Here is a 64,461-nt window from a genome sequence, read left to right as displayed (position 1 = left end):
AATTGGAAGCATTTTTATGGTTGTTGAACACGACATTTTTTGTTGATAATCGTGCTATGATTGTGATTATGATGACGAAATGCTGTCCTCACTCCGGCAGCGAGGACTCCGCACCATGCAACGCGATGAGATTGCTTGGCGCGAAGCACTTTCCCCAAGAGTGCGCTGGCTCAAAGCCGCCAATCCAATTAACGTGTCGCGTTAACCGCCTGATTAGCCTCCAATTGACGGCGCGCTCGGACTCCGGGGCCGCCTATTTGTAAACGCTTAATCTGCCTTTGTGCGCCTCGACGGCTTACACGGCCGCGCGTAATGGCCACGCCACAAAGCCTCATTATTCTCTTCATCAGCCTAATCCCTGGGCAATCGCGCAGAGATGCCGGGGTCAGAAAGCCCCCTATTCGGCCCTAGCATGGGATTAGATTGCAGAGAAGAGAGGGGGCTGAGAATTCAAGTTTTTGTAAAGTTTCTATTGAGACTCGCGGCGTTAGAAGTACGAGGTGCACAGCGGACGAGAATGCCTTTAGCGCCGCATTTCCCTTCGCTTCCTCTCAATCTTGATTGATTTACTTGAAATTATTTTCGTTACGTTAGCTCCGCTCATTCTGTTTCTCATTTCATTCCTTCGCATTTTCATTCCTTCTATTTTCATTCTCACTATGAACTCAACGATAGTTTCAAATTTATATGAAACGTGTTCACAAAGTTCTCGTTGATAAAGTTCAGAGAGTACGAAAAGCGTTCAGAGTATCGAGATCGTACCCACAGTAGTCCAAGATAGTCATCGACATATAATATTATATTTTAGGAGTCGCGGAAGGCGAGAGAACGAGGCCATTTGGTTGAGTTCAAAGCTTGTTTATTCTTACAGAACCCAGCGGCCAGCACACTCTAAACGCGAACGGAAGTGTCGCCGCTTTTATAAAGCCAAAACCATCTTCGGAGGGCGTGGCTCCCACAACCGCGCGTCCAACAAACCAAAAGCCCGAGCCGGGGAATTAGACCAAACATATGGTATTGGTAACCGTCACATGCAGATAAGTTAACCGCGACATGTGAATAAGGTAACCGCTACATGCGCCCCCCCCCCCCCCCCCCAGAAGGCACTCCGCGGGCGTGTACGTAGTTCGCAGGCACGCTCGGCAGTGCCGAGAAGGCTCGAGCAGTGCCCGGCCTCGGTACGCGCGAAAAAACGCAGCCGTGGGGTTGAGCCGACCGAGGGGCTGGTCAAGTCCCCGGGGGAGGCTGCCGGGGTTCCTCGCGGGCCTCCCGAGGTTGCAGTTCGCGGGTGCAGTGCCGAGAAGGCTCGAGCAGCGCTCGGCCTCGGTGCACGCGAAAAGCGGTTGAGCCAACCGAGAGGCTGGTCAAGGCCTCGGGGGAGGCTGCCGAGGTTCCTCGCAGGCCTCCCGAGGATGCAGGGTCCTGGAGCGGGCTCGCCCCTCCGGTCGTAGAGGAGGAGCCGAGCGCGGTGCGCGAACCAAATGGCCGCTCATCGGTTCCAAAACTCTGGCAGTGCGATCGAAACTGCCATGTTCGTTTGCAGCCCCCGAATCCGTTCGGGGGCAGCCGAGGTCACCAGTTTAGGAGTCGCGGAAGGCGAGAGAACGAGGCCATTTGGTCGAGTTCAAAGCTTGTTTATTCTTACAGAACCCAGCACACTCTAAACGCGAACGGAAGTGTCACCGCTTTTATAAAGCCAAAACCCTCTTCGGAGGGCGTGGCTCCCACAACCGCGCATGCGTCACGTCCAACAAACCAAAAGCCCGTGCACGTGAATTAGACCAAACATATGGTATTGGTAACCAACACATGCATATAAGTTAACCGCGACATGTGAATAAGGTAACCGCTACAATATAATATATTATATATATATATATATATATATATATATATAGGCCTACATATTTATATATTAGCAAAAGTTGCCAGGTACCGTAACAATGAGTCGCTTCCTAACGTGAATATGAAGAGAGAGGAGGGATAAGGGAGGAGAGGAGGGAGAGGGGAGGGAGAGGGGAGGAGAGGAGGGAGGGAGAGGAGAGGCGAGGAGGAGGAGGAGGGGAAGGGGAGGGACAGGGGAGGGTTAATATATCGAACAAAAATGTTCGTCAATAAAAAAAAGGGTACGGTACATAAAAACAAAAAGGGAGCTCTGTCTACTGTAACGCCATGGCTTGCAAAAGCAGCCTGAATAGTATTCACCAACTCGTGGTTAATCCTATTCAAAAAGGGTGTTATAACACAGCCAAACTTCCCCAGCCTTGTGACTAATTAATTAAGTACGCAGATATTTCTGACTTCATTTGTGGAGCACTCACCAAGCAGAGTTGACCCTCGTCGAGTTCAACCTTGTGGAGTTCGCCCTCGCCAAGTAGACCTTCGTAGAGTTCAAACTCGATTTGTGGAGCGGCTTAAGCACTCAAGCAAGCACTCCAACAAAATGGGTGAGAAAGAACGGCTGGCTTGGCAAGCGATAGCAGGCTGCCTGCTTCTGGTTGAAATGGCCAAAAATGTTTGGGACACCACCTCTTAAATCTATCTATAATTCCAGTAATCTCTGTTTGTACGTTTGTTTGTCTGTGACCGCTGTTTCTCGACAACCACGGGTCCGATATACTTGAAACTTGCCAGGTATATTGCTGGGGACCCGAGGATGTGCCTTTTCAAGGTTTTAAATTAATCGGAGAAGTACTTACCGAGCTATGTCCAAAAAACGATTCAACCAATCAGAGAGCAGCGAGCTATCACGTGTGCCGAACGTGGCGATCAGACTCTGCCTCGGACGGCACATTTGACAGCGTATTCATTTATTTCACGTTGGAAAACTATGTTGCCGTTAAACTATGTTTTAAAACGAATTCAAACTGCGATTAAATTAAAACGATTCATCGTAACTGCGATTTGCGAACTTCCGGACAGTGAAGACTTCACTTCCGGCAGCCAATCACAGAACGCTTTGTTGCGTAGGCGTGGCCGATGTGAGACGAGCGGAGCTGAGCGCGTTACGAGCTGACCGCCATTACGGTACGTAATTCGATTTCTTATGCGCATTATTTCTCCCAATTCAGTCAGAGCGAAGGGCGGAAGCGAAGAGCGTTGTTTTTTTTGTTTACGGGCGTACGGGCGGGGTAGAGCGTACGGGTAGCGTTTTTTTTTTTTTTGGCAAGGAACGGGCACCCACGTACGGGCAATGCCCTAGTACTTTAAAATATACACAATCTGGATCCATCATCTAGAGTCTAGACTCTAGAGGGAATTTTAAAAACAGATCGCAGGTACAGTGGAGTGACATCCTGTCCCATGGAAGTATGAATTAAGTTCCAAATTACTATTAAGTTAAATAAAATAATTAACCCCAGAAGGAGAATGCCAGCCTCAGTTAAATAAATCAATATATACACTTAGTTATAAAATTTGCTAGTTATGGTAAATTTTGTCAGATTTCACTCCAGATTGGGACATTTATTTAGTCTACAGGATCCAATCCTCATATCCGAATCCAGATTTTAATGATATGCTTCAATTATGTAATGATAGTCGATCGTGTTTCCAAGGCAAGGCACGTTTTAAAAGGCTGAAACAAAATGGCGGCTTAAGAACACAGCGAGTGGCAGTGGGCTGACCAAGATGGCGGGCCACCATATTCTTGAGGCTTTTTCAGGTTTTTTTCGAATGAGCACCTCGTTAATAATCTTCAAAAAGGGATGTATATATATTCCTGGGCATTGTTTGATTTGATTTGATTGTTTGTTTGATTTGATTTGATTTGATTTGATTGTTCGACATTCAGAAAGTATTCAGACCCTTCACTTTTTTCACATTTTGTTATGTTGCAGCCTTATGCTGAAATCGTTTAAATTCATTTTTTCCCTCATCAATCTACACTCAATACCCCATAATGACAAAGAGAAAACAGGATTTTAGAAAGTTTGGCAAATTTATTAAAAAGAAAAAACTGAAATATCATATTGACATAAGTATTCATACCCTTTGCTATGACACTTGAAATTTAGCTCAGGTGCCTCCCATTTCTCTTGATCATCTTTGAGGTGTTTCTACACCTTGATTGGAGTCCACCTGTGGTAAATTCAATTGATTGGACATGATTTGGAAAGGCACACACCTGTCTATATAAGGTTTCACAGCTGACAATGCACATCAGAGCAAAAACCAAGCCATGATGTCGAAGGAACTGCCTGCAGAGCTCAGAGACAGGATTATGTCGAGGCATAGATCTGGGAAAACCGACAAGAAAAAAATCTCTGCTGCATTGAAGGTTCCCAAGAGCACAGTGGCCTCCATAATTCTTAAATGGAAGAAGTTTGGAACAACCAGGACTCTTCCTAGAGCTGGCCGCCCGGCCAAACTGAGCAATCGGGGGAGAAGGGCCTTGGTAAGAGAGGTGACAAAGAACCCGATGGTCACTCTGGCTGAGCTCCAGAGATCCTGTGTGGGGATGGGAGAAACTTCCAGAAGGGCAACCATCACTGCAACACCCCACCGATCTGGGCTTTATGGCAGAGTGGCCAGACGGAAGCCAGACGGATGATTCTCCTGAGAGCTTGACAGGCAGAGCGTACGTACATGGCGGTGACGTCATTACGTGCGCTCATTGAAAGCTGGAGAACTGAAATGATATACATATATATATATATATATATATATATATATATATATATATATATATATATATATATATATATATATATATATATATATATATATATGTATACAGTCACGTGAAAAAGTAAGTACACCCCATGTAAAGTTTTGACTTTTTCAACATATTTCAACATACAGCTATTTGATCTTCATTTCAACAATATTGACAGATAAAGGTGATATAATATAACAAATATCATGAAACATTTACATTTTGTAGTCCATTGTATAATTTAAATAAACATAAATGCAAATTTCGCATGTGGAAAAAGTAAGTACACCCCTACATTTATCACTATTTCAAATACCTAAAATTAGAATCAGGTGCACCAGCTCAGGTGCAAATAATTCGAACATCGTCAGAGAGGATCTTGGAGGAACCTGTCTTATTTAAACCTCAGACATTTAGTTTGGTTTGCTCTTTGTTGTTGAAGTGTGCGGTGTCACCATGCCTCGATTAAAAGACCTCTCGGAGGCCTTCAGAAAGAAGGTTATGGATGCCTACGAGTCTGGGAAGGGATTTAAAAATATCTCCAAACAATTTGAAATCAATCATTCGACTGTCCGGAAGATCATCTACAAGTGGAGAAGATTCCAAACAACTGCCAACTTGTTCAGGCCAGGTCGCCCAAGCAAGTTCAGCCCGAGAGCAGACCGCAAGATGCTGAAAGAAGTCTCTACGAACCCCAGAATGTCATCACGGGACCTACAGGTAGCTCTTGCCACTGTTGATGGCAAAGTGCACGAGTCTACTATTAGAAAGAGGCTGCACAAATTTGATCTACATGGGAGGTGTACAAGGAGGAAACCTTTGCTGTCCAGAAAGAACATCAGGGCAAGACTAAAGTTTGCAAATGAACACCGAGGCAAAGACCAGCACTTCTGGAACAATGTGCTCTGGACAGATGAGTCAAAGGCAGAGTTATTTGGCCACAGTACCAGAAGACATGTTGGGCGAAAACCAAAGACAGCATTTGAGCACAAGAACCTGATCCCAACTGTAAAGCATGGTGGTGGAAATATTATGGTTTGGGGCAGAGTTGCTGCATCAGGGCCAGGGCAGCTCACCATCATAGAATCCACTATGAATTCTTAATTGTACCAGAGGGTGCTTGAGGATAATGTGAGGCCATCTGTCAGAGTGTTGAAGCTCGACCGAAGGTGGAGCTTGCAACATGACAATGACCCTAAACATACCAGTAAATCCACCAAGGAATGGCTGAAAAGAAAGAAATGGAGGGTTCTCGAATGGCCAAGTCAAAGCCCGGATCTAAATCCTATCGAGATGTTGTGGGGGATTTGAAATGAGCTGTGCATGCAATTGTGCCTGCTGTGCAACATTTTTTTGTTGAATGAAATATTGCAAAGTCAGTTTTTCATTGTTTTTTGGTCAACTAGATCACCTTCATCCTTAGATACTGTTTAAATGAAGATCAAATACTGATATGTCCACATATGTTGAAAAGATTTTAAAAAACATTTCATGGGATGTACTTACTTTTTCCACATGCGAAATTTACATTTATGTTTATTTAAATTATACAATGGACTACAAAATGTAAAAGTTTCATGATATTTGTTATATTATATCACCTTTATCTATCAATATTGTTGAAATGAAGATCAAATAGCTGTATGTTGAAATATGTTGAAAAAGTCAAAACTTTACATGGGGTGTACTTACTTTTTCACGTGACTGCATATATATATATATATATATATATATATATATATATATATATATATATATATATATATATATATATATATATATATATATATATATTGTTACGGTTCTCCGCCGCCCTTCTCCCACTTACCAAGGGGGGATTAATCCCTTTGTTCTTTCTGGGCTTGGTGGAACCGAGACTTGAAACGCCTCTTCCGGGCAAAACGCAAAGTAGGGTTTCGGGACCAAGTCTCGCTCGTACCTAACTCCCTGTGCCGCCACGGAAACGAGACAGCAAGCCTCGCACGAGCCACGTGTGATTTGTGCACACTGAGCGGATTGAGTACCACGTGGTCCGTGCAGTTTTAGGTAGTCGAACCCGATTCGAGCGGTTCTATTCGTACCATGCTTAGCCAATGAGGAAATCACAGGAACGATCGAATGGAAAAGGAAGAACACAGGTTTAATTATTCCCACACGTATGTACAATGATCGGGACGCAGAGACACAGAGAAGCACTTAAACAGTCTTAGTCTTAACTCCCAGACTCGGGCCCGTCACACTCACACAGGCAATTGCATATGGGTTGATGTTCCAGCCAAACGCGTTGAGGTGGTCGTCCAGGAACGGCCCCGTCCGGCTCTCCACGGTCCCAGCACGTCCCACGAAGATGGCAAGCAGGCAGTTGAAGGAACCTCGTCGCGTGTCTCCCGAACAAAGGCAGCCGATGAGGTATAAGGGAAAGTGCGTGTCTCTCAGCGCAGCTGGCGATTACACAGCCGATATCACTCGCGTGTCTTAATGCACTGTACGCGGCTCGGCCTCCAGATCAACCGAGCGTCACTTTATAATAGCGCGTATTCCGGTTCATACGCGTCTTTCTTCACCCACGTATCTCTCAAAGTTGTTTGACGCTCTTAACACCTGCTCGTCAACGATTCCTCCTGGTTGGTCAGTGCACGCGAGTCCTCTCTCTCTCATCAGCGAGTCCTTCAGTCCTCTTACTGCTGCGAGACCTCCTGGGGCGGTCCTCTCAGGGGCTTTGTGCGACGCTTATATAGATATGCACCGAACCTTCCTGAACCCTCTCGAACCTTCCAACCACGCCCTGTGGTGCAGTGCTGCCGCCACACCCTCTGAGCCCCGGTTGGCGGCTCGTGCTTACCGTCAGCTCCTCTGCCGCCCCTCATTCGGCTCCGCCCCGACCCTCCTAGGCCTTTCTCGTGTTAATTCACCCAAAATGAACCAAAGTCAGTGCAAGGGGGCATGAGGCTAGGGAGGCTGGAGAGTCGGTAGAAGTAGGACCTATTCTCCTGACTCTCCTCAACGCAGAAATAACATAGGAAAAGGACTAAGCTCACAAATACAAAGAAATAACTACACTATCGCGAGGCTACATGTTGCTTGTGTGACTAATTATGAGGGGGAAATTTTAACCTTTATTATACTGACCGTACAAAACTCAAAACCGCAACAATATATATTTATATAATATATATATATTTATATATATACAGACTTGGCATTTAATATGGAATATTTTTTTTGTGGCGGTGAACTTACTTTTCAAGATGTCTTAGAACCAAAAGTTCATTGGAATTATGTTGAAATTATTCTAGATTTTGTTAATGTGACCTTTAAAAGAAACAAAAACCACATCTTGACATTTCGAAACAAATAAATTGATCCTTGAAAGTGATGTAAACTGATATCGAACTCAATTCATGGACAGTACCGTGTTAAACGTCTGTACGTTTTCCAGAAGTATCTCTTTATTTTGCACATTAGGCAAATTTTTTTTAACAAAAACAAAAGTAAAATTACGACTGGGATTACGGACATTAAATTACAGTTCAGTACTTCGTGTAACCCCCACGAGCATTCAGGAGAGCACGTACACGTTGAGGCATGCTGTTCACCAGATTTGCCAAGGTTTGGACAGGAATCGCTTGCCATGTAGTGACAATAGCCTGCTGCAATTCACGCACAGAGGTCGGCTGCTGGTCCAAGTGGTCGATTTGACGCGTTAATTCTGCCCACAAGTTCTCGATCGGATTCATATCCGGGGACATGGCAGGCCACTCCATATGCTCTACACCATGGTCAGCAAGAAAGTGTTGGATCATGCGAGCACGATGAGGCCGTGCATTGTCATCTTGGAAGACAAAGTTTCCTCGAAAGGCTGCACGAGCAAATGGAAGCAATGTTTCTTCCAGAATGGCCCTGTACTTGAACTGGTTCAGGTTTCCATTCAGAACAACCATGCCAGTTTTGCCCCCTGCATGAAAAGCAGCCCAAATGGTCACCCCACCACCTCCAGCTGGGACTGTTGGCACTATACAATCTTTGTTGTAGGCTCCATGCACTTGTCTGCGCACTCGGACGCAGCCATCTTGACGACAGACCAGAAATCTAGACTCGTCACTGAAGATCACGTGATTCCAGTGTCCTGGCTGCCATTGACGGTGCTCTCTGGCCCACTGCAATCGGCGCTGGCGGTGTTGTCTGGTCAGGCGTGGCTTTCTCAGGGGACGTCTGGCACGATAGCCTGCTTGAACCAGTCGTTGGTTGACTAGCCTTCTGGATACAGGCACATTTGTCAGTTGCTGCCACTCAGCCCTCAGCTGATTAGATGACTTGGTACGGCCATTGCGGACTTACCGGTGCAGCTGGCGATCATCCCTCCTTGTAGATCTGCGGGGACGTCCTGGCCTCGGTATTGGAGTAGGGACACCCCTCTGAACATTTCGTTTCAGGATCTTTGACACCTGACCTTGAGTGATGCCATACTGCCGAGCAATAGCACGCTGTTTCATGCCGTAATTTCGTAAAGCCACCACTCCATGACAAACATCATTGTCGAGTTGACGGACCATCTCCAGAGGAAGCGGAAATAACTTTTGGAGACGTGCAGCAGTTGTTTTCCACGAATACAGAACGCAACAACCCTTGTGTACCCGACTGTGAAGCCAATCATCAAATGCACCTGTCTGTACATTTTGCCACGCCACCTGTGATATAATCCTGTTGTTGACTTCTTGCTGCGACAGACAATCAGTGACATGGTTCTTTTAACAAATAAAATACCAAAGTGTAAAAGAAACTCACCAGATTGGTATACTGAGTTAAGAAAGTATATATATATATACATATATATATATATATATATATATATATATATATATATATATATATATATATATATATATATATATATAGTCTGTGTATATATATATATATATATATATATATATATATATATATATATATATATATATATATAGTCTGTATATATATATATATATTGTTATGGATTCGGGGGTCGGCTCTCCCCTTATCAAGGGGGGGAGGGGGGCGGTTAATCCCCTTGTCCTTTAAGCTGGCCATCCCGAGTCCTTTAGAAGTTATGACGTCACTTCCGGTCGGTTGTAAGTAGGGTTGTAAGCCTAATTAGTCTTCGTACCTTAGTACTACCACCGGCCGTAAAGCGAGGAGATAACTCCCACCCGAGCCGCAGCATTAATGGATACGCTGAGCGAAGCGAGCCGCGACTCTGGCCGTTAACAAAGGCTAACCCGATTCTGAGCGGTTTCCAAATCGTGCCACAGGTACTCAATCGAGAAAAGACTAAAACGATCGGATAAGAGGAAACCAGAGTAAGGGAAGAACAAAGAGTGGGTTTATTAATTATTTACAAGCAAAAGAAAGAGGAAACAAAAGGAATATACAGGAGAAAGAAGAAGAAGCATTGCACAGGGCAGGCTTACCTATACAGTCTTAACTTAACGACCCCAGGAAAAACAGACACACTCACACGGGATGGTAGCTGGTAGGGGAGGAAGGTCCAAGCTGATGTCCAGGCTCCTCGTCTGGTTCCGACTCGTGCCATGGTGGTGATGGAAGCGGGCCGGCAGCGCGTCGTTGTCGTTCACCGCGAGCGGACCTTACAGATATCGGGGGAACTGGGATGCAGCGTACGTAATACGTATTTTGTCAACGTAATATGTCAACGCTCTCTCTCTCTCTCCCGATCAATGTTCTTATCAAAGGCAGTTCGTATCAAAGGGCAGTTCGTATCAAAGGCAGTTCGTATCAAACGAGCTCCCTCACGCAGTTCCTCAAGTCCCCAAGTCCGTGGTAATCGAGCTCTCTCCACGCAGTCCTATACAATAAGCAGTCCGTGGCGCAGTCCTCCAAAGGGCTTGGCACGTGCGCTTATATAATGCGCTCACAGATCAATGCACGTTTCATCAAACCACGCACGCCAGTGAGCTCACCTCAGCCCTGGTTGGTTGGCGAGGGCTCACCGGCTCCGCCCTTGATGGTGCGTTGACGTGGCCGCACCTCGTTCTTGTGTCCCGCCTCCTTTTTCCTCGGCCTGAGACCGCATGTTCAATGGTGTTTGGAGCGAGCGCTAAGGCGACGAAGGCTCAATGCAGCGAACGCTGCTAATCAAACCACGTGACAATTTGGGGAGAGACAAGCCCCGACTGTAGGGGCGCATAATGGCGTAGCTTGGCGAGAGCGGCTGCAAAATGAACGAAAGGGCCTACTCCTTATTTGATTGATGCAACGCAGATTCAACTATTGGGAACACGGCCTTATCTAAAACACAAACTAATGAAATAACTAAAGTTCCTATGGTGGCCTACGTGTTGCATATGGACTAATTAAGGGTGCGACCTTTAACCTTTTAATAATGGAATATTTACAAGAATTATTTGCAAAGTGAGGGTTCTAAAACCGCAACATTGCACCCTCCTTTCCTCCAGACCCATCCCGGGCCGAAACAACTCTAACTTAGTGTGACACATAGGTGTGGTTATCCTCTACTTTTAACCTCACCCTGAGTGCGACAGTTTTAACACTAAATATGTCCCGCCTGCTGCGTTGCATCCTATCTAACTGACTCATGCCCACAGACTAACCGAATTGCGGAATTATTCTCAAACTCCACATTTAGCCGGTGGGGAGCATTATTTACAAAAACACTAATTATTTAAACTGTCACCCAGGACCTGTCTTTTGTGGGAAGAAAAAGATGTTTTGAAAAGAGGAAAAATGCCATTGCCATGCACTGCACCAATACACCATACCATATGCACCAAATCATAAAATGCACCAAAAGCACCAAAAATAATCAATGCACCAAAAGCACCATAAATGAAAAAGGCACAAAAACAAACATTTTTAAAATAATAAATGATGCCTTGTGATGTCTTCTCTGCTGGGCCGATGCTTCTGGTTGTCTTCTTGCTTGAGGTTATTTATTAAAAGGGCATACACCTCGTCCGCTTTTTATTATTGATCTGGCCAGCAGGGCCAACTTAGGTGGTCCACCGCTGGGCATAGGTGCCACTTAAAACAGTGGTCCGCAAACAAGATGCTGCTGACAACAATGGTCGGTCCCTGCAGAGGTGCTAGGCCACAGTACGAGGGGTCCGTGAGTGGTGCCAGGCCACAGAACGTGTGGTCCATAAGTGTTGTACCAGTGCAGGCAGGCAGGCAGCAAGGGTGCGGGCGCACAACTGCAGCACCTGCACACTTTCCCTCTGACAAAAGAACAAGGCCGTGAGTGGGGAAGGAAGGACAAGCAGATCAGCAGGCAGGGGTGCAAGGGTACACATCAATACAAAGCAACGCAGACATGAAGGGTGCGGGAGAGCGAGCCAAGAAAGCTCGTCCCTAACCGTTCATCACCCCCCATGTCACCTACTCTACCCTTGCCCCTACCCGTATTTACACAATTTACACATTTACAGATTCGTCACTATGTCTTGTCTTTCCCATCCCCTCTAATGCCAAATTCATCCCCAATCCCTCCCAAGGAGGAAGGGATGGAATCACAAACAATGTCTCACCCACGTCAAGATGCGTCTTTCATTCCAAATGCTTGCAAAATCTGGTGTGGAGTTCTATCACCCTAGGTGAGTGGATGCGGATGGTGCGAAGAGATTTTCTCCTATCTATCCTTCTAATTGACATTAACTCAGTTACTCTACCCGGGGTCTTACTCTGCCAATCCATTGGCCATCTTTACTCTATGTGGTTCTAAAAACCAATTCCCATTGAACAAACTGTGGCGCTCTTCAATTTGGGGTCTCACTCCCCCAATTTTTCTTCCTGTGCCCTCGCACAATTTCAGGGCTGGCTCGTGTGGCTCACCAGCAGGTCCGCTCACCTGCACACCTCCGCCACTGCAGTTGCCACCCGAGCTTACCTGCTCCTCACCCTAACCTACCTGGGGAAGGCCCTCTGGCTCTCTCACCCCGCTCCCGCACTCTCTGGCGTCGAGCTACCCGGGTCCTTCTCTGGATCCTCGGGCCCCATTGAACTCTAACTGGCTCCCAGAGCCTACCTGCGGCCTCACCTGGCCGACAGACTACCAGTGGCGGAGTGCCCATTTAACCATACTCACTAACAGGCCACACGCCCAGCCATTCCATACACTCATGCACCCAACAAAACACTTCTGTGCAACTACCCGCACCACAGATGTCAATATCCAACCACAATTTACCTACTCCCTCTACCTACTTTAAACTACCCTCCGCGGGTACTCGTGAAGGGGTCCATCCTTCCCCCATCCACTCCTTCGCACCATACACTCCATTCCACGTATTCCACACTACTCACTCCACACCATTCATTCCACACACCATTTACTCCAGACCATCTATTCCATCCAACCATTCTCCGTACACCTGTACTTCACTTGCACACCTTGCAAGTCAATCACTCAGTATGCAATGACACACATCCACAATACTCTGCTCATACCCTTTCTACACACACACACACACACACACACACACACACACACACACACACACACACACACACACACACACACACATCATTCACAAGCAATTCCTCTCAATTCCTCATTTCACCAGCACTACTGGGAATCTCATTCATACACAATGCCTCATTTCATCACCCTCACTACAAACACACTGCATCATCTGACTAACTACTACCCCTCTAATCCTTGTGCCTTCCCCTGTCATCCCTTATACTATGCACATCCCACGTCATTATCAACCACTACCCTACTCTACGTCCCCACTACCTGTACAAATGTCGCTACTTAAATCTCATGTCACCTATGGTCATTTTTAGTTCCCTAATATAACCATTTATCCTAACCCTCCCGGGCTAGTTTGCACTGCCACCCCATAAACCTATAGCTCATGTGCCCAAATGGATGTGAGGGATGGTAGTGCTACCATCCCTCTACATCATATACCATTCGCCATTACTACCGCAAATTCAGTCCACTGTACTATGAGCCTCTCGGGGTAATGCATTTCCACCGCTCGGTTTCGAAAAACCGAGCAATGCATGCGGATGGTCTGTCTCCTGCAGTTTGGGTCCGTCCGGCATTCGGATTCAGGGGAGGAGGTTTTGTCGGGCCAAGGCTCCAAGCACCATCCCTACGCAGGGCCTTTCGCTCCCATGCACGGTGGCCCAGCCTTGCCCGGCCGGAGCGCCGCCACCACAAGGGGGCGCCGCTCTGAACCCTTCTCCTTCCCCTCGAACCGGGCCGATCGCTTCGCCTAACAAAGCGCGGTACCGGCTGTGCAGGGCGGAGCCTGGCCCAAATCGTGCATGGCGCTCCGTGCAGGAGCGATACGGCACCGATCTCGGCCGGCCCCCACAGCACACAAAGCACACCACGCCCCGAGAGCTCGCGTCCGCTATACGTCGGCCTAAACGCTAACCCGGTTAATGTCGATGCCCGACTCGCATGCTCACATCCATACGCTACCCATTATATACTCACCCATCCAGGTGTCTCCATACACTCCATGCATTCCATGCATTCCTCTCGCGCACATTCTTGTGCATTCATTCTACTCGCACACTCCATCATCACACACTCCTCTGTTCCACACCTTTCTCGCGCACACCCTGGCGCACTCTCTCCCAGTATGTACTCCGTACCACTCGTGGGTGTGCACTCTTGCACATACCCACTCAGCGCACACCTACCCACGGGTGTGCAATCCCCTGTCACACACCCAATCACGCGCTCCACAACCAACTCAGGTGTGCATCCTCACACACTCGCCACAACCAACTCACTCTCTGTATCACATTCATCACACATACACTCCGATGTGCATTCATCCTCACTTTCACACTCTGTAACACACTCACTCTTCGACGCACACTTTTTTCTTACACACGCGCCGTGCGCTCTTACGCAGCGCACCACGGACCTTCCACAAATGCCCGGGTGCCGTCTGGATCCCAAGCGCGCGAACAATCCTTTCACGCCAAACACTTTTCCGCAAAGCCTCTTCGCGCCATATACCACCCTACTCACCTTGGTGCTTCGTCTTCTTCGCTCCAACACCTGCAAACTTTACACTTGGTTATGCAGCACGACATCATCATGTGAATATGGACTTTGCATGCATTCCATCTCAATCTCCGATTTAATTCCTCTCTCTGCCGTCTCTACAATTTCAATTTCGACTATTTCTTTTCCAATTTGAATTCATTCTTTTTCTTTATTTTATTTTCCCTCGACGACCGCTGGCGCTAATAAAATTTTCTTTTCTACTTCAGCGGTCGTCGGCTTTCCCATACCCCGGGTCGCGATTTCTATCCCGGTCCACCCGGCTGTGCCTTGCTCCACTTCGCTTTTCCCGCGCTGCTCAAGTCGCGCTACCTTGTCGCGTACCCCCGCAACCTTTCCGCCCGATCTGAGGTCAATGTCTCTCCCATATTTTTCGATGTGGCCACCCATTCTGTTTTCAAACCCCGTTAACCCGTCCTTCATTCTTTTCATTTGATTCTCCCGGGTGTCCATCTTGATTTTCACCCTCGTTAACCCCTCGTTCATTTCGCCACTCACGTCCTCCAATTGGGCCCCTAATTTGTGCTCTAATCTGCCCAACTTACTTTCTAACCCCCCAATTTGGTTCTCTAATCCCCCAAATTTGCTTTCTAATCCCCCAATTTGATTTCCCATATCAATTCTCAATTCATTTCTCAATCCTGCATTCCCCATTTGTATGGCTGCATGAATCTGCGCCATGAGGTCCTGCACATTCATCCGCCCGATTTGCACAGCGGGCTCGGCCCTCGCCGCCATGTGCGAGGCGCCGCCATTTTGTGCACCTGCAACCCCCTCTACCGCACCGTCATTATCTTCCTCCTCCATCTCTCCCACTTCTTCCCTGGGGTCCTGGGTTGCCTCTATCTCCTCTTCTGCCTCCACCGGCATCCGATCGCCTTGACTATCCATGGCTCGATTTTAATTTTGGTTTTTAATACTAAATTTTGGCCGCTCGAAATTTTGACCAAATTTTTCAGATAATATAAAAATTTGGTTCGGGCTTCAAATCCCACTCCCCGATACCAATTGTTACGGATTCGAGGGTCGGCTCTCCCCTTATCAAGGGGGGGGGGGCGGTTAATCCCCTTGTCCTTTAAGCTGGCCGTCCCGAGTCCTTTAGAAGTTATGACGTCACTTCCGGTCGGTGGTAAGTAGGGTTGTAAGCCTAATTAGTCTTAGTACCTAAGTACTACCACCGGCCGTAAAGCGAGGAGATAACTCCCACCCGAGCCGCAGCGTTAATGAATACGCCGAGCGAAGCGAGCCGCGACTCGGGCCGTTAACAAAGGTTAACCCGATTCTGAGCGGTTTCCAAATCGTGCCACAGGTACTCAATCGAGAAAAGACTAAAACGATCGGATAAGAGGAAACCAGAGTAAGGGAAGAACAAAGAGTGGGTTTATTAATTATTTACAAGCAAAAGAAGAGGAAACGAAAGGAATATACAGGAGGAAGAAGAAGCAGGACACAGGGCAGGCTTACCTATACAGTCTTAACTTAACGACCCCAGGACAAACAGACACACTCACACGGGATGGTAGCTGGTAGGGGAGGAAGGTCCAAGCAGATGTCCAGGCTCCTCGTCCGGTCCCGACTCGTGCTGTGGTGGTGATGGAAGCGGGCCGGCAGCGCGTCGTTGTCGTTGACTGCAAGCGGACCTTACCGATATCGGGGGACCTGGGATGCGGCGTACGTAATACGTATTTTGTGCCAACGCTCTCTCTCTCCCGATCAATGTTCTTATCAAAGGCAGTTCGTATCAAAGGGCAGTTCATATCAAAGGCAGTTCGTATCAAATGAGCTCCTTCACGCAGTTCCTCAAGTCCCCAAGTCCATGGTAATCGAGCTCTCTCCGCGCAGTCCTATACAATAAGCAGTCCGTGGCGCAGTCCTCCAAAGGGCTTGGCGCGTGCGCTTATATAATGCGCTCACAGATCAATGCGCGCTTCATCAAACCACGCCCGCCAGTGAGCTCACCTCAGCCCTGGTTGGTTGGCGAGGGCTCACCGGCTCCTCCCTTGATGGTGAGTTGAGTTGGCCACACCTCGTTCTTGTGTCCCGGCTCCTTTTTTCCTCGGCCTGAGACCGCAAGTTCAATGGAGTTTGCAGTGAGCGCTAAGGCGATGAAGGCTCAATGCAGTGAACACTGCTAATCAAACCACGTGACAATTTGGCGAGAGAAAAGCCTCGACTGTAGGGGCGCATAATGGCGTAGCTTGGAGAGAGCGGCTGCAAAATGAACGAAAGGGCCTACTCCTTATTTGATTGATGCAATGCAGATTCAACTATTGGGAACACGAACAATGAAAATGAACCACGTTTAGAAGCCATTTTTCCCCGCAGCGCAGGGGTTGGCCTCTTTTGGGCACTGTGGTCCCCTTTTTGGAACAATGTTTTACAGCCGGATGCCCTTCCTGCCGCCAACCCTGTTGGTCGCCTCTTGTGACACACAGGGAATTTCCAGTGAACTGGTACTCAATTTGCCGACCTCGGAAGGATGGCAGGCTGCGTCAACCCCCCTTGGCGTTAATTCAGCGATCTCCCGGCCGGAGAGAGTCCCGGCCGCACTTTTTCCACATGCTAAATTTGCATTTATGTTTATTTAAATTATACAATGGACAACAAAATGTAAATGTTTCATGATATTTGTTACATTATATCACCTTTATCTATCAATATTGTTGAAATGAAGATCAAATAGCTGTATGTTGAAATATGTTTAAAAAGTCAAAACTTTACATGGGGTGTACTTACTTTTTCACGTGACTGTATATTATATATATATATATATATATATATATATATATATATTATATATATATATATATATATATATATATATATATATATATATATATATATATATATATATATATGTATATATATATATATTGTTGCGGTTTTGAGTTTTGTACAGTCAGTATAATAAAGGTTAAAATTTCCCCCTCATAGTTAGTCACACAAGCAACATGTAGCATCGCGATAGTGTAGTTATCTCTTAGTATTTGTGAGCTTAGTCCTTTTCCTATGTTAGTTCTGCGTTGAGTAGAGTCAGGAGAATAGGTCCTACTTCTACTGACTATCCCACCTCCCTAGCCTCATGCCCCTTTGCGCTGACTTTGGTTCATTTTGGGCGAATTAACACGAGGCAGTCCTCGGAGGGTCGGTGGCGGAGCCGAATAAGGGGCGGCAGAGGAGCTGACGGTAAGCATGAGCCGCCAACCAGGGCTCAGAGGTTGTGGCGGCAGCACTGCGTCACAGGGCGTGGTTGGAAGGTTCGAGAGGGTTCAAGAAGGTTCGGGGCATATCTATATAAGCGTTGCACAAAGCCCCCGAGAGGACTGATGAGGGAGGACTCGGTGAACAAAGGACTCGAGAGTTGAAGGAGCGCGGTGAGCCGAAGAGGACTTTGAGAGATACGCGATTGGCGGAAAACACGCATGAACCAGAATACGCGCTCATATATAAAGTGACGCTCGGTTGAACTTTAAGCCGAGCTGCGTACAGTGCATTAAGTTATGCAAGTGATAACGGCTGTGTAACCATGAGCCGCGCTGAGAGACGCGCATTTTCCGTCCTACCTCATCGGCTGCCTTTTGTTCAGGAGACACGCTATGAAGACCCTTCCACCGCCTGCTTGCCATCTTCGCGGGACGTGCTGGGACCGTGGAGAGCCGGACGGGGCCGTTCCTGGACGACCACGTCGACGCGTTTGGCAGGAACGTCGACCTGCCTGCAATTCCCTGTGTGAGTGTGACGGGCCCGAGTCTGGGAAGTAAGATAAGACTGACTAAGTGCTGCTCTGTGTCTCTGCGTCCACTGATCACTGTATATACGTGTGGGAATCATAATTAAACCTGTGTTCTTCCTTTTCCATTTGATCGTTCCTGTGATTTCCTCATTGGCTAAGCGTGGTACGAATAAAACCGCTCGAATCGGGTTCCACTACTAAAACTGCACGGACCACGTGGTACTCAATCCGCTCGGCATACCCAAATCACACGTGGCTCATGCGAGGCTTGCTTCCTCGCTTCCATGGCGGCGCAGGGATTTAGGTACAAGCGAGACTTGGTCCCGAAACCCTACCTTGCGTTTTGCCTGGAAGAGGCGTTTCAAATCTCTCGGTTCCGCCAAGCCCAGGAAGAACAAGGGGATTAATCCCCCCTTTGTAAGGGTAAGAAGGGCGGCGGAGAACCGTAACAATATATATATATACACATATATACATACATACATACATACATACATACATACATACATAATACGTGTATATAAACCTCATTCCACTCACTGACAGACTGACTCACTGACTCACTGATATTATTGTTCGGTACCTTCCGGGTGATGTAGAAAGCTAAAAGTTGGCATACCGATGGACATCGAAGCCGGGCAAAATCACCGAATCGTTGGAAAGTATCCGTAAATGAAAGTTTACGTTAAAAAAAAAAAACCTCAGTCAATATCTAGCATTTGAAAATTGTAATTTCTTTAACTGTAAACTGTGAAATAAAAACCTCAATGAAAATTTATGTTAAAAAAACCATTAATGTGTCCGTTAAAAAAAAAGAACTCGATTGATATCTAGGAGGAGGTCGGTGATGCTTGCCTATAATCATAATGCTTGTATTTATTATGTACCCACATACGAAACATGGTTCGTTATGGCTTACAATCTGTCGTGTGTGTGTGTGTGTGTGTGTGTGTGTGTGTGTGTGTGTGTGTGTGTGTGTGTGTGTGTGTGTGTGTGTGTGTGTGTTACTAGAAATTAAACATCGTCTGTTCTTGGATTATCATGGACATTGTATAGGATACCCCATATACGTGTGATTTCCGAATTATTTGCCTCTTCCGTTTTGCCGATACATCGGTTAGTTCTGATCCGTATACATCCCACATATTGTATTTTCATTTTAACCTGTCCGCTTTTTCAAGCTTTCCCCACTTGTTCCCGCACACAGCGATCGCTGCTCGGCCCCAACGTCCCACGTCCCCCGCGGTTCTCATTGTCCGCTCTCCATTACACGCCGCTCAGCTCGTTAATTGCATCAGCGAGGGTTTAAAGAGAGTCCATAGTCCTTGGGAAATTATAAATATTGCTCTGCTTGAACAGTTTTATTTGTCTGTTTGTTTGGTGAGCGAGGGTGAAGGGACATGCGCGACCCCCTGTGAAAGCTCCGGAGCGGCCATGATAAATGTAAGTCAAATTGGACCATTTTTAAATCTTCGTTCAGCTACTTTTGGCCAGAATTACTCATGGATATTCGATGCATTTAATACATGAGAAAGTTTTAAACGAAGAGGCAAAGCAATCTTTTTTTTGCTCAATAATGACAAAAAAAACGACTGGAAAGTTCATCATGATTTCAGATAGAAATCAGTGAAATTTTCTTCTTTGCTGTCTTGGGAGAAGACTTCGAGACACGTTTTTAAAATTTGAAGCAAGTGTGATATTTTTTGATAAGAATGTGTTGGTTCGATAGGTCAGAGCTGTGCATTCACCTCTCAGCTCTCCAGTCTGGGTTTCATTCCCAAGCCGACTGTAAACTGTCGGCTTGGTGCTTCACATCATCACATGCAGGACGTTTCATCACAAAGCGTGCCATCCCTGGGATGGACATTAAGCTGGGCGTCTCTTCCGCTCGCATTAATTCATGGACATTAAAGACATGGTGTCTTTCGCGAAGAGTTGGAGAGTTATTGTCGGCACCCTGAACAAATTCCAAATTCTTGCCCTGATTACTGCTGGGGAGTGGGCGAGGGAGCGAGATGTGAGGGGAGGGAGTGGGGGAGAGTCAGGGAGTGGGGGAGACAGGGGAGTGGCAGACGGGGGAGGGAGAGGGGAGTATGAGGAAGGGACAGGGGTGTGGGGAGATGAAGAGAGTGGTGGAGGGAGCGGGATGTGAGGGGAGTGAGGGAGAGACAAGGAGTGGAGGAGACAGGGAGTGTGGTGAGAAGGAGTAAGGAGGGACAGAGTGGCAGAGATAGGGGAGGGAGAGGGGAATGGTGGGGGGAGGAAAGGAGTGGGGGGAGGAGTGCAGGAGACATGGGAGTGGCGGAGACAGGGGAGTATGAGGAAGGGACAGGGATGTGGGGAGAGAAAGAGTGGGGAAGGGAGCGGGATGTGAGGGGAGTGAGGGAGAGACAAGGAGTGGAGGACACAGGAGAGTGTGGTGAGAAGGAGTAGGGAGGGATGGAGTGGCAGATATAGGGGAGGGAGAGGTGAGTGGTGAGGAGAGGGGAGTATGTGGAAGGAACAGTGGAGTGAGAGAGGAGGGAGGGGGAGAAGTACTTGTTATAACATCCAATGCATGTTATAACAAGGGCAAACTATCCAATGTATAATCCTTGATAGGAGTCTTTACTCCGATGACCTCTCATCGGACTAACCCATACGGCTTCGGCATACATCATAATATATAATGATGTCACGCAACCAGCCAGCTGACATCATTCAATGGTGGGTTTCACGGCCCTTGAGGAGTGACAGGCCTCAGCACGTATAGCACGTATAGGCCTCAGCCTTTTGGAATTCAGCCCACGAGCGAGGTTCATGCTTATACACTGCCTGGGTTTTTTATTTTCTGGGAGTGACCATTTTCCCTTGACAAATTTCTTCCCCACCTCGAAGCCTTCATGTCTTATGTGGAAGCTCCGCATTGTGAACTTACGCGACGACGTGCATTCCCCGGTGGTGCGAACTGTACAACACTTACCGTAGCAAATGGCTTCGAATTTCCGCAGCACGAAAATGGCGAACATATTATTTTGTTTGGTTATAATTGTGGGTGGAGTCATGGCAGCTGTCCAGCCAATGGGTGGAAGACACAACTCAGCTAAATAGATATGCTGGCCTTCACCCGTGTTATGTATACATGATAGCTGTTAGCCAATCAGATTGTTTATAAATAAAATCTATCTATAATTCCAGTAATCTCTGTGTGTATGTGTGTGTGTATGTGTGTGTGTCTGTGTGTTTGTCTGTGACCGCTGTTTCTCGACAACCACGGGTCCGATATACTTGAAACTTGCCAGGTATATTGCTGGGGACCCGAGGATGTGCCTTTTCAAGGTTTGAAATTAATCGGACAAGTGGTTCCCAAGGTATGGTCACCGTACTCGCAAGCCGTTCGCTTTGGCTTTGCGAATGGACCAAACCATTTCATGTAAATAGAGGGGGGGGTTCTACCGTACTCGCAAGCCGTTCGCTTTGGCTTTGCGAATGGACCAAACCATTTCATGTAAATAGAGGGGGGGGGGGTTCTGTGGTCGTTACTGCCACGTGGTTTCAAAGTTTTTTTTTGTTGTTGTTGTTTGCACGCATGTTTTTTTGCACCCACGTACGGGCACGCCCTAGTAAATAAAAATGATGGAAAATTGCCCATTAAAGGCTGAGGTGGTGGATGAAAATACCCTTACGGTCGGACTTCGTCTGTGCGCCAAATGTGGTGGTTGTTGGCCCAGAAGTCTTTGCAAAAGACGTGAACATACACACAGACAGACACGACAAATTGCAGTACGCAATGTATATACTAGTGCTGCGCCAATATCTGTATCTGTAATCGGCAAGGCCCGATATCAGGAAATTTGTGTTATACAGTGCTCAAGTATATACAATTTCCATTTGGGTAAAGGTTTAAAGGTGTATAAAAAAATTAATACCAGGTTTTACCACCATTTACCCAGCATCTATTACATCTAATAGGTTACTTTAGTTATTCGTGCCTGTTGTTTGTATCCTGTATAACATCCTTAAAAACAGTACGTTTCCTGTTTGGAATGATTTTCAATTTTGTTTGACTGTCAGGTAGACAGACAAAGTAAAAAACATCTCACTCCTCGCTGCGTATGTGTGATTAGGATGAATTCAGAGCTCAAGCACGGTAAATCGGCAGGTTTGTCTTCCTATTCATGTTCCAATTCATATTCAAAATATAACATTCGATTTAAGTGAGTTCTTCCTCGATCATAAACTGATCGGATGGACAGAAAGAAGTACGGACATGAACCAATTCGTTAACTTTTTTTATTTTTTGTCATTTCTATGAAGATAGCTTAAGCCTGGTGTTGGCTTAGCAGTTAGGGTGCCGGCTTGGGATCCTAGGATCCTGGGTTTGAATCCCGGTCGATCGCTGAATTAACACCAGGGGGGTTGACTCAGCCCGTCATCCTTCCGAGGTCCGCAAATTGAGTACCAGTTCACTGGTGATTCCCTGTGTGTCGCAAGAGGCGACTAACAGGGTTGGTGGCAGGAAGGGCATCCGGCCATAAAACATTGCTTCAAAAAAGGGGACCACGGTGCCCGAAAAAGGCCAACCCCTGCTCTGCGGGGGAAAAATGGCTTCTACAGGTGGGTCATTTCTATGAAGATAGAGCGAACTGAGATTTGTTGAGCAACTTGAATTCCCACAAACTCCCAACAAGTGAAAAAGTATTACATAAATGAACGAAATATGAGGCTGGAACATAAACGCAGCATTTATGGTACACTGCAATTCCTGTATCAGTAAACGACCCTTCCCTTTTCCCATCACTCCCGCATTCGCCACCTTTCCCTCCACCCTGCCAAGCAGACGGTCCAACGCCTCGGGGTAGAGCTCTGAGCCCTTGAGTTCTGAGGCCGAGCCACGTGAACTGGCAGGAACTTTGCTAAAGTGTTATTTGGAACTGCAGGGTGTTATACAAGGATGGGGGTCGGGGTGAATTCATCCTCTTATCCTGAGTGAGAGGAACATGAATGCGGGAATAGAGTGACTGGACTATTATTCCGTCGGATGCCCTGCTTGGTGGCTCCAGAGGCCATCCGAGTCCTTCGCAGACCTTTATTCGTAGACCTTTAGTCTTCGGCCGTCGAGTTGAGATTGCGGCGGTGCACTTTCTTAATCGAGTGTGGACCTATACGGTCGAGCGGCGACATGTTCCTTGCTCCACCTGCTGAGGTGATCTCGCCGGACCGAGAACTGTCGAACCTGCGGGTGTCCGAGAATCACTGGACCGCAGAGATCAATACCGGCGAGCGGGGAGAGAGTGCGGCCACGGAGCAAGAAGCACTGAGTGCAGGGAGCCCCGAACCTAGAGGGTCATCTCATGGGTTGCAGCGGAAACAGCGAAGGTGTCGCACAACGTTCAGCAGTGCACAGCTCCGAGAACTCGAACGTGCCTTTCAGCGCAGCCATTACCCCGACGTCTTCACGAGGTTGTATTATTCGTGCTGCAATTTCATGTAGATTAAGATAACTATATGTATGTAAGAGATGTGGTGCTGACGTCACCTACATCTTAAATTGCCAAAGTACTACTGGTGTACTGCATCGTCCAAAGTAGTATATATATATATATATATATATATATGTTATTTCATGTATTCTTCTGAACGATTTTTTTTTAAATTATATACATATATATACACATACATACAGTCACATGAAAAAGTAAGTACACCCCATGTAAAGTTTTGACTTTTTCAACATATTTCAACATACAGCTATTTGATCTTCATTTCAACAATATTGATAGATAAAGGTGATATAATATAACAAATATCATGAAACATTTACATTTTGTAGTCCATTGTATAATTTAAATAAACATAAATGCAAATTTCGCATGTGGAAAAAGTAAGTACACCCTTGGCTCTAATAGGTGGTATTGCCCCCTTTGGCAGAAACAACCTCAAGTAGGCGTTTCTTATAACTGTCTACCGGTCTCTGACATGGACTGGGAGAAATTTTTGCCCACTCCTCCATGCAGAATTCTTTCAGCTGTGCGATGTTTGAGGGGTTTCTTGCATGCACAGCTCGTTTCAAATCCCCCCACAACATCTCGATGGGATTTAGATCCGGGCTTTGACTTGGCCATTACAGAACCCTCCATTTATTTCTTTTCAGCCATTCCTTGGTGGATTTACTGGTATGTTTAGGGTCATTGTCATGTTGCAAGGTCCACCTTCGGTTGAGCTTCAACATTTCCAACAGATGGCCTCACATTATACTCAAGCACCCTCTGGTACAATGAAGAATTCATAGTGGATTCTATGATGGTGAGCTGCCCAGGCCCTGATGCAGCAAAGCTGCCCCAAACCATAATATTTCCACCACCATGCTTTACAGTTGGTATCAGGTTCTTGTGGTCAAATGCTGTCTTTGGTTTTCGCCAAACATGTCTTCTGGTACTGTGGCCAAATAGCTCGACCTTTGACTCAGCTGCCCAGAGCACATTGTTCCAGAAGTGCTGGTCTTTGCCTCGGTGTTCATTGGCAAACTTTAGTCTTGCCCTGATGTTCTTTCCAGACAGCAAAGGTTTCCTCCTGGCACACCTCCCATGTAGATCAAATTTGTGCAGCCTCTTTATAATGGTAGACTCGTGCACTTTGACATCAACAGTGGCAAGAGCTACCTGTAGGTCCCGTGATGACATTCTGGGGTTCTTCGAGACTTCCTTCAACATCTTGCAGTCTGCTCTCAGGCTGAACTTGCTGGGGCGGCCTGGTCTGAACAAGTTGGCAGTTGTTTGGAATCTTCTCCACTTGTAGATGATCTTCCGGACAGTAGAATGATTGATTTCAAATTGTTTGGAGATCTTTTTAAATCCCTTCCAAGACTCGTAGGCATCTATAACCTTCTTTCTGAAGGCCTCAGAGAGCTCTTTTGATCTAGGCATGGTGATGCCGCACACTTCAATAACAAAGAGCAAACCAAACTAAATGTCTGATGTTTAAATGACACAGGTTCCTCCAAGATCCTCTCTAACGATGTTCTAATCATTTGCACCTGAGCTGGTGCACCTGATTCTCATTTTAGGTATTTGAAGTAGTGATAAATGTAGTGGTGTACTTACTTTTTCCACACGCGAAATTTGCATTTATGTTTGTTTAAATTACACAATGGACTAGAAAATGTAAATGTTTCATGATATTTGTTGTATTATATCACCTTTATCGATCAATATTGTTAAAATGAAGATCAAATAGCTGTATGTTGAAATATGTTCAAAAAGTCAAAACTTTACATGGGGTGTACTTACTTTTTCACGTGACTGTACACATATATAGTCTTTTGTTATATATATATATATATATATTGTTACGGACACGACTTTGATGTTATGGTGGGCCGAGCGGAATGGCCGCCGTGTTCGCACAAGTTACCCGATTACACTCGAACGTTGGCCGAATCGCGCTACGCTAGATCAATGAAGGAAAGGACACAACGGCTGGGTTAAATGACACGACACCAGGGGTACAGTTCTCAAGACCTCCGGAGGAGGTTATAATATGGGTTTGCAGAATGGTTAGATTACACGGACAAGAGGTACAGCACAGAAAGGTGGGCACTTAGACACGGTCTTATCCTATTCCCGACAGACCACAGACAAACGGGACAAGACTGACTCACACAGGGATTGATGGCAGGGGAGGGCAGGCAGTCGATGGCTCAAGGTGCACCTTGGCTCAGGGGCAGAATCGACCCGGTCCGGTCCAAAGAGGCGGGAGGTATCCAGCGCTTGGAGGTGGCGACTTCTCTCTCCAAGCTGGGGGCGCATCTTACGTCACCTCCGGTAAGTGGCTGCGTATATCCAGCGGGGAGTGACACGCCCTCGGCTCGTTAGCTCCGCCCCAGATGGAATCGGTCCGCCGCTTCTTATTGGGTGCGGGGGGGTTACCGGGCTCTGCCCTTGACGAGGAGCTGACAGTCAGCCCCTGTGTGGTAACCCCGTCGGAGCACATGGGCAATGGCGGCTAACCAAGCCGGAGTGAGGACGCACACTCCCCGCGCCGCCGCCGCGCCGCCCCCGCTGTTGTTGTAGTTGTTGTTGTTGTTGTAGTTCCATGAGGAAGAGATGCGGGGAGGTATTGGGAGGTCCTAAACTCACTACTGGTGCCATACAATCACATTCTGGTGCAACGAAGAGTCAGAATTAATGGAAACGAGTCCTTAACTGACATAGACTAAGAATAACTAGCAAGATGTCCTATAGTTGTCTACGTGAGATGCGGTGAACCTGGGCACGACATTTAATGGGGGAAAAAGGGGAAGGTCGGGGCTACAGAGTGTTGTTTACAGACAATGGGACTAGGGAATGGGGGATTGGGGATAGTTGGGGAGTATTGGGGAAATAGGGGAATATTTACAAGCGGATATGGATGGAGGCCAAATCCCATATCCGCAACATTGCACCCTTCTCTACCTCGGGGCGTCCCGACCCGATAAATTTTTACTTGCTTTAGTGTGGCACTCAGATGTAGTTCCCTCTACTATTAACTCAACCCTGAGTGCGACAGTTTTACAGATGTTCACAAATGAGTAAATATGTCCCCCTGCGACGTTGCACCCTTCTCCTCACAGAAACACACCCACAGGATAACCGAATCGCGGAAAGAATTCTCAAACTAAACATACAGCCGGTAGAGAGCATTATTTACACAAGACTACACTGATATTTACACTACGATCCAGGACCTGTTTTTGGAGGAACACATGCAGATGTTATGCATAGAGAGAGCACGCATGCCAGCATCAATACACCAACCCACGAGTGCTCTGTGGCCTTACGGCCTTTAATAATGTGGAGAGCACCCCTTCCAAGCACCAAAAGCACCACCCCATCACACAGTCAGCACCATCCGGTGCACCAATAAAGTGTTTATAGTCACCGGTGGTGTCGCAGCCGGCCGATGTTCTGCCGCTGGTCTTGCCTTCCTGAAGTGCACTTGGCCTTCTGGCTTCTTTCAAAAATAAAGAAAGGCGCCAACCGCGTCCATTTCTTTATTGTGGCCGTCAGGGGGCCAACTATTAGTGGTTCACCTGTATGGCATAGGTGCCACGTTGACCCATAGGTCCATCAACGGGTGGTGCTTGCCCGCAAAAGAACTGCGGTCCATGGTGGGCGGCCACAAACATTGCGGTCCATATGGTGTATCGATCCCGGCAGCAAGCAGCGAAAGTGCAGGCCCACAACTGCAGAGCCAGCACCTCTCTCTCCTCTCTCTCTGCCCCAAAGCCAGATCCTCGGAGGTGGGAGACAAAAGAAGAAGACAAGTGAGTAAGGTGGTAAGGGCGCAAAAGTGCACGCAACATTAGGTAATGCACACTAGGGGCACATGGGAACCAGGTGAGACAGGTACGTTCCTACCGTATGCCCCCCCCCCCTCACCAGGTAACCTACATTGCCCCTCCCTTACCCCTTACTGTGTCCACAAAACACAACACTACCCATAAACATCTACTTTACAAATCAACAAACGTCCCTACTGTCTTCCCCGTTCCTCCCATAAACCAAATTCGTCTCCTCTCCCTCCTAACCAATCAAATTTGCCATTTCCAACTCTCATCACAATTTGCCGTCTCCAACTCAACATCAAAATTTGCCATCACCAATTCATCATCAGTCCCTCCTAAGGAGGGAGAGATGGAATCACCCCAATGTCTCATCCACGTCGTGATGCGTCTCACAAATCCTCACAGCAATTCTCATTTCCTGCAACACAGAACAAAGAAAACACAGGTGTGGAGTCATCATCATCACCTCAGGTAAGTGGCTGCGTATGGTGCGACAGGTTCATCAATCCTAACTATTTCCTAAATGACTTTAACAACTTTACATTACCCGGGGTCTTTCTCCTGCCAAACCATTGGCCCTCTTACACTATGGGTTCTAAAAACCAAATTGACCAAACTGTGGTGCTTTTCAATTTGGGGTCTCACTCCCCCGATTCATCTCCCGGTGCCCTCGCACAATTTCTGGGCCGCGACGTGTAGCTCTCCCAGCAGGTCTACCCACCTGCACACCTCCACCACTGCAGTTGCCTCCGAGCTTACCTGCTCCTTACCCTAACCTAACTACCTGGGGAAGGCCCTCTGGCGCTCTCCCCACTCGGTGCCCTCTCTGGCACTGGGCTACCCGGGTCCGTCCTCCGGATCCTCGGGCCCCACTGACACTAACGGCTCCCAGAGCCCACCTGCGGCCTCACCTGGCCGACATCCTCACAGTGGTGGAGTGCCCAACCAACTACACACACTAACAGGCTACACACCTAGCCATTTCCACAACTTCGCTTCTCCTCCATCACCTGCGAATCCCTCATCCGGTTAATGAGCACATCATCACGATCCGAACACAGACTTTGGACCAATTCTTTTACTTCCTCCTTTATCTCTTTCTTATCCTCTCTCCGTCGCTTCTTAATTTCGCTCACCCCTTCTTCCACTTCTTCTAATTTCTGCTTCACCTCCTTCATCTCCTCGTAATCTCCTCGTAATTCCCAAAATTCGGGTTATTCGGTACAAAAAAAATATATATATATATATATATATGTATATATATATATATGTATATGTATGTATGTATGTATGTATGTATGTATGTATGTATGTATGTATGTATGTATGTATGTATGTATGTATGTATGTATGTATGTATGTATGTATGTATGTAAGTAAGTAAGTAATTAGGTGTTGGCCTAATGGTTAGGGACCTAGGCTTGACATCCTAAGGTCTGGAGTTTGAATCCCGTTCAGCTGCTGAATTAGTAACCAGGTGGGATTGACTCAGCCGGTTCATCTTTCTGGTGTCCTCGAAATGAGTACCTGAGTATAGTGTTGATGTATGATTGGAATGATGCTGTTTGGAATGAAAATGGAGATATTGAGTTGAAATATGAATGAGGAAATGAGGTGAGGGTTTCTACTTTCTAACCGTGGCATTCGCGATATGCAGATTCGCCATTGACTAGTGATACAAACATTCAGACGGGGTACGTTTTTGCCCAAGTCCTTAACGAACCTGCTGTCAATGCCTGATGATTGATTGAAGGTGGCACATGAATGTGAATTTATTTGTTCGTTTCCCATTCGCCGTTTTTTACCCAAGTCATTCCCGGACCGTCTGTCCATGTCTGACATTCGACTGAAGGTGGCACAGGTATGTGGAATTTATTGGTTCATCGTTTAGCATTCGCCGATTTTGCCCAAGTCATTCATGAACCAGCTGTCCATGTTCGACGTTCGACTGAAGGAGGCACGGGTATGTGGAATTTATTCGTTCAACGTTTCCTATTCGCTGTTTTTGCCCAAGTCATTCACGAATCGGCTGTCAATGCTTGACGTTCGATTGAAGGTGGCACAGATATGTGGAATTTAGTGGTTCATCGTTTCCCATTCGCCGATTTTGCCCAAGTCATTCACAAATCGGCTGTCCATGTCTGGCATTCGATTGAAGGTGGCACAGGAATGTGGAATTCAGTAGTTCATCGTTTCCCATTCGCCGATTTTGCCCAAGTCATTCACGAACCGGCTGTCCATGTCTGGCGTTCGACTGAAGGTGGCACAGGAATGTGCACAAGTATGTGGAATTTATTGGTTCCATGGTTTCGCATTCACCGTTTCCGCATTGTTTGATTGCTTTTGGCTTCCCAGCTGTGCATAGCACGGGTACCTCGCTAGTTTAGGGATAATTCTGATAATCAACCAGTGTAGTTTTCAGTAAATTTCAGCAGGGAGTGGTAGCAGTCTCATCTTAGGGTCGTACTGTGAATGAATTGCTCACCATTCATCTTTTTACAAACAAAACCAAATGAAAATACTCCTTCCTTTTTCCTGTGCGTTGGTCAATGCCAGTCTGACGGAATCAAGACAATATCATTGACCAATTTGCAGTTGTTACTAAAATACTAAACCTACAACTAAAATAAGGAGCCATGAGACACATTCATCAATCAAAGATGACCGCCAGACTTTTTGACCAATCGGATTCATAGACGGAAATCTACTCAATTTGTTGACTTGGAGCAATCTTGCAGTAAGGGTCTCCAAGAAAGAGGGATGACAAAATTTAGTGGAAAGAAAAAGAATAATAATCCCAGCAGAAAAATAGGTTTCCGGCACAGCTTTGAAAGGCAAACAAAATGATAATAGCGATAATAAAATTTGTGTTAGCAATATCTGCCAACTTCCATTTCCTTGGATGGGGTCGATCTTTAATTTCAATACAATTTCGTTTCCAAACGATGGCGTCTCTGTTGATGTGGAAAGGTGGCCATTTACCTATTAGGCATTTTCCACCAACCTGCTAAAGTATTTCCAACACATGTAGAATGAAGAACTAGTCTTACTTGTGAAAGATAGTATTGAAGGAGCTGCGCTCCAACGCGAGTCGAAAGAATTGACGCGACCAAAGACGGAATTCGTCCGAGTTGCTTTATTGAAACAAAACAGCTCAGGTATTCTCACAAGCCCGTTTATCGGGCAGCAATATATATACACATTTATGCCGGGGCGTTTGCCCGGGAAAACCGAGACCGGGCATGCCCGGGTGTCAAGGGCGAGTCCTGGAAAGGCGAGTCTGGACATGCCCGGGCGTCCTGGACGCGGCCTGGCAAGTCGAGGCTGGGCGTGCCCGAGCGCTCTGGGTGAGCCCTGGAAAGGCGAGAGCGGGCATGCCCGGACGCTCTGGGCGAGCCCTGGAAAGGCGAGTCTGGACATGCCCGGGCGTCCTGGACGCGGCCTGGCAAGTCGAGGCTGGGCGTGCCCGGGCGCTCTGGGCGAGCCCTGGAAAGGCGAGAGCGGGCATGCCCGGGAAAGACGAGACCGGGCGTGCCCGGGAACAGCGAGTCCGGGCATGCCCAGGAGAGGTGCGTCTGGGCCCGTCCGGACGAGCCCGGGGTGGCGATCGCGCCCTGGCCGCGTCCTGGCAGGTGCAAGGCGATTGTGTACATTCAGCGGGAACCGCTACACACGCCCCTCCAGAATCGACCTGCACCGGCAGGGTCAATTTAAGAGGGGTCCGGATGACCCGGCCAAAGCGACCCCTGGAGGGTCGTGGGGGGGGGGGGTCCGATCTGGTGGTGGGTGGTCGAGCGGGGGGAACTGTGGACGGGGGGCAGCCTCACCGCGGAGGAAGGGCCAACCGCGGTGGTCGGTCGATGTCCACGTGCGCCGGTTTGAGGCGGTCCACAGAGATCCGGTCCGGCCGACGTCGACGACGAAGGACTTGTCGCCCCGTCGCAGGACCCGGAAGGGCCCGTCGTACGGCGGCCGGAGTGGCCACCGGTGCGCGTCATGATGCACAAAGACGTACTCCGCTGTGCAAAGCGCCGGCGGACGTAGGACTGGGGGCCACCGTGGCAGGACGTTGGCACGGGGGCAAATCGTCGGGCGGCCTCCTGGAGGTCCGAGCGCTGGTGTGCGGCGGACCAGGGACTGGTAGCGTTGGGCACGAACTCGCCCGGGACGCGGAGCGGCTGGCCGTAGACGAGCTCGGCGGCGGACGCCCGGAGGTCCTCCTTGGGGGCCGTGCGGAGGCCCAAAAGGACCCACGGCAGCCGGTCGGTCCAACCGTCGTCCTGAAGGCCGGCCATGAGTGCGGCCTTCATGGAGCGGTGAAACCGCTCGCACAACCCGTTGGCTTGGGGGTGGTAGGCCGTGGTGCGGTGCAGCGTGACCCCCAACGAGCGGGCGACCGCGCCCCAAAGTTCGGACGTGAACTGTGGGCCGCGGTCGGACGAGATGTCCGCCGGTGTGCCGAAGCGCGTGACCCAGGTGGCGATGAATGCCTGCGCCACGTCGGCGGTGGTGGTGGAGGTGAGGGGCACGGCCTCCGGCCACCTGGTGGTCCTGTCCACCATGGTGAGCAGGTGGGTGAACCCCCGCGGTGGGGGCAGGGGACCCACCAGGTCCACGTGGACGTGGTCGAAACGCTGTGCAGGCATGGTGAAAGGTGCTAGCGGGGCCTGGGTGTGGCGGTGGACCTTGGCCCGCTGGCAAGCCGTGCAGGTGTTGGCCCAGTCGCGGACGTTCCGTCGAAGGCCGTGCCAGACGAAACGCGCCGACACCAGCTTCTGAGAAGCTTTCCGGCCCGGGTGAGAAAGGCCGTGGATGGAGGCGAAGATGCGGCGCTGCCAGGAAACGGGCACGATGGGGCGAGGCTGGCCCTGGGAGACGTCGCAGAGCAGGACGGTGCCCGCGAAGGAGATGTCGGCCAGGCGGAGGCCCGTGTCCGCCGCCCGGAGGGCCTGCACCGAGGTGTCGGTGGTCTGGCCGGCCGCCATGAGCGCGAAGTCCACGCCGAGGTGGACCGCGTTCACGCTGGCCCGAGAAAGACAGTTGGCCACGGCGTTGTCTTTGCCGGCGACGTGCCGGATGTCCGTGGTGAATTCCGACACGGCGGAGAGGTGGCGCTGCTGGCGGGCCGACCACGGCTCCGTGACTTTGGCCATTGCGTAGACCAACGGCTTGTGGTCGACGAAAGCCGTGAACGGGCGGCCCTCCAGGAGGTGTCGGAAATGGCGAACGGCCAGGAATAGACCGAGCAGCTCGCGGTCGAACGTGCTGTATTTTAACTCGTTCGGCCGGAGTTGCCAGCTGAAAAAAGCGAGTGGCTGCCAAACCCCGTCCACCCATTGTTCATGGACGGCGCCCACCGCGTAGTTGGAGGCGTCCGTAGTGAGGGCGATGGGCGCGTTGAGCACCGGGTGAGCCAGCAGCGTTGCGTCGGCGAGGGCCCGTTTTGCGCTCGCGAAGGCCGCGTCCATGGCCACAGACCAAACGATGTCATGCTTGGCCGGCTTGCCCCGGAGGGCCTCGTAAAGGGGCCGCATGAGCTGAGTAGCGCGGGGCACGAATCGGTGATAAAAATTCACCATGCCGAGGATCTCTTGTAGGGCCTTGATGGAACGGGGACGCGGGAACGTGATGATGGCCTCGACCTTGGTCGGCAGCGGCACGGCCCCGGTCTTGGTGATGCGGTGGCCCAAAAAGTCAACGGTCGTCGTGCCGAAGTGGCATTTGGCCGGGTTGACAATTAAGCCATGCTCGCTGAGGCGACCGAACAGTGTTCGGAGGTGGAGTAGGTGCTCGACGCGGGACGTGCTGGCGACGAGGATGTCGTCCAGATAGACGAAAAGAAATGGCAGGTCGCGCAGCACGCCGTCCATTAAGCGCTGGAACACCTGGGCCGCGTTCTTGAGGCCAAACGGCATCCTCAAAAATTCGAACAGGCCAAACGGCGTGATGACGGCCGTCTTCGGGACGTCGGCCGTCCGGACAGGTACCTGGTGGTATCCCCGTATCAGGTCAATTTTGGAAAATATGACCCGTCCCGCCAAACGGGCGGAAAAGTCCTGGATGTGCGGGATCGGGTACCTGTCGGGGGTGGTAGCGTCGTTGAGGCGGCGGTAGTCGCCACACGGGCGCCATCCGCCCCCCGGCTTTGGCACAATGTGCAGTGGTGAGGCCCACGCGCTATTGGAGCGCCGCACGATGCCGAGGTGCTCCAACGCGTCGAACTCGGCCTTTGCCACGGCGAGCTTGGCCGGGTCGAGGCGGCGGGCCCTGGCGTAGACCGGCGGGCCCGTAGTGGGTATGTGGTGCTCGATCCCATGCCGCACTGCGACGGCTGAAAACGTCGGCTGCGTGAGGGCCGGGAATTCCGCGAGCAGGCGAGCGAACTCGTTCGCTGTCGGGAGGGCGCACGCTAGTTCGGTCGGCGCGGAGCTGCTCATCGTGCACGCCAGGGAGCTGAAGGTCTCAGCGTTGACAAGGCGACGTCGTTTGACGTCGACCAGCAGCCTGTGCATGCAGTGGAAGTCGGCGCCCAGCAAAGCCATGGGGACGCAGGCGGTCACAAAGGTCCACTGAAAGCGCTGGCTGCCGAAGCAGAGGGTGACGTCGCGCGGGCCGAAAGTGCGTATGGCCGAGCCATTAGCAGCGACCAAAGAGGGGCCGCAAACGGCGTCCCGCCTGTCCTGCTCGGAGGCGGGTATGACGCTCAGTTGGGCACCGGTGTCACAAAGGAAACGCCGCCCGGACGCTTTGTCCCGAATAAAAAGCAAGTTTCCCGAGTGGACGGCGCTCATGGCTGGGAATGAACGCCGGCCCGGCCATTTCCTGACTTGCCGAAAGTGCACGGGGGTCGGCACTTCTGAGCCTTGTGTCCGAACCTGGCGTGGTAATAACACCACGCCTGGTCAGGTGGAGGCCCCGGCCGTTGTGTCGGAAGCGGTCGGCGCGGCATGGCGGCCGCCAGTTGCACCGGCAGTTCGGCCTGCAACCGCGCAGGGCGCTCGGGCGTCGTGGGTGTCGCCTCGGACGGCGGCAGGCTCCAGGTAGCCGCGCCGATGTGTTGGCCCGCCGAGGAGATCTTATCGGCTTCCCTGGCGAGGGCGCGGGGATCGGTGATCGACGTGCCAGCCAGGGCGAGGCGTACCGGGTGAGGCAGCTGGCGAAGGAACAGCTCGCGGAACAGAAAATCCGGAGAGTGCTCACCGAGCAACGAGAGCATATAGTCCATGCGCTCGGACGGGCGCGTGTCACCGAGATCGGGCAGGTCGAGCAGGCGCCGTGCGTGTGCCGCCGGTGAGAGGGCGAAAGCGTCGAGGAGGAGCGTCTTCAGCGCGTCATACTTGTCAGCAGCCGGCGGGTGCTCGAGGAGGCTCAGGGCGCGGGCCGCGGTGGCGGAACCGAGCGCTGCCACGACATGGGGGAAGCGGGTGTCGTCCACGGTGATGCCTCGCAGGGCGAACTGGGAGTCCGCCTGGGCGAACCAAACAGCCGCATGAGCCTCCCAGAAGGTAGGCAGTTTAAGAGTCACTGCCGTGTCCATGTCGGTAGGTCACCAGTGAAGGAGCTGCGCTCCAACGTGAGTCGAAAGAATTGACGCGACCAAAGACGGAATTCGTCCGAGTTGCTTTATTGAAACAAAACAGCTCAGGTATTCTCACAAGCCCGTTTATCGGGCAGCAATATATATACACATTTATGCCGGGGCGTTTGCCCGGGAAAACCGAGACCGGGCATGCCCGGGTGTCAAGGGCGAGTCCTGGAAAGGCGAGTCTGGACATGCCCGGGCGGCCTGGCAAGTCAAGGCAAGTCGAGGCTGGGCGTGCCCGAGCGCTCTGGGCGAGCCCTGGAAAGGCGAGAGCGGGCATGCCCAGACGCTCTGGGCGAGCCCTGGAAAGGCGAGTCTGGACATGCCCGGGCGTCCTGGACGCCGCCTGGCAAGTCGAGGCTGGGCATGCCCGGGCGCTCTGGGCGAGCCCTGGAAAGGCGAGAGTGGGCATGCCTGGGAAAGACGAGACCGGGCGTGCCCGGGAACAGCGAGTCCGGGCATGCCCAGGAGAGGCGCGTCTGGGCCCGTCCGGACGAGCCCGGCGTGGCGATCACGCCCTGGCCGCGTCCTGGCAGGTGCAAGGCGATTGTGTACGTTCAGCGGGAACCGATACAGTATCGATCTGCGTCCGCGGATAGGTAGATCGATGGATGGAATCAACTGAACGTTGAACGAGGTAAGCTAGCCATCCCCGGAAGCAACGAGAAGCTGATGTTTCGGGTGTTAACTCTTTGTTACAATCATTTTGCTCCAGTTCCTGAACTTTTTTTTGCTTTTGTCATCTTATGTCCAGTTGAGGGAGAAGCAGTGTCTGGGGTTGAGAGCTGTTGGGTATAATTCAATTTTTACAGATTGTGTGTTATCTGTTCTGTATTTCCTTAAAATTTGCACTTGGTGTATGTCGACCAATGAGGTGTACGTAGACCTTTGGAATTATATATTGACTTGACTTTTTAACAGGATCTAAAGCTCCTAGTGGACTGCTAGATTAGACAGACATGGCCACTGAGCTTGAGGGAAGTGCCGTCACTTCCCAGTGCACTCTGGGTAGCAGTGAAGTCACAGCAATGGTGTCGCCTTTCTCACCGCACTCAGCGGGGCATATCTTCAGAAGGAATTTCCTCCTCTCTATGGAATTATATATTGACTTGACTTTTTAACAGGATCTAAAGCTCGTAGTGGACTGCTAGATTAGACAAACATGGCCACTGAGCTTGGGGGAAGTGCCGTCACTTCCCAGTGCACTCTGGGTAGCAGTGAAGTCACAGCAATGGTGTCGCCTTTCTCACCGCACTCAGCGGGGGAATCCTCAGAAGGAATTTCCTCCTCTCTATGGATGCCAACCTATGGGGATTGTCTGTGCTCTATCCTTTAAATGCTGAACCTCAAGCAAGGAAGCAGCACGTACTATTTTAAAAGTCTTTGGTATGACTGCTGGGGTTTGAACCGCCGACCTTCCAGACTAGGAACGGACGCACTAACCATTACACCCAAAGACTTTACGAGCCTATTTTAGTCCACTACAGGATGAATTATTGAATTAAAGCACAACCAACTAGTACCATTGCCCAGTATGCAAGGGTCAGGTCCAACATGTAGACCAATGAGTTGTTGGTACTGTTATGGATTCGTCACTTCCGTCTTTGTGGTTGTCATCCACTTGAAGCATTTTTAGTTTCATGTATTATTATTGTTACAGTTTGAGTGAAATGGAGATAACTGTCTTAAAAAGTAAAAATTAGTGTTTCAAAAGAAAAACGAAATGGATCGGGAGAAACCGGAAGAAGAAGAAGAAGAAGAAGAGGCTGAAGCGGTTCAAGTGAGATCGGGAAAGAAAGGCCGATCTGCTTCGAGGTGTCGAGCGGACGCTGGTGGACGTTGGTCACGAGCGAATATTGGTTTCCCCGTGAAAGGGATTCCTGTGACAGTGTCGATGTTACTGTGGCAGATAAACCTGCGTGACGGGTTTTGCTGTTGGTTCCGAAAGTGAATCATTGTTGGAGAGCAGGTACGCCTCCATTACGGGCCCGTCCGCCATTTCGCCTCGCACCAGCCATTTCACCACGCACCAGCCGTTAGCCTGGTTCTCGTGTGTGTCGTGGATTTCGATTGAGAATTCGCGGTTCTCCGCTTGGGAGCCGCTGATCGTTCATGTCAGCGTCATTGTCTGCTGAACTGAAGGTGTGAATTCCCAGTCGCCTTTTGGGGGAACTTTTGCCTGACCGACGTCGGTCCGACCTCACCCAGCGGCTCTTCTGCAGCGTCGACTGTCAGCCGTCCTGGGTTCAGGTCTGAGTACGACCTGTTTTCTTGTGATCGCCGTAGCGTGGATCGACTTTGGGCATGGTGTCGTGACAGTGACTTTGGGGGTGTTACAGTTCGCTCACATGGAGTACCGTGAGGTATTGAGTTAAGAAACTGGTGGTACCATCATAGGAATTATATGGTATTTGTTGTGCAATTGAAGTTATATTGTACTTGTGCAAGTTGTTATTATTGTGTGATATTAATACAATACTTGGTTTTGGTATCGATTGATTGGTGTGGTTTCACCATTGGTCATTGGCACACATAATAGCACATCTTTCTGCCGTGAATCCTTTCGGGGCTCAGAGGTACACCGTGACCGGGGTTTGGGGAGGAGCACGTAACAGTACCGTCATTCTTGAATATGGATTTTCCCAACTACAACAAGTGATATTTTTCATGCAGGATTAAGGCCTTCCTTTGCATGGTCCTTTCTTTCTGTTTTCTTCAATTTGGGATCATTATACTCAAATTAATTTCCAGTTTTGTCTTTACTTCTACTACAACTATGACTACTGGGCCACCAAAGAATGGAAAAAATGGTACGTGCTGCTTTCGTTGCTTGCCATTCAAAATAAGAAAAGGATAGATCATAGGTTGGCAACCATTGTGCAGGCTTGATGGGCTCAGTGTTCTCCACCTGCATTGAAGTTCTTTATAAAGGAACTCATATTTATGAGGAATGTAAAGGAAGGAGGAAGGGTGGGAGGAATGGCAGTTGCACATAAGGTGGGGATAATAGGTGCACTTTAAACAGGAACAGTAGTGACAGAGGTGACCCCTTGGATGATTGCCATGAAAGGACAAAATATGGAAGCACAAGTAGCAAATAAGAGAATAATTCGCTGGACTTAATTAAAATGGCTACTCTGAAAAATGATATGGAAACTTGATCGATTTCTTGTTCTTGATATTATCACAAGTGTACGGTAAGTTATTTGAGCTTACCTGGCCATCTTGCATTTAGGTAATGATAAATTGGTAAGCATGAGCTGTTTGTTGGAGTCGTTACACACACTCAAACATTCTAATGCTCCTGTTGTGTTGCAGGGAAGCACTTGCCATGCGTCTTGAGCTCACGGAGGCACGTGTACAGGTAAGCATGAGGTTATGTATCTGGACACTGGAAATTGGTTTGCCGATTATGGAGTAGCATACCCATCAAATCACAAACACCTCATGTCATTAGAAAGAGCCATGGACAAGACAAAAACTACATGAACAAATAATAATTACAAGTTCACCCTCTATGAGTACAACATAAAACCTTTTTCCTTTCTGCTTATAACTGCACGGCACTGTGCTGTCTGCTTATCCTCTGCATCTCCGACCACCTCGAGATCCATCTCCTGTGTCACATGCTCCAAAGACTGCCCATTGTAGTCCATATATAGTGATCTCTCTGACTCTCTGGAAAATCCTCTCTATCTTTTTGCTGATGACTCCAGTCTCTGCCGCTCCATCTCTCATCCCTCAGATCGCAAGGCAGCAGCTTCTTCGTTCTCTGCGGATTTGGATAAAATTACAAACTGGTCAAACACGTGGACCATGTCTATCAATACTGACAAATCTCACACTCTCACTATGTCTCCCGGGAAAGACTGTCTGGACAACCCTCCCATCCACTTTCTCAGCAATCCTCTTGTAGAAGATCTGTCACTCAAGATTTTGGGTCTCACTATCTGCCATGATCTTTCCTGGGAAAACCACATTTCCAAGCTGGCCTCCAAAGCCAGTCGCCGACTGGGCATCCTCCGTCGTGCTAAGTCCTTCCTTGGCACACCTGAGCTCCTCACCACATACAAGGCTTTCATCCGAAGCTCAATGGAATACTGTTCTCCTCTCTGGGCCGGGGCTCCTGCCTCACACCTAGCTCGGCTTCACGCTGTTGAGGCCAAAGCTTTCAGAATCATTGGAATCTCCTGCGATGAAGTTAACTCCGAGGGCCTTTCACTCACTCACCGCAGGCAGGTTGGTGGTCTTTCCGACTCCTCTCTGGCCTAACTCCCCCTGCTCTGTCTGGGCTCTGTCCCCCAAATATTCCTGCAGGATGCACAAGATCTGCCAGCAACCCTCTTCTGGTGTAACTGCCAAAATCAAGACTCTCTGCTCACCTTCATCCTTTCATTCCTCTTTTCTCCCACCTGTGGAACAAACTCCCTCACTCTCTGCAATCCCACTCCTCCCTCCAGGTCTTCAAAACAACTGTTCACCACCATCTCTTATCTTCCCCCATCTAAAACCATGATGTTTTCCACCCTCGTTAATATGCCCCAAATCCACCTCCTTCAAATTCTGTTTTCTTTCCTGAAAGTCCTAGTAGTGTCCACCCCAGCCTTCTCCCTTCCACAGATCTCCCGATGTCCCTGTTCTCGACTGTTGTTGTGCTTCCCTCTCTCCTTCTCCCCTCCACCCCCACCTGACCGCCCCCCCCCCTTGTCTCCTGCTCCCTTTATTATATGTTTTATGTGTTAACTCTTTCACGAGCCGAATGAATTCCTTCTGCTTTTCCTTCATAATATTCCTTAACTCCCTACTCAACCACACTGGTCTTTTTCTGCCCCTGTCTTCACACCTCCCTGGAACAGCACATTTTCCCCTTGAAGGTTGCCCATTTCTCCGATGCAGATTGCCCACGCATTAGCATTTCCCAACCTAGAGCACCTACCTCTCTTCTCCCATCCTCAAAGTTTGCCTTCCTAAAATCTAACAGCCTTACACGACGATCCTGAACTCCAAATCTCAACCGTATCGTTGCACACACTGCTGACGGTGATCTTTTGAGCTTGAAGTTCAGGCCTCTGCTGATTTTGGAGGATCCCCCTGGGAGCACCCCCTGATCCCCTCAGAGCCCCCCTAGCTGATATGAAATCAAAAAGTCTAAGACCGGGCGATCCTGCGGACCGTTGAGTCGAAGGGTTGTATCAGGTCTCAGAGCAATCGGTTGGTAAATAAGAGAAAAATAAGAGATGAGTAGAGATCCGAGGTTTGGGGGTATACCGGGAGCCCCCACGATTTGAAATCGAAAAATCGAAGCCCAAGCTATTGTGCGTGCTATTGTCTTGTATTCGTGTGTCAAGTTTCAGAACAATCAGGTGGGTGATAACTGATAAGGGAAGTTTAGCAAAAATAGCAAAAAAAAATTAATGGACGGATGGACAGACAGACATCCGGACATCACGACCCATTTTATAAGTGCATCTCTTCGAGAATCGAGATGAGAATCATAAGATGACTTAAGAATGTTTAACACTGCACTCCCCCTTGTGGACTGTTCTGCAAACCGACTTATAAAGCAATCCTGGACTGTGTGTAGACAATATTCCTTGGTTCTGCTCTTTCCTGTTCCTGTCAAATTAGATTCCCCCATAAATCAGTAGTCTTCCCTTTCCACATGTCTTTTTGAATTGTACAAATGTGTGACGATGCTTACACGTCTTTGATTCCATACGTTACGCGTTACTTGTTGTATGTGCCCGTGTAATGTTTCATGGGGCTAAAAGTGAAAATGGACCAAGTTGCATTGACTTTAACCTGAGTATAAAAGATCAGCAGGTTTGAGAGATTTGCAGTTGGACTTCCTGATGTAGAATCGTCTAGCAAGTATGAGCAGTTTGTAGATGGAGGGACTTTGGAGAATGTTCCATCACCTCGGATATATAAATGAGAACCAGAGTGGAGGAAAGGGGGGAAGAAGTGTTCCATCCAGTCAAGAGCGCTTTGTTGTGTCTATCGCTTGTGATGTACTTTGAACTCGACTCATGCTTGGAGTTCACTCGCTCTCCACTGTGGAATGATCCATGAGAAGGATTTCTGACAAAAGCTTTTAAATTATTGGCATCTTCCCAAATAATCTAAAGCACACTCGTTCTGCTTTGCCATCTCACGGAGGTTGGTGAACTCTCTGTTTTTGAAGTCTCTTTTCAGATCTTGCTCCCTCTGCTCTTTATCCGTCGCTCCCTCCACAGAACCCTCCAGGTGGCACACGTTTTTCCAGAAACTCGCACCTGGTTAAACCCCCAAAATCCAGGCTTACTGCCCAACTCCACTCTTTTGTTCATCTTTTCTCATGCTTGTGGAATTGCATTCCTGCTTTGGTTCATTCCCATTCCTCCCTCCAGGGCTTCCAGTTGCCAGTACATCATCACCTTGCGCATCCTCCATCCCCACCCATGATCTTATCTATCATCAATATCCCTCCCTTCCTTATCAACTTGCACGTTTCCTTCACTCCCCTCCCTCCCCCTCCCCCTCCCCCTCCCTCTCTCTCTCTCTCTCTCTCTCTCTCTCACCTCATCCTATTCGTTCATCCTCATGTTGCCGCACTGCTCTACCGTCAGTATGTTTCCCTCTACCTTCTGTCACCTTAGTCTCTCATACCCCAGGCTTTGTATACAAAAAATGTCCTTTTTTATTTAGCTTAATCAGCCTCAACATGTCTAACTCTTCCTTATGGAGAACTGGAAAAGCTAAATCCAGACATTTAAAGCTGTTTCCGAGTATCATCCTAGTCACTAAGTCACTAGTCACTAAGGATATTTTTAATACCAATATGCTGTGTAGATGAGGTGGATATCCAAAAATGTGTATTGTTTATGACACTAAATATAACAAGATAATTAGAAAGTTATAGTCTCATAAAATAATTTGATGCAATATTTGCAATAACACCCTTGAAGTACACCTTTGTTGCGCATCATCCACCTCTTATCTAGTGCCAGTGGGGGCTCAGAGGCACCATCTCTTTTACCCGTGACAATGAAGTCTTACATAACTTCTTAAAATCCACAGGTTTAAGAAAACCAAACATTTTATTTACTCAGTTATCGCCATCAGCCTGGTTACAGTCCACTGCGGGACGAAGGCCTCCCTCAAATCAAGTTGGGGGTATTGGAGTTGGTGAGAAAGTTTTGGCAGGAATTTGTTCAGGGTGTTGAAGCTAACTCGCCACCCTTCGCAAAAGATGCCGGGGGATTTTTAACATCCACCAATTAATGCTGGCAAATGGGACACCCAGCTTAATGTCCTGCTGAGGGACGACACACATTGATGAATTGCCCTCCATGTTCATGGTGACAACTTACAGCTGTGTCGAGATTCAAACCTAGGCACACTTACCTCTAAGTCTAAGCTATCCTACCTTCAAAAGTATTTCAGCTTCTAACATATGCAGTATATGTATATATCGGTTTTGGCCATTCATTGTTCATATACAGGTGTGGTTTCAAAATCGCCGGGCGAAGTGGCGCAAGCGAGAGAAGTCGGGCAGTACTCAGAACTCTGCGGCCCCTGCGTGTCCTGCTTTGCTAGGCCTGCTGCGGCCCACATGGCCCATGCCCACACCGAGCCTCACCTTTCCTGCAAACACCTTCTTCAGACAGCCGGGGCTGGCACGCAGGCAAGCTTGCTGGGCAGATTTCTGCCAGTTGCTTCTTTGTTTGATTTCCACAAAATGTTTGATTCTGCTCCATTGGTGATTTTCCACAGTTATGAAATATGAGCCATGAGAGACCATATTAAGCATATGGCATAGTAAAAAGAGGGGGAGGGGGGAAGGGGGGGGCGGGGTTATGGAACTTAGTTGAGAAAATTAAAATTGTCAAAGGAAGAATAATGGGAAGGTGAGTGGGTTTTGGCAGAAAGGATGGATGGATGGTGGACAAGTGTGGAAGAAATGAAAAGAGAAAACTGCAGGCCATCTTACTATAATTCACCAAATGTCCGTCTGTCTGTCCGTCTGTTCCCAGGTACCACAAAAACGGCTGAACCGATCGCAACAAAATTTTGGGTGGGTAATCCTGGGACCCCCTCGAGTAAAATAGGCCGTACTGTTTTTCCAATCTTCAAATTTTCCAAATTTTTCCAATTTTCCAGTTTTTCCAAACACGATGGAATAATATTTACCGATATGAACAGTGATGTGGCTTTTATTGAAATTCTACAAATACTGTTTAGATTTTGATGATTTGCGTGTGATATGATTTAACGGATGTTTATATAAATCGTTAAAATAAAAAAGCCTTCAATTTCTGATATTTTGCCTTTTCATTTGGGCCTCCCAATTGAAGCCCCGCCCATAGGGCGGGTACCGTTGCTACTTGTCATAATAAAACAAATAAAAGGGCAAGGTACAATGATAATTTTACTTTTTAAAATAAGTTTACATTATAATACCAGTCTTGGACAACACTATTTCTCATTTGAGAAACACTTTCTATATACAGTGCCTTCAGAATATAATCGTACCCTTTGATTTTTTTTTTCTTCAAATTTTGTTGTCACAGCCTGATTTTAAAATGGATTAAATTGAGATTTGGTGTCGTTGATCTCCACATAACACCCCATAATGTCAAAGTGGAATTTATTTTTTATTAATTTGGACAAAATTATTAAAAAATCAAAAGCTGAAATGTCTCGAGTCAATAAGTATTCAACCCCTTTGCTATGACACTCCAAATTGAGCTCAGGTGCATCCAATTTCCTTTGATCATCCTTGAGATGTCTCTGCAACTTGATTGGAGTCCACCTGTAGCCAATTCGATTGATTGGACACGATTTAGAGAGAAACACACCTTTCTACATAATGCCCCAGAGTTGACAGTGCATGTCAGAGCAGAAACTCGACCATGAATTCCAAGGAACTGGTGATAAAACTCCGAGATAGAATTGTGAGGAGGCATAGATCTGGTGAAAGGTATAAAATAATTGCTAGAGTGTTGAAAGTTCCCAAGAGCACAGTGAGCTCCATCATAAGGAAATGGAAAGAATATGGAACTACCCAGACTTTTCCTAGAGCTAGCTGTCCGACCAAACTGGGCAACCGGGCAAGAAGCACCTTGGTCAGAGAGGTGACCAAGAACCCAATGACCCCTGACAAAACTACAGAGTTCCTTGGCTGAGATGGGAGAACCTGCTGGAAGGACAACAGTCTCTGCAGCCCTTCACAAATCTCGGCTTTATGGGAGGATGGCCAGATGGATGCCACTCCTGAGAAAAAGGTACAACGGAGCACGCCTGGAGTTTACACACCAGCATGTGAAAGATTGAGAGCATGGGGCAAAATATTCTGTGGTGAGATGAAAATTGAACTCTTTGACCTGAATGCAAAGCGCTACATCTGGCGGAAACTGAGCACAGCTCATCACTCTTCCAACACCATCCCTACCGTAAGGCATAGTGGTAGCAGTTTCATGCTATGGGGATGCTTTTCAGCAGCAGGGACACAGACTTGTAAGGATTGAGGGGACAATGAATGGAGCCAAATACAGGCAAATCCTCTTCAGAGTGCAAAAGACCTCAGATTGTGGCGCAGATTTACGTTACAAAAGGACAATGACCCTAAACATACAACCAAAGCAATACTGGAATGGTTTCAGACCAAGAACGTGAAAGTCCTTGAGTGGCCCAGCCAAAGCTCAGACTTGATACCCATTGAAAATCTGTGGAAAGACTTGAAGATTTCTGTTCACCGACACTCCCCATCCAACTTCATAGAGCTTGAGAAAATTTGCAAGGAAGAATGGGAGAAACTCCCCAAATCCAGATGTGCAAAGCTGATACAGACATACCTAAGAAGACTCAAAGCTGTAATCGCTGCCAAAAACATTTCTATGAAGTATTGACTCAGGGGGTTGAATACTTATGTATCTATATATATAAAACACAGTTTGTGTGTGTGTGTGTGTAATGTTACCGATAGACTCCTAAACGGAGAGGCTCACATGCTTGATATTTGGCATAGACATGGCCATTGAGCCTGGGAAGAACATGGCAGACCTAAAAAAAATTATTTCATAATATTTTTTTACCATATTTTTACCTCAGCGCATTTCATCGAGGAATATTATGCACGGAATCTGAGGCGGTGGCAGGGCAGCGCGCTGATTCGCTCAGAGCGATCACGTGATGTTCCTTGCCGCCATAAACTCAGTTACGTGTTCGCACGTATTTCAGAGCGAAAAGCGATTGCGTTTTTTCACATTTCAGCGAGGAACATTGCCATTCACACCACATAGGTTTTTTTTTCTTTCATCTTTACGAGATCCATATTTTTTATTCATATTTACCTCAGCGTATTTCAGCGAGGAATATTATACACGGAATCTGAGCAGGTGGCAGAGCAGCGCGCTGATTCGCTCAGAGCGATCACGTGATGTTCCTTGCCGCCAGAAACTCACAGTTATGCGTTCGCACGTAATTCACACGTTCAAAACAAACGAGATCCGCGAAGCGAGTTGGTCGAGTCGTGCTAACCAAGATGGCGACACGGCGGCTTCACTTTTCATGGTGTATGAGCGTTCTATATATTTTCAATTCAGTGCGCCCGACTCGCTCACGTACTTGATTTGTGGCATAGACATGGCCATTGGGCCTTCACGGTGTAATTTGTGCGAGGCTTTTGTCCGAGCGAGCTTGAGTCGAGAGGGCGAATGTACGGGTCTCCCTTCCCCCGCCCGGCAACGCCGGTACTGGAGGGCGTCACAGGATCGGTGAGTCTCCAAAATCCGCTTCGTGCTGTTGCGAAGATGCAGGACGATGTTGCGATTGTTGTGCTGCTCTCCGACCATGAGAACTGCAACGTCATTGTTGACTGGCCCTCCCCCTTCCCCCTCCCCTCTATCCCTTTCCCCTCCCCCTCCCTTTTCCCCCTTCCCCCTCCCCCTCCCCCCTTCCCCCCTCCTCCCTCCTCCCTCCACCCCCCCTCCTCCCTCCCCCTCCCTCCTCTTCTCCCCCTCCCCCTCCCCCCCTTCCCCCATCCCCTCCCCCCCTTCCCCCTCCCCTCCAATGCCGGGTACTTCTGCTAGTATTAGATATTTTTGTATTTCATTTTTCATTATTTTGTAAAATTCTAAAAACAAAATTCCACTTCGACATTATGGGGTATTATGTGTATATCAGTGACCAAAAAAATCTCAATTCAATCCATTTTAAATTCAGGCTGTAACACAACAAAATGTGAAAAAGTCAAGGGGTGTGAATACTTTCCGAAGGCACTGTAAAGTAAAGGTTAAAAGACAAAACATTTTGACGAAGTTGAAGACATGCACTTTAGCCAAAAGGCCAATGTCGATGTTCATTCTAAGATAGGAAAAGTTTGTGAAAACAAAACTCATGCAGCATGGCCCAAAGGCCACAAAATGCATGGTCATAGAAGGATCTTTTCCTGAAACCTCAACACCTTTATCAGCAGTAAAAAAAAAAAAATAGTACAGCGGATAAGCTCTCATATTTTAACAAATTGTGCATTTTTTGAGAAAAGCATGAAATTTCTAGCATAGTTAGTATATACCATAAGGTTTATTTTCAGATGTGGAGGGAAGTCAGATTTGACCTCTGAGGACCATGAGAGGTCAAATCCAAAATGGCCGCCAGTCCACCGGGTCTAATGTTCAAACGCGCTTATAGGTGTCATTTCCAACTAAATTTGGGATGCCCATTCATTTGGTGATACTTTTGAGATCGCCAGAACTCAAGGACATGCATTTAGGTCACGGTCAAGGTCAAATTACGTTAAATATCTATGTTTATGATACTGCAGTTGGAACTGCTATTGGAAAAAGTTCATTTGAACTGTTAAAACTTAATTTTTTCAGGTACAGGGATAGGTACAGAATACCCAAAGACCAGAAATGATGAAAAAAAAAGTGTTTACACTGCAAGGAATGATGCAATAACCTCTGAAAAAATAACTGTAGTTAACCAAGTATGTCCACCAAAGCTTACATTAAATCAAGTGCAATGATGAAAATTGGTAATGATCTAAATCTAACAATCTCCAGAACAGAAGCACAGTGCAGTGCACTTGAGTGCAGCTTTGGCACACTTGCAGCATCCAGTGCACCCTTTCTTGCAGCCACAGTCGATCAATTCATGGCACGATTTTGATGCTTCAGGAAGAGTGGTCCAAAGGGGCTGCCACCCAGTTGTCTCCTTTGTCCAGCCCCAGTCAGGTGGGTCTGGCATCTCTGGATCCATGACCAATGCCTGGTTCCAACAGTTGGCCTGGTAGCAAGTGCGCTTGATGTGCTGCTCGAGTGTTGCCTGGGTTGGAGGAATGTTCTCTAGAGTTCTACACTTCTGTGTGAAGAGCTGTTTCCTGGCATCATTCACTTCCGTGCTCTCACTGGTTCTATCGTACATCAGCACCACAAATCGCTCTAGCAGTAACATTGAGCCTTCACTGACCTCACTTGGCATGCCTAGGAGTTCATTGAAAGCATCATTCACCTCTGGGCATCCCCAATTTAGTTGGAAATGACACCTATAATGTTTTTCTACACTATTTGGTTCCAAAATTAAGCGCGTTTGAACATTAGACTCGGTGGACTGGCGCCCATTTTGGATTTGACCTCTCACGGTCCTCAGAGGTCAAATCTGACTTCCCTCCACATCTGAAAATAAACCTTATGGTATGCACTAACTATGTTAAAAATTTCATGCTTTTCTCATAAAATGCACAATTTTTGTGTTTATCTGCTGCACTAAAACGGTCAATATGAAACTTGTGGGTGAAAAAGAAATGTGCCCGACTTAGTGACCCATCTGCCGACATTAGTTGACGATGGAAGATCCCGCATGTCCTTTGCGAAGTCGGCGAGCCGTCGCCGCACCATGGCAAAATTCCAAATTCCAGCCCTAACTACTGCTGGGAGAGGGATGGAAAACCATGGGATCTCCTCAGTGACAACATTGAAAAAAAAACTTTTTTTTTTCAATCTTTTTCAAAGATTTTTTTTTTTCAATTTTTTTCAATTTTTTTTTCAATTTTCAATTTCAATCAATTTCAAGATTTTCAATTTTCAATTTCAAAAATTTCAATTTTCAATCTTTTTCAAAATTTCAGACAATCTTTTTTTCTTTAGCTTACCAGGAAGATGCTTGTGGGAATATAATTGCTCAGCATTTATAAATTGTTCATTTTCTCACTCCCTTTGGTCTACGGTATTGTGCAGGTTTCTGCCCTTCATGGCCTCTACCCTCCCAGGAAAGGCTGAGGTTGGCACAAAGACCCCCCTGGTGCTGGATTCGCTCTCCGGCTCGCCGGCAGGTTCCCGGGCACCGGTACCTGGTACTTTGGCCGATCGGCGAGCGTCCAGCATCGCGGCGCTGCGGTTGCGTGCACGGGAACACGCCGCACTGCTGGCACGAGGAGTGTGCTGAATTCTTATACGTCATGAGAACGAGCCAATCAGACAGACTTGCAGATATACGTCATGGGAACGAGCCAATCAGACAGACTTGCAGTTACCACCACCTCGTTGTGACCTTAATTTGCCATTTCGCGATGGTCGAGCACAAGAACATTGCATTTGAAGAATGAAATACATATAACCGTGAAACATTCGGGCATCAACACAATTTAGCTTTAATCACAGCATTTGTATATATATATCGATAGCTGTCCGTGTTCTATCAAATACACTTCACAAATAACTAGATTTTGTATTCACTAAATCTTTCTTTTGAAATAATTACAATGTGTTGTTATCTTACTAACATAATGAGATGTCAAGAGGAAATGTTCTAATGTACAACTGTATATACCTTAAAAGCAATATGTCATTGTCTCAAAATAGAGTGTAATAAAATATTGTACTTGCATTACAAAACAGTGCTATTTCATAGCATCATTAATGTGCCATCTTGGGAATAAAATGTGTTTATATTGTACTGAGCAATAATTTTAATGAGGATATCCAAAAATTGTCATAAACCGTTTCCTGTATTCTTGGGATTATCTGTGTAATGTTTTCATCTCAACACTTAACCCATGATTCTGTGACCTCATGTTCAAATCTTTTATGCAATGGTTATTAGTCCGTCCCCTGCACAGGACACGGAGTTTTGTAATCACTTCTGTGTGTCTGTCTGTCCGGGCAGTAACCTTTTTTTTTTTTTTTTTTAAATCATTTGAGCTGTTTACACCACAGCTTTATTATAATAATAAGGAGAAGGCAAATTAATAATTATGACAATAGATCATAGGTCAGCGTCACCTAAAATGATCAATTTTCATCCTGACCTGAAATTTAAATTTGAGTTTTGACATGAAAATTTCAACAAAGCTTTATTATGAGAACATGGAGAAGGCAAAGTAATAATTTGGTGAAAAGGTCAAAGGTCAGCGTCGCATAAAAGCGTCAATTTTCACCCAATTGACCTGAAATGTAAAGAATTTGGATATTAGGTCACTGAATAGGTTCACCAATCAAAACCTACAAGCAGATTGTTTTTGTAGATCAGAAGGTCAAGGTTGCGTAAAATCACCAATTTTCATTATGATAATAAGGAGAAGGCAAATTAATAATTATGACAATAGGTTGCGTAAAATCACCATTTTCATTATGATAACAAGAAGGAAAATTAATAATTATGACAATAGGTTGCGTAAAATCACCATTTTCATTATGATAATAAGGAGGAAAATTAATAATTATGACAATAGGTTGCGTAAAATCACCATTTTCATTATGATAATAAGGAGAAGGCAAATTAATAATTATGACAATAGGTCATAGGTCAGCGTCACCTAAAATGATCAATTTTCATCCTGATCTGAAATTTAAATTTACCATTTGAGTTTTGACATGAAAATTTCAACAAAGCTTTATTATGAGAACATGGAGACGGCAAAGTAATAATTTGGTGAAAAGGTCAAAGGTCAGCGTCGCATAAAAGAGTCGATTTTCACCCAATTGACCTGAAATGTAAAGAATTTGCATATTGGGTCACTGAATAGGTTCACCAATCAAAACCTACAAGCCGATTGTTTTTGTTTTTTTTAGATCAGGTCAAAGGTCAAGGTTGTGTAAAATCACCAATTTTCACCCAATTGACCTGAAATGTAAAGAATTTGGATATTATGTCACTGAATTGGTTCACCAATCAAAACATACAAACAGATTGTTTTTTTAGATCAGAAGGTCAAGGTTGCATAAAATCACCAATTTTCATTATGATAATGAGGAGAAGGCAAATTAATAATTATGACAATAGGTTGCGTAAAATCACCATTTTCATCATGATAATAAGGAGAAGGCAAATTAATAATAATGACAATGGGTCATAGGTCAGCGTCACCTAAAATGATCAATTTTCATCCTGACCTGAAATTTAAATTTACCATTTGAGTTTTGACATCAAAATTTCAACAAAGCTTTATTATGAGAACATGGAGAAGGCAAAGTAATAATTTGGTGAAAAGGTCAAAGGTCAGCGTCGCATAAAAGCATCAATTTTCACCCAATTGACCTGAAATGTAAAGAATTTGCATATTGGGTCACTGAATTGGTTCACCAATCAAAACCTACAAGCCGATTGTTGTTGTTTTTTTTAGAACAGGTCAAGGTTGCGTAAAATCACCAATTTTCACCCAATTGACCTAAGATGTAAAGAATTTGGATATTATGTCACTGAATTGGTTCACCAATCAAAACCTACAAGCAGATTGTTTTTTTAGACCAGAAGGTCAAGGTTGCGTAAAATCACCAATTTTCATCCAATTGAACTGGAATTTTAAGAATTTGTATATTGGGTCACAGAATTGGTTCACCAATCAAAACCTACAAGCCGATTGTTTTATTAGATCAGGTCAGAGGTCAAGGTTGCGTAAAATCACCAATTTTCATCCAATTGACCTGAAATGTAAAGAATTTGCATATTGGGTCACTGAATTGGTTCACTAATCAAATGCTAGAAGCTGATTTATTTTTAGAACAAATGGTCAAAGGTCAAGGTTGCGTAAAATCAACAATTTTCACCCAATTGACCTGAAATGTAAAGAATTTGCATATTGGGTCACTGAATTGGTTCACCAATCAAAACCTACAAGCCGATTGTTGTTGTTTTTTTTAGAACAGGTCAAGGTTGCGTAAAATCACCAATTTTCACCCAATTGACCTAAGATGTAAAGAATTTGGATATTATGTCACTGAATTGGTTCACCAATCAAAACCTACAAGCAGATTGTTTTTTTAGACCAGAAGGTCAAGGTTGCGTAAAATCACCAATTTTCATCCAATTGAACTGGAATTTTAAGAATTTGTATATTGGGTCACAGAATTGGTTCACCAATCAAAACCTACAAGCCGATTGTTTTATTAGATCAGAAGGTCAGCGGTCAAGGTTGCGTAAAATCACCAATTTTCACCCAATTGACCTGAAATGTTAAGAATTTGCATATTGGATCACTGAATTGGTTCACCAATCTAAAGCTAGAAACTGCATGATTTTTTTTTTTTTTTTAGATCATAACCTCAAAGTTAGTTCAAAGCTGCATAACATCAATTTTCATTTTGTATTTCTTTTTACTGTTTTCGTTATTTTAAGCATAGGGAAGTAGACGAAGACGTCTGAATACAAACGGATGCGAAAGGGCATTGCATCAATGTTCACGGCATCATTCTTTTATGCCGTGAACATTGATGCATCACGGGTGATGAAGGTTGCGGTCAAGTTTCATCGGAATTGTGTTTCTGAGAAGGCAAATACATATTTTGGGCGGGTCAAACCTGGACCCACTTTGGCCCCACGTAGAACCCCAAGACCCCAATTATTTTTAATGCCGTGAACAAACTTAAATTGCAACATACCAAATATCATTTTAGCCAAGTTTGTCAACAATCCCTTCGGCAGTTTAGGAGAAGTTACAAGTGTTGACGTAATGACAGACGGATAGACGACGCGCCATCCCATAAGCTTCCCAAAACTACGTTCCAGGTGGGTTAATAGTAGTGAAGGGCTGGAAGAACAAGGTGGAAGTGGACAAGAAGAAAGTACATATTACAGTTTATATACAGACTCTGAATCCCATGGGCCTACGATACAATGTTCGGCTTAACCACAGCCTTTTCCCATTCATAGCACAGATAGCTAAGGGGGGAATACAAGACAAAAGAAAAACCTCCTCACACTGGACCGAGCTTTGGGTCTATCATGGCGTGTAGTTGGTCCTGGCTGCGAGTTTCCCATGGCTGTCAGTCTGGTCCTGGCCAATTTGTTTCCTCAGCATCCGTCGGCACACCCCTGCTCAATAGCACGGACCTCGGAACCTTGAGGTTACCCCGACCAGTAAAGCCCCGACTCCTCGAAGCGGACATTGGACTCCAACTCCCACAATGACCCAACGCAACTGCAACTCTCCCCTTTTTTTCCCAGTGGCATGGCCCACTCAGCCAGCCCATTCATTGGCCCTGCACATGGGCTGACCGTCCTGAGACACGCTCACCGCTGATGGAACTATGTCCGAATTCTAAAGGGTAATTCTGAAGGGTTCTAAAATGTAATTCTAAAGGGTTCTAAAGAGTAATTCTAAATGTTCTAAAGAGTAACTCAAAAGGGTTCTAAAGGGTAATTCTAAAGGGTTCAAAAAGGTAATTCTAAAGGCTTTCATTTCTAGGCTTTGCATATGCCATATTAAAATGACAAACTGAACCGCTTCCTTTGGACACGGGTGCATCAGCTCTGTCTGGCAGTCAAGCAAAATTTAAAATCATTCCAAACAGGAAACTTCCTGTTTTTAAAAACATCATAAAGGACACAAACAACAGGCACAAAGGACGAATGTAATGTGTTAAATAAGGTGGTGTAAAAGACGCTGCATCAACAGCAGGAAACGTCCAGGAATTTTTACTGCGTAGCCCATGTGGCAAAGCCATCTAGAACAATGTTTGTCCGTCTGTATGTATGTATGTATGTATGTCCCCTCAAATGTATACCAATCAGAGCTGAGGATCTGGTCACATGACACAGTGATGCGATTACGTCTGAAGTCATTACGGCGGTACGGCAACTGACTCTCCACACACCGCCATTTTGATTCCAATGTCGTTCAGGCCGAACATATCGTTGAACACGTCATATATCACCTTCACCATGCTCTACCTTTACGTTTTTCATTCAGTGTGAAACACAAACAAACCGATTGTTAAAATGACCATCAAATATCGAAAGCATCGGCGTTATGGCTCTTCCAACAAAATGGTAGGTATAGGCCTTAGGCTTCATGCATCACCTTCTGGCTGCTTCGGACAAATAAGCCCAGGTTTGTTAATACAGTAGTGTATCATTTCAGTTGTATCGTTTTCGTAATAGTAATAATAATAATATAGTAAATATGACCATAACACTTTAATCCCAATGTCGTGAACACAAAGTTAATGGATTGAAGTGGTGTATGGTTCATGAATCAATGATAAGCGGTGTGCAACCACGGAAGTAAGGAATTCACCTCGGTTTTTTGATGGCATGCTATTAACCAACCCTTGTGGGGTATGGAGATTAAAGTAGATCTTCGCTCAGTTCTGTAGGTAAAACTTACCTCATGGATGTCGGGATTCCTCCAAATTTCTTTATTTAATGTTATAAACAGCATTAGCGACTGTTTAAAAAGCTAATCATGTGTGTTTGTGGTTTATAATATTTTACAAGCCCGGCTATGCCGCTGTTAGACTTTCGGTCTTGTTTTTTCTACAACCTCTAAAATCTTTATTTTATTTCAATTGAATTATATACCTGAACTGCATAACACAAATCGCCTTTTCATCACTTTCAAAACTTTAACCGTTTCGTAGTACTTGGACAAAATAATACGGTATTTTACGTCATTATGACCAATGAAATTTGTCGCTCATAGACCTCACCCTTGTCCTCACTTCTCAAGACAGGGAAGGGTAATGTCACGGGTTCTGTGATAAATGATACATATGTACGAATGCATTATGATTATACCCTCTTTCATCCCTGTATCCACAGCTTTCTTTAAAAACGTTCACACAATAAAATATACAAATTACATGCAGTTCATGACTCCGCTAAAGTTTTGCACTCCTCCGGTGCATCAAAAACACCTCGATGCACGTCGACCGGACACACTCCCTCCACGCGTCCTTTAATCAAACCAAAATCACTACACAGGGACTACAACGCCACAATATGCGCAAATTGGCGGTCTCAAATTGCCCGTCAAGTCACAGCACATTGTGCACCCGTTTGTTATGCAAATGAGTGGCAAATTTGCATGACAAAGGCAGCACCACGGTGGCCATCGCACCGTTACAGGGTAACACGAGCTCCCCACATCCAAAATCATAGGGATTTAAGAACCCTCACGGCCTCCTCCAGTCACCATTCGTGTGAATCACATTCGCCTGTCTGTTTGGGTCGACTGACCGTTAGTACATTGTAGTTTTGCATAATGCGTCTTCCTTGAGGAATGGTATTAGATCATAGTATCATGGAAGCTTGGTGTTGGCTTAACAGGTAAGGTGGCTGGCTTGAGATCTTAAGGTCCTGAGTTTGAGCCCCTGTCGCACCGTTGAATTAACACGAGGGTCGACTCAGCCTGCCATCCCTTCCGAAGTTGGCAAAATGAGTACCAGCTTACTCGTAATAGGGGCAATGCATCGGTGGCACAGCCACGCCCCCAGGAAATGATGCAACCAGCAGCCACGTGCTGCATATACAACCACCATGGTATCATAAAAACACCCAAAACATGTTCATGTCCCGAAGACTTCACAACTTTAAAGTCCTTTAGGAAACGGGGATAAACCTTTTTTTTAAACCCACATTTGAGGGGGAATGAGATTATTTTGAGAAAGAAAAAGAGAAAGACCACAGGTGTACTTATGTTATGCTTGAACAGCCTATGGCACCTGCGCAGTTGGTCGCTCGAAAGGGTCTATAATTATGTGCTTTGAGGCATGAGCACCATAATTTCATAGCTCATTGGCCAATCATAATACATGGCTCATCTGCCAATCACTTCCACCAACATGGCCAATGTAAAAAAAAAAAAAAAAAAAAAAAAAAAAATCAAAGTACAAGGGGAAGAGCTTGTAGGATGTTGAGTATTTAACGGAGTGGGGAAGGAAATCTTTGTAGAATTTGTGTACATTTACTCCTATGCAAGCTGTACTTTATAAGAACAAAATTCCTAGTCACAAATGAGAAAAAAAAACGTCAGGTTGGGATTCCAAAAAAAAAAAAAAAAAAAGTACAAGGGGAACAAGTACAGGTACAAGTACAAGTACAAGTACAAGGAGCATCCTTTAATATAGGATGTTGAGTATTTCACGGAGTGAGGAAGGAAATCTTTGTAGAATTTGTACATTTACTCCTATGCCCGCTGCACTTCATATAACAAAATTCCTAAAGTCACAAATGAGAAAAAAAACGTCAGGGTGGGATTCCAAAAAAACAAACAAACAAAAAAAAAATCAAAGTACAGTACAAGGGGAAGAGCTTATAGGATGTTGAGTATTTCATGGTGGGGAAGGAAATCTTTGTAGAATTTGTACATTTACTCCTATGCACGCTGCACTTCATAGAACAAAATTCCTAGTCACAAGTGAGAAAAAAAAAACATGTCAAGGTCGGATTAAAAAAAAAACAACCAAAAAAACAGACAAGGTAAGAAGGAAGGAATGACACCACAATCCTTTTATGGATTACCATCAACATATTTTCACCTTTCAGAGGGGGCAATGGTAACAATTATTGTATCAAGATGTTTATGCGAGGGAGTTGTACGCATTGTGCGGGTAATTGGTGTGATTGTACATTTTATTTGTTTTGGGATCGACACAGAAAAATGTCAAAAGATGTGAATTCCTTTGTTTTCGGTTATTATTGATTTGGGTGATTTTTAACCATGGCTCAAAAGGAAAAAATGTTGCTCGTGGTGAAGCAAGTGCAAGAAGGTCGAGCTTTTGGATATGTTTAATGGTTAGGAGCATCATGATGGAGCAATCGGTGGATTCTTCCCGAGATTCAAAGAGAAAGCAGCGCTCATTAGGATTACACATTAGCTTCTCTACAAAAGCAGATTCGCCACTTTTCTAAAAGGCTCCTGCTGTTGTAGAGTAATAAAAATGGTACCATTGGAAAGCTAATAATCGATTTACTTGGAACAAAACTTTGGGTCCATTTAATCATAAAGATGTCTTTTTTTTTTAAAGCTCATCTTTCCGCAAGGGAAGAGGAAGAAGCAGGACTTGGAGATTTAATGTAGCGATTCCAACAGTATGACAGCAGGAACATTTTTTTTTTGGATACAAGATCGAGGCTCGTGTAAGAGCTAACATTAATCACCAAAAAAAAAAAACGAACACACAAAACATACAATAAAGGGAGCGGGAGACAAGATAGGGGGAGAGAGGGAAGCACACAAGTACAACAGCAGAGAACAGGGACAACGGGAGATCTGTGGGAGGGAGAGGGCTTGGGGGGGGAGGCATGGGAAGGCGGGGGGGGGGGGGGGGGGGGAGGCGGGTGGGAAAGGTATAAAACACATGGGCACTGCTGGAACTTCCAGGAAAGAAAGGGTTTGGGATTTCAAAAAAAGTGGATCTGGGGTGAATTAATGGGGGTAGAATTATTATTGCTTTATATTCAAGAAATTTGGATTTGATATCAAAAGATGAATATGAGGCAAGAGCACAGAGCATCATCTTTTATTTCTTGGTATTTATATTCTTTTTTTCCCCCCATTGTAGAATAATAGCACTTTGTATGTTCCGTCCCCCCATTTTAGGTGACTGCAAAACTGCAGGTTCTTGGAAGTATTATGACAGATGATTTATGTACTAAAGTATTTAAGTACATAATTAAATTTTAATAAAATATTGTCGTGCGAATCCCTCCGGTTAATACCAGGGACCACGGATGACCAGAACGGCTTTAATGGAGGCGATGACCAACTCGGATTATGCTATCAAACGCGGGAAGAAGAAGGGAAGAGGAAGAAGCGGGAAAAGCGCTTACCTTCAGCGAACCGACGGCAGCTTCAATCCTGCAGGGAATTAATGAACTCACGAACGACAACCCAATTCAATGCACAAAAAGAAACACGTTTATTCCGGAACCCGAGACAATGAAACGCGACGATGAATAAATAGTCCTAAGTTGGGATCCCACACACCTCACTTCAGATACGAGACAGGGGAAAATGAATTAATAAAAGAAATCGTCATGCACTTGTAAATGTGGGGTGTGAGTGCAGCCTTATCTGGTCCGTCGTCTTGTAGTGTATTCCCAACGCAGCTCTGAGCTCCGGCGCGAAGGAAACCCACCGTCCGCCTAGCACGCTTCGCTAGACCCCGAGCCAACGCCCTCGCCGTTTGCACACGAGGTCCCACCCGCTCACAGCACCGAGCCTCGCTCCCGCACAAGCACCACGAAGGACTGAGCACCGCTCCAAGCACCACGCAGATGGCGAACCAACGACCACCAGTGCAGAGACCAAAAAGAAGCGCAAGAGCTTCAAGCACAGAGAGATATCGTGCAGCGCCAAGAGACCAGGGAGGGTGCAGCGCAAGAGATCAGGGAGGGTCCAGTGCAAGAGGGAAATGTCGTCCAGCACACCCTATCACCTTGCCTGTGATGTCGGTCTTGGCACGCCCCCCAATCAGCGCCTTCCACCGAACCTTCCAGCGCCTTTCCTCCAATCACACGTTCCTTGTGGCGTGGTCACAGCTCGTGTCACGCGATGTTGCTAGGCCTAGCTGGTGGTGTAGCTGACGGCGGCCACCTGGCGGTGCCCCGAACTGGCTTCCTGCCCGTCTTCTTCCAAAGTCGTTGTGGTAAGGGAAAGGGATTTAATTACAGTGTGCAATAAAGGGCCTATCTAAGTGTTTATGTTGGTGTGCATGCCATAAGGGACAAAGGTTTGATTACCAGGTGACACACAATGCTGTTATCTTTAATCCCTACAACTACCTAGCACACGAACATCCTGGTATGTTCACAGGTATACTCTTATCCTGACAAACCAGTCTACACATGGAACTTATTACAGGGTTGATTCCCTAACGCGACAGTCGAATACCTACCTATACAGACCTACCTGGCTCTAGATATTCCTTTACCCCACCGACATAACAATATATTGTAAAAAGTCGTATAAATAAATTGATTATGGAGTTTACCACCATTTCCTGCAGTGATGTCTATTACATCACCCCATCTAACACGTTCCATTACTTCTTTGTGCCTGTTGTGTGTCCTTTATAAATGTTCTTAAAACAGTAAATTTCCTGTTCAGAATTATTTTCAATTTTTGTTGACTGCCAGGCAGGCAAACAGAGTATAAAAGTATTGTTACGTGTGTGGGGGTAGATGATGAATCTCAAAGGAAAGTTAGGAACATGTAGGTTTAGAATGCTCCGTATGTCGCGAAGAAGAAGAACCCACCTCGATGTATCGAAGTAGTGTCGATTGCCGGGTAAGTGTTTCGGTGTCTTCACACGGAGGAGTGGAGTTGTGCTAATTAATTATAGGGTCTGTAAGGTTAAATTCCCCAGTGTGTACCCTGGATAAGAATAGGTACACCGTATCCCTGCGTGTCGTAAGAGGCGACTAAGAGGGTTGGCGTCAGGAAGGGCATCTGGCCATAAAAACATTGCCTCAAAAAGCGAACCATGACAATTACAACTACATGTGGGCAGGGTACAGCCCGAAGTGGAGATCGGTTTCTGAGGTTTGGGACATGGAATGTAGGGACAATGACAGGGAGATCAGGAGAAGTGGTGGAAGTATTGGTCAGAAGAAGAGTGGACATATGTTGTGTGCAAGAGACGAGATGGAAGGGAAGTGGTGTGAGAATGGTGAAGGGTAGGCAGGGACAGAAATACAAGTTTGTGTGGCAAGGGTGCCTGGAGGGCGTGAATGGTGTTGGTGTCCTGTTTTCTGAGGAGTTTGTAGACAGTGTGGTGAGTGTGACTAGAGTGAGTGATAGGTTGATGATGGTGAAAATTATGATTGGAAAGATATGCCAGAAAATGATGCAACCAACAGTCCCAGGCTGCAAATGAACCACCATTCATGTTACAATTCGTGTTCAAAATACAATATTAAATTTAAATAATGTGTTATTCGATCATAAACTGATAAGACAGACGGACGGACATGAACCAATTGCTTAACTCTGCTTTTCGCTTCATGTGGGCAGGTTAACAAACCACAGGTATGATGACAGTAACAATAACATGTTGTGAAAGGGTCTTTTTCCATGTTTCACTTCATTTTACATCCTCAATGAGATTCACAGATAGACATGCAATATGTTTATGAAGTGAAACATGCTACCGTTTGATTAAACCCATCAGCAAAGCAACGTGGAAGCACGGCTAGTGCTTTTGACTGTGGAACTTTGTGAAAAGCGTTTTTGCCTGCTGTTGGTTAAGTCAAGAAAAAAAAAAAGATTTGGGAGTTTGGTGGCATCAACATGCAACTTTCATGAAGTGGAAAAAAACGTTCAAACGAGGAGCATTGTTAAATTGCTGAAAATTACAGCACCAACAACGAGAACGGCACCAGCAGAGAGCAAACCTCCACCTGGTTGGCCATATCACTCAACGGTAAAGAATCACTTTAAAATTATGCTGGCTGGATCCGGTTCTTCACCAAAATCGAATCAATTCTTCCTCGTCACACACACAACCTGTCCAAAAAGTTTGGTCCAAATCCATCAATAACTTTTTGAGATATCCTGCTATGTATCGTTTTTGGCCCTATTTTCCAATGGTGAAGAATCACTTAAAAAAATTAATTCTCGAATCCGAATCCATAATTCAGATCTCCACCAAAATCGAATCTATTTGGCCTTGTTAGACACCCAACCGGTCCACCAGGTTTCGTCCAAATCCGTCCACAACTTTTTGAGATATTCTGCTATGTATTGTTTTTGGTCCAATCTCCAATGGTGAAGAATCACTTTTAAAAAATTATAGTAGCCGATTCTGGATCTTCACCAAAATCAAATAATTTTGTCCTTGTCACATACGCTACATCTCTGCCAAATTTCGTCCGAACCATCCACACTTTGAGATATTTTGTTCAGACAGTGGTGAAAACATAACCTCCACCCAGCTTTGGTGGCTGAGGTAACTAGATCATATAGTCACCCCTGAGTGTTGAAATGCACCACTACTTGGTGTTCACGTCTCCCAAATGGCAGTTACACTTTATCTGTCCCAGTAGCTGTTCAATCCAAGACTAAGCAATTAATTTGATCGCACACTACCAACTAGGATATCTTGCCAAGTACACATTATATACCAGTACTGAAGCTAAATTCCATGCATGTAACTCCTGAACTGCAGCATTAGGCTACTTGTCACATTCTTTCCTTCATCAATACATGGTAAACAAGAAAAAGTGCAATCACAGATTGCAAACCCTCACTAGGATGTATTTTCAGTGGTTTTTAAGGCTTTTGTTAAAACAAATATGGCGGCCGAACCACGTGACGTATGACGTCATAATAATTTAAAAAATTATACAGGTAAAGTTGCACCTATTGTGAAACTTTCCTATCAATCGGACCAATGGTTGCAGAGAAACTCATTTATTCTATGGACAAACAGACAAATGAAAAATCGGTCAGACGGAGGACTTGCCAGAATGTCCTTTTTTTTTTTTGATTTTCCAACCACTCCCCACCATCACGGTCGTCTCTCCAATGCACAATCCCACGAGATATGCGGAAAGGATGACCCAAAACCAATTTTTTTAAGATTCGCTTTTGTGTTAAAACAAATATGGCGGCAGCACCACATGACCGATGACGTCATCATTGTTTGTTTTCTAAACGAATTTATTCCTAGATTATGCTCAATAAATTTCATCTTGATCGGATGAAGTATTGTACTCATCGAATTACGACGTCATAATGGAGGCCGAGGCACCTACGACATAATTAACACATTTTATTCCCCATGGAGTTCTTTACAATGAGCCATGTCTCAATTTTTCCTATTCAGCACTGAGATATAGAGGTGCAAAGTTTTTTGTTTTTCCAAGATGGCGACCGAACCACGTGACCGATGACGTCATTAAATTTTTTTTCTCCTCCAGTTTATGCCGACATGGCGCTCAAAAAATTGCATCTTGATTGGATGAAGTTTTGTACTTGTTGAATTATCGAATTATGACGTCATGATGGAGGCCTTGGGCCTAGAGAGTTAAAAATTGGGCACAGCCTATTCCAGGGCAAGACAAATATGTGTGCAAAGTTTGGGGATTCTATGTGCAACGATGTAGACGTCGTACTGCGCACAAACAGACAAACCACCCAACCAACATACTTAATGGAATCTATTCCAGAAAGTAACAAACAGACTCAAATGCAATATGCTCTCCTCAGGCGAGGGTAATAATAGCGGAGAGAGAGTAATTATTACATGCCAACTAGAAAGATGCATTATTATTTGAATGCAGCATCGACCTACAACATTTGCAACAAGTAAGAGTGCTGGGATCCAAACATGACGAGCATAAAATTCTCAGGAATGAACATTTACCTCTGAAACTGATATTTCCTTGTCAGGTGCACAGATTTTGTTGAAGTGCACCTGTGACTTTGTCATGTGTAGTCATAGGCTGGTTTCTTTAAGAGTAATGAGAGAAGGAAAGGTTTTTTTTTTTTTCAAGGCCGATTCACTAAAAGCACTTACATAAATAAAATGACCGGACCCCAATGGGAAAGCCAAAAGCGAATCACAATTATGTTGTCATATTTAGAGATGGACAATGCAATTGGGTGTGGCAACCAGATTTGACCTTCCTGATCTGACTTGACGTTCACTGCATCACTTGGAAAAATGAGCCAAAGGAAGCAAAGTTCTGGAAAAATGCAAGTTTGGAACTTGGTATACGCTTCTACAAAGAAATACAAATTGCAGCAACAAAAAAAAAAAATCCATTTTGGGATCACAGACGAACCATGTTTTTTGTTTTTTTTCAATCTTCACAGATTCCATATCCGTTGGGGCATCTTCATAAAGGTCGAGGTAAGGTTGTACGTTCATTCGGCTTTGAGCAAATGTCTACATTTAAAGATTCATCCACCATGGTAAATGTTAATGAATGTAAAGGTTTTAAAAAATTCACCTCAAATTAAGGAACAGTGAGACCTCAAATAACTGGAGCCGAACCAGTTTGTGTCCGAATAACACAGCCGAACTGTGTCCTCTTACAGGGGGTTGGTGGCTTCGTAAAAGTTCCTCTTCATGTGATCCATTTTTAAAATGTAATCATTTAAAATTTAAAGTTCCAATTTAAAGTTAAAAGAGTTGGTGTCAGGACCGGTCACCGTCGGTTTACAAGCCACTCTTCCTATGGAGGGAATTTCTTTTATTATCGGGAACGATTTGGCTGGTGGTCGAGTTTCAGGTGATCCGATGTTGGTTGAAAAGCCCAGTATGGAAAAGAACACAGCACAGTTAGAGCAGGAGATTCCGGGTATCTTTCCATCATGTGCTTAACATGATGACTCGTGCTATTCACCTCAAATTAAGGAACGTCTCCTTGGTGTTATAACCACATGATGAACTAGATGGTATTCATATAATACTTACGCCGCACAGACAACTTGGTAAGAACCAACTCTTCTGATTTTGGAGGGTTTTTTTCTTTGATGCAATATGGCTCCCAGATCACAAGTTTATATTCTCTAATATAATTGTTGTGTAGTTCACGCTCAATAAATTTCAAACTGATCAGATTAAGCATTGTCCCCGTCGAATTATGTCATAATTAAGGCAACCAATGACATCATGAGTTATTTCCCATGCGGACTTCTTTACAATGAGCCACGTTTCAATTTTTTTCCATGGAGTGCTTTTGGAGATAGAGATGCAACGTTTTTTGGTTTTTCCAAGATGGTGCTTGTACCACTTGACCTATTACGTCGTAATAATTATCATTTAAAAAAAATTGTACAAAAGGCGGCACTCCTATGGTGAAAATTTTGTCCATCAGACCAACAGTTGCAGAGAAAGAAAATTCATACTTATCGGATCAAGCATTATACTTGTCCAATTATGACATCATAACGAAGGCACCAATGCCATCATCATTAACATATTGTCGTGCGACTCCAGTTAACACCAGAGACCGCGGATAGGCCTAAACGGTTTTATTGGAGGCGACGACCAACACTGACTCAACTATGGACGTGGGAGGAAGAAGGAGGAAGAAGGAAAATGGAAGGCTGCGCAAGCGCTTACCTTCAACGAACCCACAGCAGCTTCGATCCTGCAGGGAAATTAATTCAACCAGGCACAGGTTTAACAGGGGATGGAAAATAATACAAGGGTTTATTGAAAAGAAATGTAGGGACAGGAAAACGCGATATTATATAAAGTTCCTAGATTGGGATCCCACACACTGACGTCAAATACAGACGGGGGGAGTGAACAACCAAAATAACACGTCCGTTATGTAATTGGGTACGTGGAGCTCGGTCTTGTCTGTCTTGTCGTCTTCAATCTCCGGCGTGGAGGAATCCTCTGCCCGCCTCGCACGCGTCGCTAGGCCCGTTCACAGCACCGAGCCTCGCTCCCGCACAAGCACCATGAGGTCGATCTTCACAGACGATCGATAAGCCAACTCAACCAGGGCCAAGACTGCGAGCCAACGCAACCAGGGACAGGACTTTCTCCACTCGAGATCGCATCGGGACTGCTAGGGCCAGAAATCTGCGCGCAGAGTTCCACGCGCTCTTTTTATAACCTCTGGCGGTGATGTCAGCCTCGGCGCGGCACCCAACCAGAGCCTCGTAACTTCCAGCCCTTTGTCGACCCGCTTCGCGCCTTCCGCGTCCATTCGCGCCAACCGATCACAGCCCTCCTGGGCATGGTATAGCACGTAGTGTGTAGCGTTATCATAGCTTGTAGGTGCAGCTGGCCGCGGTCCATGCAGCGGCGCCCCGAGCCGCTCCCGCCCCCCCCCCTCCCCTTGCCTGTCCGTCTTCCAAAGTCATGTCAGGGAAGGGAATCATTTAATGTTGCGCTAGGGACCTAACTACGTGTCTACAGGTGTGCATTGCCATACGGGACAAAGGTTTGGCTATCAGGGGCGACACACAGGG

General features: G+C 46.4%; 1 protein-coding gene across 1 annotated transcript; it reads left to right on the top strand.

Annotated features, from left to right (window-relative positions):
* The first annotated feature begins 23,596 nt into the window (after nucleotides 1-23,596).
* On the top strand, nucleotides 23,597-49,314 carry LOC137425756 (aristaless-related homeobox protein-like). The gene is made up of 4 exons (XM_068114487.2): nucleotides 23,597-23,877; nucleotides 38,640-38,685; nucleotides 42,806-42,987; nucleotides 48,542-49,314. Exons 1-4 carry the CDS (start codon nucleotides 23,597-23,599, stop codon nucleotides 48,747-48,749), a joined length of 717 nt encoding a protein of 238 aa, XP_067970588.2. The 3' UTR covers nucleotides 48,750-49,314.
* The last annotated feature ends 15,147 nt before the right edge of the window (nucleotides 49,315-64,461 follow it).

The sequence above is a fragment of the Myxine glutinosa genome, chromosome 4 (genome assembly GCF_964187855.1).
Source record: "Myxine glutinosa chromosome 4, kmMyxGlut1.1, whole genome shotgun sequence".
In the NCBI taxonomy this organism is placed as follows: Eukaryota; Metazoa; Chordata; class Myxini; order Myxiniformes; family Myxinidae; genus Myxine; species Myxine glutinosa.
Note: the sequence above shows the minus strand (reverse complement) of the source record. Positions and strands in the feature narration are given on the sequence as shown.

Excerpts from the sequence above, each read along its gene's own strand:
- LOC137425756 (XM_068114487.2), top strand. The coding sequence starts at position 23,597 with ATGTTCCTTGCTCCACCTGCTGAGGTGATCTCGCCGGACCGAGAACTG. Across the intron at positions 23,878-38,639 it reads TACCCCGACGTCTTCACGAG|GGAAGCACTTGCCATGCGTC; the intron begins GTTGTATTATTC and ends GTTGTGTTGCAG. Across the intron at positions 42,988-48,541 it reads CAGCCGGGGCTGGCACGCAG|GTTTCTGCCCTTCATGGCCT; the intron begins GCAAGCTTGCTG and ends GGTATTGTGCAG.